Genomic DNA, 60,948 nt, shown 5'->3' on the forward strand with positions numbered 1-60,948 from the left:
GTAGCTGGGACGACAGGCGCCCGCCACCACACCTGGCTAATTTTTTGTATTTTTAGTAGAGATGGGGTTTTACCATGTTGGCCAGGCTGGTCTCGATCTCCTGACCTCGTGATCCGCCCGCCTCGGCCTCCCAAAGTGCTGGGATGACAGGTGTGAGCCTCCACGTCCAGCCCATTTTTTTTTTGTATTTTTAGTAGAGACGGGGTTTCACCATGTTGGCCAGGCTGGTCTCGATCTCCTGACCTCGTGATCCTCCCGCCTCGGCCTCCCAAAGTGCTGGGATGACAGATGTGAGCCTCCACGTCCAGCCCATTTTTTTTTTGTATCTTTAGTAGAGACGGGGTTTCACCATGTTGGCCAGGCTGGTCTCCATCTCCTCACCTCGTGATCCTCCCGCCTCGGCCTCCCAAAGTGCTGGGATGACAGATGTGAGCCTCCACGTCCAGCCCATTTTTTTTTTGTATTTTTAGTAGAGACGGGGTTTCACCATGTTGGCCAGGCTGGTCTCGATCTCCTCACCTCGTGATCCTCCCGCCTCGGCCTCCCAAAGTGCTGGGATGACAGGCATGAGCCACCGCAACCGGCCTGAAAAAAAGTCCTAAGGGTCAGACAGTGTGCAGGACAAACCCTCAGTGAAGGTTCTTACCTCCGAAACACTCCTCTTGCCCCAGTAAAAGGATGCCCATTTCAATCTCCGAAACCAAACAACTATGCAGCATCCATGCCTGTGGCCGATAGGACCCACGTACAAAATTAAACCTCTCTTAATTGGGCCGGGCGCGGTGGTTCACGCCTGTCATCCCAGCACTTTGAGAGGCCGAGGCAGGCGGATCACCTGAGGTCAGCAGTTCGAGACCAGCCTGGCCAACATGGTGAAACCTGGTCTCTACTAAAAATACAAAAGTCAGCCAGCTGTGGTCGTGGGCGCCAGTAATCCCAGCTACTCAGGAGGCTGAGGTAGGAGAATCACTTGAGCCCAGGAGGCGGAGGTTGCAGCGAGCCAGGATGGCGCCACTGCACTCCAGCCTGGCTACAGAGTGAGACTCCGTCTGAAAGATAATAATAATTTTTAAAAAAATTAGCCGGGTGTGGTGGCGGGCACCTGTCATGCCAGCTACTTGGGAGGCTGAGGCAGGAGAATCGCTCGAACGCGGGAGTCGGAGGTTGCAGTGAGCCGAGATCACACCACTGCACTCCAGCCTGGGTGACAGAGCAAGACTCCATCTCAAAAAAAAAAAAAAAAAAAGTCACATCAGAATCGGAATTGCAGTTTTAAGAAGATGGAACTTCATTTGGAATCATTTCCTTATCACTAAGCTCTTCCAACAGTCCCTACACCATTGAGACTGGGGCCATGGAGGTGTGTTCCTGTCAGGGCAGCTAGAGAAGCTCTGCGGTTCTGAGTTTTCACACTTGTATTACCAAAAGGCAACGCTCGGCCTGGTGCGATGGCTCATGCCTGTCATCCCAGCACTTTGGGAGGCCCAGGTGGGTGGATCACCTGAGGTCAGGAGTTCGAGACCAGCCTGGTCAACATGGTGAAACCCGGTCTCTACTAAAAATACAAACATTAGCCAGGCGTGGTGGATCACGCCTGTCATCCCAGCACTTTGGGAGGCTGAGGCAGGCGGATCACCTGAGGTCAGGAGTTTGACACCATCCTGACCAACATGGTGAAACCCTGTCTCTACTAAAAATACAAAAATTAGTCAGGCGTGGTGGCGTGCGCCTGTAATCCCAACTACTCGGGAGACTGAGGCAGGAGAATCACTCGAACCCGGGAGGCGGAGGTTGCAGTCAGCTGAGATCGCACCACTGCACTCCAGCCTGGGTGACAAGAGCAAAACTCCATCTCAAAAAGAGAGAAAAATCAAAAGCAACACTGGAAGTTGTAGGTATTGGCTGCCACCAAGTGGCGATTTGAGGAGCAACGCCTTCACCGTCTACCCGGTTTGTGAAACAAAACAAGTTACCAGTAAAACTGAAGGCTTTTCTGAGAGGTCGCAGACCAGTTTTACAGACAAGCATAGACTCCCTGGTGGCCAGGTGCGGTGGCTCACGCCTGTCATCCCAGCACTTTGGGGGGCCGAGGTGGGTGGATCATGAGGTCACGAGTTCGAGACCAGCCTGACCAACATGGTGAAACCCCATCTCTACTAAAAATACAAAAATTAGCCGGGCGCGGTGGCTCACGCCTGTAATCGCAGCACTTTGGGAGGCCGAGGTGGGTAGATCATGACGTCAAGAGATCGAGACCAGCCTGGCCAACATGATGAAACCCCGTCTCTACTAAAAATACAAAAAAAAATTAGCCTGGCGTGGTGGCAGCTGCCTGCAATCCCAGCTACTCAGGAGGCTGAGGCAGGAGAATTGCTTGAATCCAGGAGGTAGACGTTGCTGTGAGCACAGATCGCACCGCTGCACTCCAGCCTGGGCAACAAGAGTGCCACTCTGTCTCAAAAACAAAACAAAACAAAACAAAACAAAACAAAAAAACAGGGCCAGGTGAGGTGGCTCATGCCTGAGCACTTTGGGAGGCCGAGGCAGGCAGATCACCTGAGGTCAGGAGTTTGAGACCAGCCTGGCCAATACGGTGAAACCCTGACTCTACTAAAAATACAAAAATTAGCTGGGTGTGGTGGCAGCTGCCTGTAATCGCAGCTACTCGGAAGGCTGAGGCAGGAGAATTGCTTGAACCCGAGAGGTAGAGGTTACAGTGAGTGGAGATCGCACCACTGCACTCCAGCCTGGGCAACAAGAGTGAAACTCTGTCTAAGAAAAAAAATAAATAAAATAAAGGCCGGGCACGGCGGCTCACGCCTGTCATCCCAGCACTTTGGGAGGTTGAGGCGGGTGGATCATCTGAGGTCGGGAGTTCGAGACCAGCCTGGCCAACGTGGTGAAACCCCATCCCTACTAAAAATACAAACATTAGCCGGGTGTGGTGGTGGGTGCCTGTAATCCCAGCTACTCCGGAGGCTGAGGCAGGAGAATCGGTTGAACCCGGGAGGTAGAGGTTGCGGTGAGCCCAGGTTGCACCAGATCCCGTAACAACCCTAACAAGACAAGTGGAAACAGGCTTTGCGGTCTTCAGGGTCAAAGGCTGTGCAGACGAGGACGCTGTCTCTGCAGTTAACAATGTAACATTGACCCCACCTTTCTCAGAGTAGCAGACCAGTCTCTGTCCATTCGGATGTCAGGGAGGCTGCTGGCTAATCAGGGAGGTAACAGAGTTGAGTGTGGTGGGTAGTGAATGAGTAAAGGAGGGCGGTCTAGTATTAGTCCCTTTTCAGGCTGCTGATAAAATCATACCAACACCAGGTAATTTATAAAGAAAAGAGGATTTTTTTATTGTTTTTATTTTTATTATTTTTTTTAAGGCAGAGTCTCACTCTGTCGCCAAGCCTGGAGTGCAGTGGCGCAATCTCGGCTCACCGCAACCTCCGCCTCCCGGGTTAAAGCGATCCTCCTGCCTCAGCCTCCTGAGTAGCTGGGACTACAGGTACCCACCACCACGCCCGGCTAATTTTTGTATTTTTAGTAGAGACGGGGTTTTACCACGTTGATCAGGCTGGTCTCGAACTCCTGACCTCAGGTGATCCACCTGCCTCGGCCTCCCAAAGTGCTGGGATGACAGGCGTGAGCCACCGCGCCCAGCCAGGAAGGGGTTTAATGGACTGACAGTTCCACATAGGGGACGACAAAAGTCACATCTTCTATGGCAGCAGACAAGAAAAGAGAGAGAGAGAGACAGAGACAGAAACAGAGAGAAAGAGAGAGACAGAGACAGAGAGACAGAGACAGAGAGAGACAGAAAGAGAGAGAGAGACAGACAGAGGGAGAGAGACACAGAGAGAAAGAGAGACAGAGAGACAGAGAGAGAGAGACAGAGACACAGAGAGACACAGAGACAGAGAGAGACACACAGAAAGAGAGACAGAAAGAGAGAGAGAAAGAGAGACAGGGACAGAGAGACAGAGAGAGAAAGAGACAGAGACAGAGAGAAAGAGGCAGAGAGAGACAGAAACAGAGAGAGAGAGACAGGGACAGAGAGACAGAGAGAGAGAGAGACAGAGAGAAAGAGACAGAGAGAGACAGAAAGAGAGAGACAGACAGAGGGAGAGAGACAGAGAGAGAGAGAAAGAGAGACAGAGACACAGAGAGAGACAGAGACAGAGAGACACAGAGAGACAGACAGAGAGACAAAGAGAGACAGAGAGACACAGAGAGACAGAGAGACAGAGACAGAGACAGAAAGACAGAGAGAGAGACAGAGAGAAAGAGAGAGAGACACAGAGAGAAAGAGAGAGACAGAGAGAAAGAGATAGAGACAGAAAGAGAGTGACAGAGACAGAAAGAGAGAAAGAGAGAGACAGAGAGACAGGGAGAGAGAGACAGAGAGAGACAGACAGAGAGAAAGAGACAGAGAGAAAGAGACAGAGAGACAGACAAAGAGAGACAGACAGAGAGACACAGGGAGAGACAGAGACAGAGAGAGAGAGACAGAGAGACAGGGAGAGACAGAGACAGAGAGACAGAGACAGAGAGAGACAGAGACAGAGAGAAACAGAGAGACAGACAGAGAGACAAAGAGAGACAGAGAGACAGAGACAGAGAGACACAGAGAGACAGACAGAGAGACAAAGAGAGACAGAGAGACAGAGACAGAGAGACACAGAGAGACAGACAGAGAGACAGAGAGAGACAGAGACAGAAAGAGAGAGAGACAGAGAGAGAGACACAGAAAGAGAGAGACAGAGACAGAGAGAAAGAGATAGAGACAGAAAGAGAGTGACAGAGACAGAAAGAGAGAAAGAGAGAGACAGAGAGACAGGGAGAGAGAGACAGAGAGAGACAGACAGAGAGAAAGAGACAGAGAGAAAGAGACAGAGAGACAGACAGAGAGACAGACAGACAGAGAGACACAGGGAGAGACAGAGACAGAGAGAAAGAGAGAGACAGAGAGACAGGGAGAGAGAGACAGAGACAGGGAGAGACAGAGACAGAGAGAGAGAGACAGAGAGACAGAGACAGAGAGAAACAGAGAGAGAGAGACAGAGAGAGACAGAGACAGAGAGAGAGAAACACACAGACAGAGAGACAGACAGAGAGAGAACAAGAGACAGAAAGAGAGAGAACCGAGGGAAAAGGGAAACCGCTGATAAAGCATCAGACCTTGTGAGACGTATTCACGACCCTGAGAACAGTACGGGGGAAACTGCCTCCACGATTCAATTCTCTCCCACTAGGTCCCTCCCACGATACAGAGGGATTATGGGAGCTAGGGTCCAAGATGAGATTTGGGTGAGGACACAGCCAAACCACATCAGTAGGTGTCAAAACTGGACCCAATTCTCTTATGATAATGTAGTCAATAAAATAAAATAAAATAAAATAGGGCCAGGTGCAATGGCTCACACCTGTAATCCCAGCGCTTTGGGAGGTTGAGGCAGGTGGATCACGAGGTCAGGAGTTCAAGACCAGCCTGGCCAATGTGGTGAAACCCCATCTCAACTAAAAATACAAAAATCAGCTGGGCGTGGTGGCAGGTGCCTGTAATCCCAGCTACTTGGGAGGCTGAGGCAGGAGAATTGCTTGAACCTGGGAGGTAGAGGTTGCAGTGAGCGGAGATTGCACCATTGCATTCTAGCCTGGGTAACGAAAGTGAAATTCTATCTAAAAAACAAATATATATATACATATATATATATACACGTGTGTGTGTGTGTGTATATACATATACCATATATACACATATATACATATATACATATACATATATACACATATATACACATATACATATACATATACATATATACACATACATACACATATATACATATATACATATACACATATATACACATGTACACATATATACATATATACACATATATACACACATATATACATATATACACATATACACATAGATACACATATACAGATATATACACATATATACATATATACACATATACATATACATATATACACATACATACACATATATACATATATACATATACACATATATACACATATACACATATATACATATATACACACATATATACATATATACACATATACACATATACACATAGATACACATATATACATATATACACATATATATAATTTAAAAAATAATATAGACAGGCCTCATTGATATTTGGGCACCCATACTGCCTTTTGCACATATGTCAAAAAAAAACCCATCCTTAATAAATTGCATTATGCCCACAGCTGGTGCACGTGCGTGTGGAATGTAGCATGCTAAGTCATCTGCATGGAGGATGCATTGTGCGGTCATGGGGGTGTAGAGTGAATGTGGGGAGTGGGAAGATTTCAGGCAGCTGCTGTGAATACCAACTGATCTCTTACCGGCCCCTCTTTCTAAAAAGGGGGTCAGGACAAGACTCTACCTCGAAAGGTAGAGCAGGGCCTGTCTGTGCCCATCACCAACAGGTGTTCCGAGATTTCAGGTCAATGCCAGGCACGGTGGCTCCCTCCTGTAATCTCAGCGCTTTGGGAGGCTGTGATGGGGGTATTGCTCGAGGCCAGAAGTTTGAGACCAGCCTGGGAAACATAGCAAGGCCTCACCTCCGAAAAAGAAATGTAAAATTAGGTGGCTGGGGTGGTGCCCATCTGCAGTCCCAGCTACTCTGGAGGCTGAGGCGGGGGGTATTACTTCAGCCCAGGAGGTTGAGGCTGCAGTGAGCTGAGATCACACCACTGCACTCCAGCCTGGGCCACATAGCAAGACAAGAAAAAGAAAGGAAGAAAGAAAAGAAAGAAGGAAAGAGGAAAGGAGGAGAGGAAGAGAGAAAGAGAGAGAGAAAGGAAGGAGAGAGAGAGAGAGAAAGAAAGAAACAAAGAATTAAAGAAAGAAAGAGAATGAAAGAGAGAAAGAAAAAAGAGAGAAAGAGAGAAAGGAAGAAAAAGAAAGAGAGAAAAAGAAAGAGAAAGAAAGAAAAGAGAAAGAAAGAAAAAAGAAAGAAAGAAAGAAAAGAAAGAAAGAAAGAAGGAAGGAAAAGAAAAGGAAGGAAGGAAGGAAGGGCTGGGCGTGGTGGCTTACACCTGTAATGCCAGCATTTCGGGAGGCCGAGGTGGGTGGATCACAAGGTCAGGAGTTCGAGACCAGCCTGACCAACATGGTGAAACTCCATCTCTACTAAAAATACAAACATTAGCCGGACGTGGTGGCAGGTGCCTGTAATTCCAGCTGCTCGGGAGGCTGAGGCAGGAGAATCACTTGAACCCAGGAGGCGGAGGTTGCAGTGAGCTGAGATTGTGCCATTGCACTCCAGCCTGGGAGACACAGGGAGACTCCGTCTCGAAATAAATAAATAAATAAAAATAAAATAAAAGATCAAATAAAATAAATAAAAACTGACCCCATTGACACACAGGTACCATCACTGCAGACCCAGCCACGATGCAAAGGATATTTCCCAGTGTTTCCTTTTTGGGACATAAGTATGTAACTGTAGAAATTCATAGTAGGGCCGGGCGCCATGACTCACGCCTCTAATCCCACCACCTTGGGAGGCCAGAGGAGGGAGGATCCCTTGAGCCCAGGAGCTTGAGACCAGCCTCGTCAACACAGCAAGATCCTGTGTCTACAAAAAATGAAAACATTATTCAGATGTGGTGGCGTGCACCTGTAGTCCCAGCTACTTTGAAGGCTGACGCAAAAGAACGTTTCGAACCCACGAGGCGGAGTTTGCAGTGAGCCCAGATGGTGCCCCTGCACTCCAGCCTGGGCAACAGAGTAAGACAAGAAAAAGAAAGGAAGAAAGAAGGAAAGAAAGAAGAAGGAAGGAAAGAAGGAAGGAAGGAGGGAAGGGAGGGAGGGAGGGAGGGAGGGACGGAGGGACGGAGGGAGGGAAAGAAGAAAGGAAAGAGAGAGAGAAAGGAAGGAAGGAGATAGAGAGAAGGAAGGAAGAGAGGGAGGAAGGGAGGGAGAGAGGGAAAGAAGAAAGGAAAGAAAGAGAGAGAGAGAGAAAGGAAGGAAGGAGATAAAGAAAGAGAGAAGGGAGGGAGGGAGGGAAGCGAGAGAGGAGAAGAGGAGTGGAGAGGATGAGAGGAGAGGAGAGGAGAACAGAACAGAACAGAACAGAACAGAACAGAACAGAACAGAACAGAACAGAGAAAAGAGGCCAGGTGCAGTGGCTCACGCCTGTAATCCCAGCACTTTGAGAGGCTGAGGCGGTTGGATCACCTGAGGTTGGGAGTTCGAGACCAGCCTGGCCAACATGGGGAAACCCCATCTCTCCTAAAAATACAAAACTTAGCCGGGTTTGGTGGCAGTCGCCCGGAATGTCAGGTACTCGGGAGGCTGAGGTTGCAGCGAGCTGAGATCGCGCCACTGCACTCCAGCCTGGGCGACAGAGCGAGACTCCATCTCAAAAATAAAATAAAATAACTATCATTCAAATTCAGGGTCCTTGAGCCGTATTCCTAGTTCTATTGACTCACCTCACTTTAAAACTATCGTTCAACAATGAGAACACATGGACACAGGGTGGGGAACATCACACACCGGGGCCTGTTGTGGGGTGGGGAGAGAGGGGAGGGATAGCATTGGGAGATATACCTAATGTTAAATGATGGTTCATGGGTGCAGCACACCAGCATGGCACATGGATACATATGTAACTAACCTGCACGTTGTGCACATGTACCCTAGAACTTAAAGTATAATAATAATAATACAATTTTTAAAATACAATGAAAAAAATACAAATAAAAAATAAAATAAAAAATAGTAAAAATAAAAAATACAAATAAAAATAATGCAATTTAAAAAAAAAACTATCGTTCAAGTATCTGCCCCCGGTTTTCTTCATCTCTGAATGGCTGTTTTTGCAGAACTGGCAGAAACTCAGAACGAACGCCATTCATTCTTAGGACGCAGAGTTAAATTCTGCAACAGCCACAGCATCCTAACGCCTGGTTGCCTGCACCCGCCAGCCTGTTGCAAATGCTCACAGAAAGTCTGAAAACAGGAAATTCTAAAAGAAGGGGTTGCTTTTGTTTGACAACCAGACGGGCCAGTGATTTACAGCCGGACCCGGCCCCTTGCTCCTGGTCAGCCCTCTCGGAGCAGGCAGGTGACGGCACAAATGTCTCGCACAAATGTTGCCCAGGCTCTGAGAATCTGAGAACGCCTTTTGCTTTTTGCAGTTCAAGGGACTTCCACCCCGGGCGGGAGATGCCAGTTCCAGACAAATGCATTTAGGTGGTTTATTATCCCAATTAATTTAATTAGGATTTAATTTAATTTAAATTTAATTGAGATGATTAAATTTATAATAAGGATAATTAAATTAATTAATTTAATTAATGAAGTAATTAAATTAAATTAATTAATTTAATTAATGAAGTAATTAAATTTATTGATTAATTTAATTAATGAAGTAATTAAATTAATTAATTAATTTATTTATTTATTTATATTAAATTAATTATAAATAAATATAAATATTTAAATAATTAAATAATTAAATATTAATTTAATAAACAAATAAATATAAATATTAATTATACAAATATAAATATTATATATTTTATATATAATTAATTTTATATTAAATTTATATATAATTTTATATAAAATTAATTATATAAACATTTATAGCTATTAATAATTATAAATATTAATTAAATAAATATTAATTAATTAATTAATTGTATATTAATAAGTTAGTTGATAAATTTAATTATTGACAAGTATTAATAAATAAATAATTGATAAATTTAATTATTTATAAATTTAATTATTTATTAATTACTTATAATTAATTATATAATAAAAGAATTTATTAATCAAATTACTTTCTTAACTGATTTAATTGTTTTATTAATTAAATTAATTTTATTAATTGATTTAATTAATAAAGTGCATGAAGTGTTTAATAAATTACTTAAATTTATTAATTAATTTAGGATGATTCCTACATCTCATACACGTGTCTTTAAGAAACGCCACACACTCCGAATTTAGTAATTCCTAAATGTCTGGCAGGCCTTCTCAGAGGAAGTGCTGTTTTTCTTTAACAATGGGAACCCTATTTTATCTGTCAGTGAGCAGTCCACACGTTGTAATTTTTTTCTTTCATACGCTGTGAAATATGAGGCATTTTTGCTTCCCCCAACCCCCTTTCTTCGGAAGACAGGGCTTCCTGCTGTCTGGTTTTGCTCTTGTAGCTGAACGTCGCTTGGGGCCAGCGAGATTTAAGCGGTGGTTTTGTGCAAAGCGTTGGAGCCTGGCTCATGAAGGCTGCTTGCAGAATTATGGATAATCCCGTTACCTGGGACTTCCCACTCTTGCAGCTTGCCAGAGTCAGAGAGGTGTTTGTTCTCTGACAACAAAGCCTTCTTTAAAATAAAATAGGATCCACAATTGCGCTGCTGGGCAAAACTTCGTGAGAAATAAAAACTGATAAAACTATGTATATAAATGTTCTGAGAATGAAGCTCTGGTTTTTTTTTTTGTTTTTTTTTTTTTGAGACGGGCGTTTGCTCTTGTCACCCAGGCTGGAGTGCAATGGCGCGATCTGGGCTCACTGCAACCTCCGCCTCCCGGGTTCAAGCGATTCTCCTGCCTCAGCCTCCCAAGTAGCTGGGATGACAGGCGCCCGCCACGACGCGTGACTAATTTTTGTATTATTAGTAGAGACGGGGTTTCACCGTATTGGTCAGGCTGGTCTCGAACTCCTGACCTCAGGTGATCCACCCTCCTCGGCCTCCCAAAGTGCTGAGATTACAGGCATCAGCCACCGTGCCCGGAGTATTTTTTTGTTTGTTTGTTTGTTTTTCTTTTTTTGAAACAGAGTTTTATTCTTGTTGCCCAAGCTGGAGTGCAATGGTGCCACCTGAACTCACTGCAAGCTCCGCCTCCCGGGTTCAAGCGTTTCTCCTGCCTCAGCCTCCCGAGCAGCTGGAATTACAAGTGTGCGCCATCACACCAAGCTAATTTTTGTATTTTTAGTAGAGATGGGGTTTCTCCATGTTGGCCAGGATGGTCTCGAACTCCTGACCTCAGATGATCCGCCTGCCTCAGCCTCCCAAAGTGCTGGGATTACAGGCCTGGCTCTTGATATATATAAATAAATAAATATATACATTATATATAATGTATATATTATATACATTATCTATTATCTATTATCTATTATATATAACATTATATATTATATATTATATATTAAATAAAAATATATATAATATATTATATTATATAGTATTATTAATATATTATAATTAATATATATTAAGATATTTATATATTATATAATTAATATATATTAATTATAATACATATTATATATAATATATACTTATAATATATTTATATATATTTTATATTATATATATTTATATTATATATTATATATATTATATATATAATATATATATTATATATAAAGTACATATTATATATTTTATATATATTAAATATATATAGTTAATGTATACACATTTTTAAATCTTGCCCACATTCCTATCTAAGGGGTCTGGGGAGTTGTGCCCTACAAACCATCCATTCTCATCCGATGGGTTTTATTTAACCTTATATACCATGACTTACTTTCCAACCTGACTCCAGCATCACATTATGAGACAAGAAAAAAAATCAAAATACTTATCCCCAAAATATATTTCATTGCCATATCTCGAAATGGCCCTGGAAGGCCGTTCTTTGTGGGGGGAAATTCACATCTGCAGAGAATCTGTATTCACATAGCTAGATCTTTTTCTTCCAGGCCCTCCCAATCCTAAAGAGATTATCTAGGAGTCTAGTAAGCTTGTCAAGGTCTGAACAGGAAACATTTGTCTTCTGCTGTCTCTAAGGGCAGCCACTATGAGACCTCAAAAGAACCTTGGTCTCCACAATCTCTTATCTTAACCCAAACATTTCCTTTCTATGGATCCCAGGTCTTAAACAAACTCAACCAGTTGTCAACCAATGTTTCAATTCACGGATAGCCTGGAAGGCCCCAGTTTGAATTGTCTCACCTTTGTGGACCGAACCAATACCTTTCTTTTCTTTCTTTTTCTTTCTTTCTTTCTTTTCTTTCTTTCTTTTTCTTTTTTTCTCTCTTCTTCCTTCCTTTCTTTTCATTTTCTCTCTTTCCCTCCCTCCCTCCTTCTCTCTTTCTTTCTTCTTTCTTTCTTCCTTTTTCTTTTCTTTGTTTCTTTCTTCCTTTCTTTCTTTTCTTTCTTTTCTCTTTCCCTTCCTTCCTTCCTTTCTTTCCTTTCTTTCTTTTCTCTTTCCCTCCCTCCCTCCATCTCTCTCTTTTTTCTTTCTTTTCTCTCTTTCCCTTTCTTCCTTCCTTTCTTTCTTTCCTTTCTTTCCTTTCTTTCTTTTCTCTCTTTCCTTTCCTTCCTTCCTTTCTTTCTTTCCTTTCTTTCTTTCCTCTTTCCCTCCCTCAGTCTCTCTCTTTCCTTCCTTCCTTCTTTTTCTCTCTTTTCCTTCCTTCCTTCCTTTCTTCCTTCCTCTCTTTCCTTTCTTTCTTTTCTTTCTTTCCCTCCCTCCATCTCTCTCTCTCTTTCTTTCTTTCTTTCCTTTTGAGACAGAGTCTCGCTCTGTCACCCAGGCTGGAGTGCAGCGGCATGATTCAGTCCACTGCAATCTCCACCTCCTTCCTGGGTTCAAGCGATTCTGCTGCCTCAGCCTCCCGAGTAGCGCTGGGATTACAGGCACCCACCACCACGCCCGGCTACTTTTTGTATTTTTAGTAGAGATGGGGTTTCGCCATGTTGGCCAGGCTGGTCTCGAACTCCTGACCTCAGGTGATCCACCCACCTCGGCCTCCCAAAGTGCTGGGATTACAGGCGTGAGCCACCACGCCCGGCCTCAATAGAAACTTAAAAACAAACTTTACAATAAATCGTATAAAGGGAGAGAAAGTGCAATACACGTGCATAACGATTAAGAGACTCAATATTTTAAGGCGGCTGATGGAGTCTTCAGATTCACTTGTAGGTCTCATGTAATTCAAATCAACATTTCAATAGTTTTTTCTGTGGAACTGGAGGAACTGTTTGTAAAATGTAAATGGGAATGGTACTAGAAAGAGAAGGGAATGGGGAGGGGAGGAGGGAGAGGAAGAGTAGGGGGAGGGAAAAACAAAGAGGAGAAAGAGGAAGAGGAGGAGGGGAGAAGGAGGAAGGAGAGATGGAGGAGGAGGGGAAGGGAAGAGGAGGAGAAAAAGAGAAGGAGGAGGTGGAGGGAGGAGGAGGGGGATCAGGAGAAGAGGATAGGAGGAGAGGAAGGTGGGAGGAGGGAGAGAAGGGAAGAGGAAGTGAGGACGAGGGAGGAGGAGGAGGGGAAGGGAAGAGGAGGAGAAGAGCAGGAGGACAGGGAGGGGGAGGGAGGAGGAGGTGGAGGGGGAGAAGAGGATGGGAGACGAGGAAGGTAGGAGGAGGAGGGGCAGGAGAAGAGAAGTGGAGAAGAAAAGGAGGAGGGAGGAGGAGGAGGGAGGAGGAGGGGGAGGAGAAAGGGAGGAGGAGAAGTGGGGGAGGGGGAAGGGAGGAGGAAGGGGGAAGGGAAATCGTGTTTCCAATGCATTTCTTGCTTCCGCGGAAATTGTCTATCAAATTCATGTCCTGCTTCCGTGATAATTGTCTTTCAGATGCATTTCTTGCTTCTGTGATAATTGTCTGTCAAATGCATTTCTTGCTTCCGTGGAAATTGGCTTTCAAATTTATTTCTTGCTTCCGTGATAATTGTCTTTCAAATGCATTTCTTGCTTTCTTGGAAATTATCTTTCAAATTCATTTCTTGCTTCCGTGATAATTGTCTTTCAAATGCATTTCTTGCTTTCTTGGAAATTATCTTTCAAATTCATTTCTTGCTTCCGTGATAATTGTCTTTCAAATGCATTTCTTGCTTTCGTGGAAATTGTCTTTCAAATGCATTTCTTGCTTTCCTGGTGAACGGCAGCATAAAAGAATTCGCTAGGTGCTTCTGCTCTAATTTTGGTTGTTTAACTTTTTTTTTTTTCAGTGTATGTGCAGCTTTTATTTTTTTTAATTTTATTATTATACTTTAAGTTTTAGGGTACATGTGCACAACGTGCAGGTTTGTTACATATGTATACATGTGCCATGCTGGTGTGCTGCACCTATTAACTCGTCCTTTAGCATTAGGTATATCTCCTAATGCTATCCTTCCCCCCTCCCCCTGGTTGTTTAACATTTTTATTTGATCCTTTTATTATTTAATATTTGCTGAACTGTCTTCCTTCCTTTGGGAAATCTTTTTTTTCTTTTTTTTTTTTTTGACGGAGTTTCGCTCTTGTTGCCCAGGCTGGAGTGCAATGGCGCAATCTGGGCTCACTGCAACCTCCGCCTCCCGGATTCAAGCAATTCTCCTGCCTCAGCCTCCCGAGTAGCTGGGATTACAGGCGCTCACCACCACGTCTGGCTAATTTTGTATTTTTAGTAGAGACAGGGTTTCTCTATGTTGGTCAGGCTGGTCTCAAACTCCCAGCCTCAGGTGATCCACCTGCCCCTTCCTCTCAAAGTGCTGGGATGACAGGTGTGAGCCACCGCGCCCGGCCTTGGCATTATTTTACAGTACAGGGTCCCACGTGCCTCAAGACAGATGTGCTTGTTCAGAAGCCAACCCAGGTCTAGAGTTTTCCTCTCCCCTGCTGTGTGCCCAGCATGCTAAGAATGTAGCAGGATGAGCCTGTACAGACAAAACTCCTCAGACACCAGATTAAAGAAGGAACAGGTTTTCATTCGGCCGGGAGCGTCGGCAGACTCACGTCTTAAGAGCCGAGCTCCCCGAGAAAGAAATTCTTGGCCTTTTCAAAGGCTTACAGCTTTAAGGGGTCCACGTGAAAGAGTCGTGATATATGGAGCAAGCGTGGGGAATGTGACTGGGGGCTGCACGCGTCAGCCAACAGCACAAAAAGTTCTACAATGTTTTTTTCATACAGTGTCTGGAATTTACAGATAACACAAGTAGTTTAGGTCAGGGGTTGATGTTATTATTTTTACTTTTTTTAACTCCTAGGGCTGGGCGGTGGTGCCAAGGGTGTCTGGCTACTTATCTTACTGAGGTGTAGGGAAAAGAAAGACAAATCAGACTGTGACCGTGTCTATGGAGAAAGGAGAGACATAAGAGAGTCCATTTAGAAAAAGACCTGTACTTTCAACTATTGCTTTGCTGAGATGTTGTTAATGTGTAGGTTTGCCCCAGCCACTTTGACCCAACCTGGAGCTCACAAAAACATGTGTTGTAGGAAATCAAGGTTTATGAAATCGAGGTTATGAAATCAAGGGCTGTGCAGGACGTGCCTTGTTAACAAAATGTTCACGAGCGGTATACTTGGTAAAACTCATCGCCATTCTCTAGTCTCAATAAACCAGAGGCACGATGCACTGCGGAAAGCCGCAGGGACCTCTGCCCTTGAAAGCCGGGTATTGTCCAATTGTCCAAGCGGGGTATTGTTTCTCCCCATGTGATAGTCTGAAATATGGCCTCGTGGGATGAGAAAGACCCGACCGTCCCCCAGCCCGACACCCGTAAAGGGTCTGTGCTGAGGTGGATTGGTAAAAGAGGAAAGCCTCTTGCAGTTGAGATAGAGGAAAGCCACTGTCTCCTGCCTGCCCCTGGGAACTGAACGTCTCGGTATAAAACCCGATTGTACATTTGTTCAATTCTGAGATCGGAGAAAAACCACCCTATGGTGGGAGGTGAGACATGTTTGCAGTAATGCTGCTTTGTTATTCTTTACTCCACTGAGATATTTGGGTGGAGAGAAACATAAATCTGGCCTATGTGCACGTCCAGTCATAGTACCTTCCCTTGAACCTAATTACGACATAGATTCTTTTGCTCACATGTTTGTTGCTGACCTTCTCCTTATTATCACCCAGCTCTCCTACTACATTCCTTTTTGCTGAAATAATGAAAATAATAATCAATAAAAAGTGAGGGAACTCAGAGGCCGGTGCCGGTGCAGGTCCTTGGTATGCTGAGCGCTGGTCCCCTGGGCCCACTGTTGTTTCTCTATACTTTGTCTCTGTGTTTTATTTCTCTTTCTCAGTCTCTCGTCCCACCCGACTGGAAATACCCACAGGTGTGGAGGGGCAGGCCACCCCTTCACTGAGGGAAGAGAGAGACCCTCTCATATTGTTTTATGTTGTTTTATACTCATTACCTGTTTTAAGAAAACAGCAAGGAAGTGAGATCAAAGACAGGCAGCCCGGCGCCAGGCCCGAAACCAGGCCTGGGGCTGCCGGCCCTAAACCCAGTAGTTAAAACTCAACTCATAACTTAGAAACCGATGTTATTCATAGATTCCAGACGTCGTATAGAAGAACACTGCGAAACTCCCTGCCCCGTTCTGTTTCTCTCTGACCACAGGTGCACGCAGCCCCTGTCACGTACCCCTTGCCCGCTCAAATCAATCACGACCCTTTCATGTAAAATCTTTAGTGTTGTGAGCCCTTAAAAGGGACAGAAATTGTGCATTTGGAGAGCTGGGATTTTAAGGCAGTAGCTTCCCGATGCTCCCAGCTGAATAAAGCCCTTCCTTCTACAGCTTGGTGTCTGAGAGGTTTTGTCTGAGGCTCGTCCTGCTACATTACTTTTGTGGGTTTTTTTTTTGTTTTTTTTTCCAACTTCTTGCTTTTTCTCTCCTCCTGTCTTGTGAACTAGGCAAGGTGAGGGGACGATGGCAGCAGGAGGAGTACTGGTCTCCTTCCTTAAGAATATCCCTGGAAACTCTCTTTCCCATCTTGCACGATGGCAGGTGAAAAAGTTGAGAAGGCAGATACTAAAGAGAAGAAACCTGAAGCCAAGAAGGCTGATGCTGGTGGCGAGGTGAAAAACCGTCACCTCAAGGCTAAAAGGCCCAAGAAGAGGAAGCCCCATTGCAGCCACAACCGTGTCCTTGTCAGAGGAATTGGCAGGCAATCCCTATATCTCCCGTGTATTCCGGGAAGGCCGTGTACAAGAGGAAGTACTCAGCCACTAAATCCAACGTTGAAAAGAAAAAGAAGGAGAAGGTTCTTGCGACCGTTACACAACCAGTTGGCGGTGACAAGGACGGAGGTACCCGCGTGGTTAAACTTCGCAAAATGCCTAGGTATTATCCTGAAATGCCTACCCTTGTTTTTACTTTAACTTGTTACTTTGAATATTGTTCTGCTTGTCTCTTTAATCACCTAGACCTGCTTCTCATGTAAATGAGACTCTCTCTAGGTGGGAAAGCCGGACAAACTCCAATTGACCACTTAATTTTCAAGACTCTAAGGGCTCCTCACCCAACCCCCTTTCCTAAGGAGTTGGCCTGGGTAAACAGATCCTCAGCATTTCAAACGAGCCCAATTAACTAATAAGGTACTGGCACCCACAATGTATGAAGTTCCCCAGGAATTTTCCTCCAAGAGATAACAACATAAAACCTTCAGTTTGTGTCCTGCATAGACCGTATATCTAATTATAATGAAAGATTTAGAACCTTGCACCTGCTACCGTTGCTCTTCTTGTCACCATTTGTCTTTTAAGTTGTTTATCACTCTGTAACCCTTTTGATTTTTTTCATTCTTGCATGTTTTTACTTCTCTAGAATTATTACATTTGAGTCCCCCTCCCCTTCCTAAACCTAGGTATAAAAGTTAATCGAGCCCCTTCCGCGTGGCCGAGAGAATTTTGAGCGTTAGCCGTCTCTTTGGCCGCCGGCTTAATAAAGGACTCTTAATTCGTCTCAAAGTGTGGCGTTCTCACTAACTCGCCTGGGTACGACAATCCTACTGAAGATGTACCAGTTAGCACGTGAGAAAACGGCGAGCCAGCATTATGCCCGGGACCATTCGGATCCTCCTCACTGGAGGCCACATGGGCAAGAGTGATGGTTTTCCTGAAGCAGCTGGCTAGTGGCTTGTTACTTGTGACTGGACCTCTGGTCCTCAATCGAGTCCCTCCACGAAGAACGCACCAGAAATTTGTCATTGCCACCTCAACCAAAATCGGTATCAGCAACGTAAAAATCTCAAAACATCTTAGTGATGCTGACTTGAAGAAGAAGAAGCTGTGGAAGCCCAGACACCAGGAGAGTGATGGTTTTCCTGAAGCAGCTGGCTAGTGGCTTGTTACTTGTGACTGGACCTCTGGTCCTCAATCGAGTCCCTCCACGAAGAACGCACCAGAAATTTGTCATTGCCACCTCAACCAAAATCGGTATCAGCAATGTAAAAATCTCAAAACATCTTAGTGATGCTTACTTGAAGAAGAAGAAGCTGTGGAAGCCCAGACACCAGGAGAGTGATGGTTTTCCTGAAGCAGCTGGCTAGTGGCTTGTTACTCGTAACTGGACCTCTGGTCCTCAATCGAGTCCCTCCACGAAGAACGCACCAGAAATTTGTCATTGCCACCTCAACCAAAATCGGTATCAGCAATGTAAAAATCTCAAAACATCTTAGTGATGCTGACTTGAAGAAGAAGAAGCTGTGGAAGCCCAGACACCAGGAGAGTGATGGTTTTCCTGAAGCAGCTGGCTAGTGGCTTGTTACTCGTAACTGGACCTCTGGTCCTCAATCGAGTCCCTCCACGAAGAACGCACCAGAAATTTGTCATTGCCACCTCAACCAAAATCGGTATCAGCAATGTAAAAATCTCAAAACATCTTAGTGATGCTGACTTGAAGAAGAAGAAGCTGTGGAAGCCCAGACACCAGGAGAGTGATGGTTTTCCTGAAGCAGCTGGCTAGTGGCTTGTTACTCGTAACTGGACCTCTGGTCCTCAATCGAGTCCCTCCACGAAGAACGCACCAGAAATTTGTCATTGCCACCTCAACCAAAATCGGTATCAGCAATGTAAAAATCTCAAAACATCTTAGTGATGCTGACTTGAAGAAGAAGAAGCTGTGGAAGCCCAGACACCAGGAGAGTGATGGTTTTCCTGAAGCAGCTGGCTAGTGGCTTGTTACTCGTGACTGGACCTCTGGTCCTCAATCGAGTCCCTCCACGAAGAACGCACCAGAAATTTGTCATTGCCACCTCAACCAAAATCGGTATCAGCAATGTAAAAATCCCAAAACATCTTACTGATGCTTACTTCAAGAAGCAGCAGCTGCAGAAGCCCAGACACCAGGAAGGTGCCATCGTCGACACAGAAAAAGAGAAATATGAGATTATGTAGCAGCGTGAGATTGATTAGAAAGCTGTGGACGCACAGATTTCACCAAAAATCAAAGCTATTCCTCAGCTCCAGGGCTACCTAGGATCTGTGTTTGTCCTGACGAATGGAATCTATCCTCACAAATTGGTGTTCTAAATGTCTTAAGAACCTCATTAAATAGCTGACTACAAAAAAAAAAGGAATATACCTGGAACAAGCAGCAGGTTCCGTAGCGGGAACTTCCTTGGAATCAAAGCACCTTAATCGGGAAGAGGTTTCCTCATCTCTCCTTCTTCTCACCTGCTTTCCTTTGCCCTGCAAAGGCTGCAGAACACACCGCCTCAAAACATGGGGCTTTGTCACAAAGATTTCTGAAACGAAAGCCAGTGAGAAGAAGGACAGATGAGAAAACCTCTTCCCAATTAAGCCACTTCCTCATCACACCTTGTCTTACCAGGGACCAGGGACTCATGTGCCTGGTTTTATGAAATGAGACCACCACTTCTCCTGTTGTCCTTCCCAGCTTCTCCCCCACTTCCCCTTCTCCCTAGTTTGTAAGACAGGACAAAACGGAGAAAGCAAAAAGTTGGAAACAAACAGAAGTAAGATAAATAGCCAGATGACTTTTTTTATTTATAATATTTTATTACAATATTTTATTGTTATATGATAATATCTATATTACCTATAATATGTAAATATAAATATTATAGATATTATAATATATTATATTATAATAAATATAATATAATAATATATAAAATAATATAATATATAAAATAATGTAATATATTATATTATTATAATATATTATAATATAATGATATATTATATTATTATAATATTATATTATAATATAATGATATATTATATTATTATAATATTATATTATAATATAATGATATATTATATTATTATAATATTATATTATAATATACTGATATATTATATTATAATATAATATTATAATATTATAATATTATAATATAATATTATAATATTATAATATTATTAATAATATAATATCATAATATTATTAATAATATATTATAATGTAATATCATTATAATATATATTATAATCATATTATTATAATATATATTATAATATATTATTATATATTATTATAATAGATATCGTAATATATATTATAATATATCATAATCTATATTATAATATATTATAATAATATTATAATAATATATTGTAATAATATATACTATAATATATTATAATAATATTATAATAATATATTATAATATTATTATAATATAATATCTATATTTTATTATTAAAATAATAAAATATAATAAAATAATAATAAAATATTATAAGAAAATAATAAAATATTATAAGAAAATAACAATAAAATATTATAAAATAATAATAATATATTATTATTATAAAATAATAATAATATATTATTATTATAAAATAATATAATATTAACCCCTGACCAAAACTACTGGTGCTATCTGTAAATTGCAGACATCGTATGAGAAAGCACTGTGAAACTTTCTGTTCTGTTAGCTGATGTATGTAGCCCCCAGTCACGTTCCTCACGCTTACTTGATCTATCATGACCGTTTCACATGGACCCCTTAGAGTTGTAAGCCCTTAAAAGTGCTAGGAATTTCTATTTCGGGGAGCTCGGCTCTTACCACACGAGTCTGCCGACGCTCCCGGCCGAATAAAAAACCTGTTCCTTCTTTAATCCGGTGTCTGAGGAGTTTTGTCTGCGACTGGTCTTCCTACAGTTTCAGGGACTCCTGTGCCTGGTTTTGTGACAGAAAAGGAGGGGTCCCGGTCCAGACCCCAAGAGAGGTTCCTGGATCTCGTGCAAGAAAGAATTCAAGGCCAGTCAAGACAGTGCAAAGCAAAAGCACGTTTATTAACAGAGGACAGGCCGGGGCGCGGTGGCTCACGCCTGTCATCCCAGCACTCTGGGAGGCCGAGGCAGGTGGATCACCCGAGGTCAGGAGTTTGAGACCAGCCTGACCAACACGATGAAACCCCGTCTCTACTAAAAATACAAAATTAGCCAGGCGTGGTGGTGCACGCCGGTAATCCCAGCTACTGGGGAGGTTGAGGCAGGAGAATGGCTTGAACCCGGGAGGCAGAGGTTGCAGGGAGCCAAGATCGCGCCATTGCACTCCAGCCTGGCTGACAGAGTAAGTCACCATCTCAAAATAAATAATAATAATAATCGGCTGGGTGCAGTGGCTCACACCTGTCATCCCAGCACTCTGGGAGGCCGAGGTGGGCAGATCACCTGAGGTCAGGAGTTCGACACCAGCCTGGAAAACATGGTAAAACCCCGTCTCTACTAAAAATACAAAAATTAGCCGGGTGGCGTGGCAGGCTGTAATCCCAGCTACTCAGGAGGCCGAGGCAGGAGAATCACTGGAACCCGGGAGGCAGAGGTTGCAGTGAGCCAAGATTGTGCCACTGCACTCCAGCCTGGGTGACAGAGCGAGACTCTGTCTCAAAAAAAAATTATTATTATTATATTATTATATATATTATTATATATTATTATAATTATATTATATTATTATATATTCTATATAATATAATATATAATAATATTATATATTATTCTATATAATCTATATAATAATATATTATTCTATATAATCTATATGATAATATATTATTCTATAATATATTATAATTATATTATTATATTTTATTATAGGTTATATATATTATAATTATATTATATTATTATAATATGTATTATTATATATTATGTATCATAATTATATTATATTATTATAATATGTATTATTATATATTATATATTATAATTATATTACATTATTATTATATATAATATGTTACATATTATAATTATATTATATTTATATTATATATTATATATTATAATTATATTATATTATTATAATCATATATTACATATTATAATTATATTATATTATTGTACAGAATTATATAGTATAATTATATTATATTATTGCATATAATTATATAGTATAATTATATTATATTATTGCATATAATTATATAGTATAATTATATCATATTATTGCATATAATTATATAGTATAATTATATTATATTATTGTATATAATTATATAGTATAATTATATCATATTATTGTATATAATTATATATTGTATATTATAATTATATTATATTATTGTATATAATATAATTATATTATATTATTGTATAAAATATAATTATATTATATTATTGTATAAAATATAATTATATTATATTATTGTATATGATATAATTATATTATATTATTGTATATAATTATAATTATATTATATTATTGTATATAATTATAATTATATTATATTATATATACTATATATTATATAATTATATTATATTATTAATATATAATTATATATTATAATTATATTATATTATTAATATATAATTATATATTATAATTATATTATATTATTAATATATAATTATATATTATAATTATATTATATTATTAATATATAATTATATATTATAATTATATTATATTATTATATATAATTATATATTATAATTATATTATATTATTTTATATAATTATATTATATTATTATATATAATTATATATTATTATACTATTTTAAAATATTATTTATTATTATTATTATATCACAGAAAAATAGCTGAAGGCCACCGAGGCAGCTCATCCGTCAACACCCTCCACGTTTTATGTTTGAGGAAATCCAGAGACGTGTGTAATTGCCGCAGAATTCCTAAGACGTGTGTGAGCATGAAATGACATATGCACTAATACCTTTGCTGTAGGAAAAACACAATCTTCCTAGCCACGTTTACGACCCTTTCCCTCCAAGGGCTTTCGGATGCAAACGCATACACGCTAACGATGCAGAAATTAAAAGGTTCTCAACGTCCCCTGTGCAACTAAGGGGTTTTTTTGTTTTTTTCTTTTTGAAGCTGGTGTTTCCAGCATTACAGGTCGCGACCACCCAGTTGCAAAAGCCAGGCACGGAGCCAGGGCAAGGAGGAGGCGTAACTTTCTTTCTGCAAAGCGTGCGTGACTTCAGCAGCCCAGGCAAGATCCACAGAGGGTCCAGAAATAAGGCTCGGCCAAGAAGAAAATAGAAAATTGCTTGCTCGCTTGTAAAATTTAACTGTTCTTTGCAATGGCAGGAGCCACGATTTTTTTTTTAATAACATGAATGCGTGAGTATGTGTGTCTAAGTGGACTTTGCCTCTAAGAACTTGGTAAAAAGCGATTTTAACTTCAGCCTTGGAGGGAATCTCTCAACCCACAGAGCTCAGCACGTCTTAAATTCATGGAGTTTTTGGCAAGCGCATGGGGGCACCGTCTCTAGCCTCCAAATACTCATTTTATGCGATTTTTTTTTTCATCTTAAATTCATGGAGTTTTTGGCAAGCGCATGGGGGCACCGTCTCTAGCCTCCAAATACTCATTTTATGCGATTTTTTTTTTCATCTTAAATTCATGGAGTTTTTGGCAAGCGCATGGGGGCACCGTCTCTAGCCCCTAAATACTCATTTTATGAGATTTTTTTTTTCAGTTGAAGAAAATGTCAAAAGGTTGTCACAGCTGTGTGGAGGAAAAGTTAAACATTAAATTTGAACTCAATTGAAGATGGACACAAGCAATGGTCACCAAGTCCCAAAACAGGGTTGAGGCCTTCATCCAGCGGTGTTTCGTAGAAATCTCTATTTCAGTCTATTCTTTTCTTTTTTCTTTTTTTGAGATGGAGTCTCACTCTGTTGCCCAGGCTGGAGTGCAGTGGTGCACTCTCAGCTCACTGCACCCTCCACCTCCCAGGTTCAAGCCATTCTCCTGCCTCAGCCTCCCGAGTAGCTGGGACTACAAGCGCCCACCACCACGCCCGGCTAATTTTTGTATTTTTAGTAGAGACGGGGTTTCACCATGTTGGCCAGGAGGGTCTCGATCTCCTGACCTCGTGATCCGCCCGCCTCGGCCTCCCAAAGTGCTGGGATGACAGGCGTGAGCCACCGTGCCCGGCCACACCTGGATAATTTTGTATTTTTAGTAGACACGAGGTTTCCACATGTTGGTCAGGCTGGTCTCGAACTCCTGACCTCAGGTGATCCGCCCACCTCGGCCTCCCAACGTGCTGGGATGACAGGGGTGAGCCACCGTGCCCGGCCTCCATACTGTTTTTTCTAGAGCTTGTACTAATTTACGTTCCCCCCAGGAATATATAAAGCATTCTCTTTTCACCACACTCATGCCAATATTTTTTTTTAACTTTTTAATAATGGTCATTCTGCCTGGGGCAAGATGATGTCTCAGTGTGATTTTAATCTGCATTTCCCTGATGCAAATTTCATCTCCATTTAAACAACAAAGAAAACAGTGGCCAGGCCGAGGTAGGTGGATCACCTGAGGTCACGAGTTGGAGACCAGCCCGGGCAACATGGTGAAACCCCGTCTCTACTAAAAATACAAAAATTAGCCAGGTGTGGTGGTGCATGCCTGTAATCCCAGCTACTCAGGAGAGTGAGGCAGGAGCATCGCTTGAACCTGGGAGGCAGAGGTTGCAGTGAGCCGAGATTGAGCCACTGCACTCCAGCCTGGCGACAGAGTGAGACTCTGTCTCAAGAAAAAAAATAAAATATGCCAGGCCCAGCGGCTCACACCTGTAATCCCAGCACTTTGGGAGGTCAAGCCAGGTGGATCACCAGAGGTCAGGAGTTTGAGATCAGCCTGTCCAACATGGTGAAACCCCGTCTCTTCTAAAAATACAAAAACTAGCTGGGCGTGGTGGCGGTTGCCTGTAATCTCAGCTACTCAGGAGGCTGAGGTAGGAAAATCGCTTGAACCCAGGAGGCAGAGGTTGCAGTGAGCTGAAATCAAGCCACTGTACTCCAGCCTGGGCAGCAAAGCCAGACTCTGTCTCAAGAAAACAAAAAAAAAAAAAAACAAAAAAAGGCCGGGCGCGGTGGCTCACACCTGTAATCCCAGCACTTTGGGAGGCCAAGGTGGGTGGATCGCGAGGTCAGGAGTTCGAGACCATCCTGGCCAACATGGCGAAACCCCATCTCTACTAACAATACAAAATTATCCAGGTGTGGCCCGGCAGGGTGGCTCACGCCTGTCATCCCAGCACTTTGGGAGGCCGAGGCGGGCGGATCACGAGGTCAGGAGATCGAGACCATCCTGGCTCACACGGTGAAACCCCGTCTCTACTAAAATTACAAAAATAAGTCAGACGTGGTGGCGGTTGCCTGTAATCTCAGCTCCTCAGGAGGCTGAGGCAGGACAATTGCTTGAACCCGGGAGGCAGAGGTTGCAGTGAGCTGAAATCGTCATGTGCTGCTTCCTATCTTCTTTTTTGAGAATCAGCACATGTCCAACTGCTCAGAAGCCTCAGGAAACAGTGTGGCTTCCCTCTTTGCTGGCTGCAGCACACGGTCTCGAAACAGGGGGCCGGGGAGGGCTCAGAGAACAAGGGTCAAAGCTTTCTTAGGAAATGTCAGGCTGCTGGTTTCATTTAACTTGGTTTTTTGTTTGTTTATTCTTGTTGTTGTTTTGAGACGGAGTCTTGCTCTGTGGCCCAGGCTGGAGTGTGCAGCGGTGCGATCTCGGCTCACTGCAACCTCCACCTCCCTGGTTCAAGCGATTCTCCTGCCTCAGCCTCCCGAGTAGCTGGGATGACAGGTGCCACCATCACACCCGGCTAATTTTTGTACTTTTGGTAGAGACGGGGGTTTCACCGTGTTGGTCAGGCTGGTCTCGAACTCCTGACCTCAGATGATCCACCCACCTCGGCCTCCCAAAGTGCTGGAATTACAGGCGTGAGCCACCGCACCCGGCCCATTTAACTTGTTACTTCATGCTTCCAGGATTCTGCCTTTGTAACCTTCCGCAGGGCACCTGTTTCATGTCAAATTCCTGAGTTAGAGATATTTAAGTATAACAATAGTCACAGGCTGGGCATGATGGCTCACGCCTATAATCCCAGCACTTTGGGAGGCCGAGGCAGGCAGATCATCTGAGGTCAGGAATTTGAGACCAGCCTGGCCAACATGGCGAAACCCCGTTTCTACTAAAAATACATAAATCAGCCTGGCGTAGTGGCCGGTGCCTGTAATCCTAGCTACTGTGGAGGCTGAGGCAGGAGAATGGCTTGAACCTGAGAGACGGAGGTTACAGTGAGCTGAGATTGCGCCACTGCACTCCAGCCTGGGCAACAGAGCACGACTGTCAATAAAATAAAATAAGATAAAAATAAAATAAAATAAAATAAAATAAAATAAAATAAAATAAAATAAAATAAAATAAAATAAATAATAAAATAAAATAAAATAAAAATAAAATAAAATAAAATAAGATAGAATAAAATAAAATAAAATAAATAAAATAAAATAAAATAAAATAAAATATAATGAAATGAAATAAAATAAAATAAAATAAATAAAATAGTCACAGAAGCATCCCACCCTGGGACGCCATCCCCAACCGAGGCCACGGCTCCTACAAGACTCAGCTTCAAGCCTCCACCTCTCCCTGTTGTCATTGACAAATGCCCCACTTCCAGCAGGGTCATAGAAGGGCAAGTGGAGTCCCCTGCCCCTAAAGAGCCCAGCTGACCTTCCCCCACGTAAAAAATGACCTTCCCCCATTTTTTATGGCAGCAGTGCTAGGGCTGCCATAAACAATGACCACAATGGCCAGGCACAGTGGCTCACGCCTGTAATCCCAGTACTTTGGGAGTCCGAGGTAGGTGGATCACCTGAGGTCAGGAATTCGACACCAGCCAGACCAACATGGAGAAACCTCCTCTCTACTAAAAATACAACATTTAGCCGGTCGTGATGGCCGACGCCAGTAATCCCAGCTACTTGGGAGGCTGAGGCAGGAGAATCACTTGAACTTGGGAGGCAGAAGTTGCGGTGAGCTGAGATCCTGCCACTGCACTCCAGCCTGGGTAACAGAGCAAGACTCTGTCTCAAAAAAAAAAAAAAATGACCACAAACCAGGGGCTAAAACAACACACATTTATTGTCTCCCAGTCCTGGAGAGCAGGAGTCTGAGACCAATGCGTGGACAGGGCTGTGTTCCCTCTGAAGATTCTAGGGGAGGGTCCTTCCTGCCTCTCCCAGCTCCTGAGGGCTCCAGGCGTCCCTGGACTTGTGGCTGCATCACTCCAGTCTCTGCCTCCCTCTCCACGTGGCCTTCTCCTCTGTGTCTGTGTCTCCTGTCTCTTAGAAAGACACCTGTCATTGCATTTAGAAGACACCCTACTCCAGGATGGTCTCATGTCAAGATCCTTAACTTTCTTACATATGTGGAGACCCTATTTCCAAATATAAAGTCCCATTCATAGGTCTGGGGGGTAGGACATAAACGTATGTTTTGGGGTCACCATTCAATCCATTACAGTTGTACCCAGTTCCCTCTGGAGGCTCTAGGGGAGGGTGCTTCCTGCCTCTCCCAGCTCCTGGGGGCTCCAGGCATCCCTGGGCTTGTGGCCGCATCACTCCAGTCTCTGCCTCCGTCTCCACGTGGCCTTCTCCTCTGTGTCTGTGTCTCCTCTTCTGTCTCTTACAAGGACGCTTGTCATTAGATTTAGGGTCCACCCAGATAATTCAGAATGATTATCTCAATATCCTACATTTAACTGTATCTCCAAAGACCACTTTTCCAAATAAGGTCCCATTCACAGGTTCTGGGGATTAGGACATGAACACCTCTTTAGGGAGGACCACAGTTCAACTCACTACAGGTGTATCCACTTCCCTCTGGAGGCTCTAGGGGAGGATCCTTCCTGCCTCTCCCAGCTCCTGGGGGCTCCAGGCATCCCTGGGCTTGTGGCCGCATCACTCCAGTCTCTGCCTCCGTCTCCACGTGGCCTTCTCCTCTGTGTCTGTCTCCTCTTCTGTCTCTTACAAGGACGCTTGTCATTAGATTTAGGGTCCACCCAGATAATTCAGAATGATTATCTCGATATCCTACATTTAACTGTATCTCCAAAGACCACTTTTCCAAATAAGGTCCCATTCACAGGTTCTGGGGATTAGGACATGAACACCTCTTTAGGGAGGACCACAGTTCAACTCACTACAGGTGTATCCACTTCCCTCTGGAGGCTCTAGGGGAGGATCCTTCCTGCCTCTCCCAGCTCCTGGGGGCTCCAGGCATCCCTGGGCTTGTGGCCGCCTCACTCCAGTCTCTGCTGCCATCTCCACGTGGCCTTCTCCTCTGTGTCTGTCTCCTCTTCTGTCTCTTAGAAGGACACCTGTCATTGCACTTAGGACCCACCCAACTCCAGGATGATCTCATCTCAAGATCTTTACCTTAAGATAACACCTGCAAAGACCCTATTTCCAAATAAACTCTCATTCTTAAGGACAGCATGAACATGAATTTGGGGAAGGAGACATTGTATAACCCACTGCTTTGACACAGTGAGTTAAAAAATCTATAAATACTCCATGATGTGGATGGTGATTCACAGAACTTTCCACAACTTTTAGGTGTATGCCAGTGATTATATCTCTGCCATAGGGGTGGTTTTTTTTTTTTTTCTGAGACAGTCTGGCTCTGTCACCCAGGCTGGAGTGCAGTGGCACGATCTCGGCTCACTGCAACCTCCACATCCCAGGTTCAAGCGATTCTCCTGCCTCAGCCTCCTGAGTAGCTGGGATTACAGGCACCCGCCACCACACCCGGCTAATTTTTGTATTTTTAGTAGAGACGGGCTTTCACCGTGTTGGCCAGGCTGGTCTTGAGCTCCTGACCTCAAGTGATCCGCCCGCCTCGACCTCCCAAAGTGCTGGGATTACAGGCGTGAGCCACCACACCTGACCACTAAGATATCTTTTTTTTTTTTTTTTGAGATGGAGTCTCACTCTCGCCCAGGCCAGAGTGCAGTGGTGTGATCTCGGCTCACTGCGACCTCTGCCCCAAGTTCAAGCAATTCTCCTGCCTCAGCCTCCCGAGTAGCTGGGACTACAGATGCCCGCCACCATGCACGGCTATTTTTTTGTATTTTTAGTAGAGACGGGGTTTCACCGTGTTGGCCAGACTGGTCTGGAGCTCCTGACCTCCAGTGATCTGCCCGCCTCGACCTCCCAAACTGCTGGGATGACAGGCGTGAGCCACCACACCTGACCACTAAGATATCTTTTTTTTTTTTTTTTTTTTTGAGATGGAGTCTTGCTCTGTCACCCAGGTTGGAGTGCAGCGGCACGATCTTGGCTCATTGCAACCTCTGCATCCCTGGTTCAAGCGATTCTCCTGCCTCAGCCTCCCGAATAGCTGGGATTACAGGCGGGTACCGCCACACCTGGCTAATTTTTGTATTTTTAGTAGAGATGGGGTTTCACCCCGTTAGCCAGGATGGTCTTGAACTCCTGACCTCGTGATCCACCGGCCTCGGCCTCCCAAAGTGCTGGGATGACAGGCGCGAGCCACTGCGCCCAGCCAGTAGTTTCTTTTATGAGATGGAATCTGCTCATTTGAAAATACATTTTTTTTTTGCAAAAATCTTCAGACAATACTGAGTGTATCACAAAAATTAGCCACCACACCCAGCTAATTTTCTTTTATTATTATTTTTTGTAGAGATGGGGTCTTGCCGTGTTGTCCAGGCTGGTCTTGAACTCCTGCGCTCAAGGGATCCTCCCAGCCCAGCCTTCCCAAAGTACTGGGATGACAGGAGTAAGCCACTGCACCTGGCTTCTCGGTTCTTTGTTATCTGCCTTTTTAAGTCACACTCGGGGCCGGGAACACCCAGGTTTTCACCTAGGGCTTTCGGCTGTGAACCTGCCATGTCTGCTACTGATCAGAAGTAATGATTATTTCAGAGGAGAGGGACAGGGGCCTCCCTCTGATTCACAATGTTCCCCAAAGGAGAGATAGCATCTGTGACTCATGACTAATTCTCTAGAACATGCTCTGCGGGGCTGTTTCTGCCGGGGGTTTTTTGGGGGGCAGGATGGAGGGGGGCACGGAGTTTCGCCCTTGTCGCCCAGGCTGGAGTGCAATGGTGTGACCTTGGCTCACTGCAACCTCCGCCTCCCGGGTTCAAGCAATTCTCCTGCCTCAGCCTCCCGAGTAGCTGGGAGACCTCGGCTCACTGCAACCTCCGCCTCCCGGGTTCAAGCAATTCTCCTGCCTCAGCCTCCCGAGTAGCTGGGATAACAGGCACCTGCCACCACCCCCGGTTAATTTTTGTATTTTTAGTAGAGACAGGGTTTCGCCATGTTGGTCAGGCTGGTCTCGAACTCCTGACCTCAAGTGATCCACCCGCCTCGGCCTCCCAAAGTGCTGGGATTACAGACGTCAGCCACTGCGGACAGCCTTAAAACTCAATTTCCAGTACCCCACTGAGGAAAAAAGACAACGTGGTCATCGGCTTGCTGTGGGGTGAACACTGTCATCGTGACCCTAAACCTGAGTCCCTGGGTTCCCATTTAATCACTTTTCTGACTTTTATCTTTAAACATTAGGCGGGTATGGTGGCGGGTGCCTGTCATCCCAGCTACTTGGGAGGCTGAGGCAGGAGAATGGCTCGAACCCGGGAGGCGGAGCTTGCAGTGACCCGAGATCGTGCCACTGCACTCCAGCCTGGGCGACAAGAGCAAAAATGCACCTAAAAAAAAAGACGGATGCCCTGGAGAAACACCTACGTAAGCTCCCGCCATGGGTAGAATAGAGATTTATTTTTATTTTATTTTTGTCGGGGGGAGCAGGGACAGGGTCTTGCTCTGTCGCCAGATTGGAATTCAGTGGCAACATCTCTGCTCACTGCGACCTCTGCCTCCCGAGCTCAAGCGATTCTCCTGCCTCAGCCTCCTGAGTAACTGGGATTACAGGTGCTCGCCACCACCGCCTGGCTGATTTTTATATTTTTGATAGAGACGGGGTTTCACCATGTTGGCCAGGCTGGTCTCGAACTCATGAGCTCAGGAGATCCACCCACAGCGGCCTCCCAACGTGCTGGGATGACAGGCGTGAGCCACTGCGCCTGTATACACTTATTTTTATACATAGTGTATATTATATACACTTACTTTTAAATATACACTTACATGCAAAATATACAAAAAAAAAGTTAGCTGAGTGGGGCGGTGTGTGCCTGTAATCCCAGCTACTCGGGAGGCTGAGGCAGGAGAATTGCTTGAACCCGGGAGGCGGAGTTTGCAGGGAGCCGAGATCGCACCACTGCACTCCGGCCTGGGTGACAGAGCAAGACTCCGTCCCAGAAAAAAAAAAAAAAAAAGTTTTAAACTAATAGCCAATTGGGTAAAGTATGAAATGTGAGGTCCTATTCCAGTCAATGGAAAGTGGATGCAGCAGTAGGTTAGATGTGTCAGGTTGTAAATAACTCTGTCTCCTTTGTTCAGTGCACTCTGGTGGCTGGACAACTGTTGAGTAGCGATCATTTGTTTCTGCGTTAATTCTTTTTTTGTGTGTAATTTTTTTTTTTTTTTTTTTTAGGGGAGTCTCACTCTGTCGCCCAGGCTGGAATGCAGTGGCACAATCTCGGCTTCATTTGCAACAATGTATAAACCTAGAAAACCTGAGACAGGTCGGGGCACAGCTTGGTTTTTTTTGTTTTGAGTTTTTTTTTGTAGGGGTAGAGGTGGTTTGGAGTCTCACTCTGTAGCCCAGGCTGGAGTGCAGTGGCACCATCTCGGCTCTCTGCCACCTCCGCCTCCCAGGTCCTGGTTCAAGCAATTCTCCTGCTCCCGAGTAGCTGGGATTACAGGCACGCGCCACCACGCCCAGCTGATTTTTGTATTTTTAGTAGAGACGGGGTTTCATCACGTTGCCCAGGCTGGTCTTGAACTCCTGAACTCAAGTGATCCGCCCGCCTCGGCCTCCCAAAGTGCTGGGATGACGGGCGTGAGCCACTGTGACCGGCCACAGCTTGGTTTTATACATTTTAGGGAGGCGGAGCTTGCAGTGAGCCAAGATCACGCTACTGCACTCCAGCCTGGGCGACACAGTGAGACTCCGTCTCAAAAAAAAAAAAGAGAGATACAGGAAGGGCTGAGCGGCTCACACCTGTCATCCCAGCACTTTGGGAGTCCGAGGCAGGTGGATCACGAGGTCAGGAGTTCGAGACTACCCTGGCCGACGTGGTGAAACCCCGTTTCTACTAAAAATACAAAAATTAGCCAGGCGTGGTGGCTTACGCCTGTCATCCCAGCACTTTGGGAGTCTGAGGCAGGTGGATCACCTGAGGTCAGGAGTTTGAGACCAGCCTGGCCAACATGGCAAAACCCCGTGTCTACTAAAAATACAAAAATTAGCCAGGTGTGGTGGCGGGCACCTGTTATCCCACCTATTTGGGAGTCTGAGGCAGGAGAATCGCTTGAACCCGGGAGGCGGAGGTTGCGGTGAGCCAAGATCGTGCCCCTGCATTCCAGCCTGGGTGACAGAGTGAGACTCTGTCTCAGAAAAAAAGATAAAAGAAAACAGAAAAAAAAGAACCTTTGTTTCCGCCCAGAAAGGCAGGGACAGCACAAAGCCAGGAGCAGGTTTCCAGGTAACAGGTAGGTGGGAGACAGATGGTTGCACTGTTTTGAGTTTCTGATAACCTTTTTTGAAGGAGGAGATCAGATGTGGGTCTATCTCACTGAGCAGAGGGGTGACTTTGAGTACAATGGGAGGCAGGTTTGCCTGTAGCAGTTCCCAGCTTGAATTTTCCTTTTAGCTTCCTGATTTGGAAGGGGCCCAAGATGTTTTCCTTCCACGCTATACGCTGTGGAATATACTACACAGCCATAAAAATGAAGGAAATAAGGTTCTGTGCAGCAACCTGGATGCCGCTGGAGGGCATTATCCTAAGAGAATTAACAAAGGAACAGAAAACCAAACACTGCAGGTTCTCACTTTGTAAGTAGAAACTGTATATGTATATGTGTATATATATGTATTTGTATATGTATATGTATATGCATTTGTATATGTATTTGCATATGTATATGTATTTGTATATGTATTTGTATATGTATATGTATTTGTATATGTATTTGCATATGTATATGTATATGTATTTGTATATGTATACATATATATGCACTCTGTAACATTGATAACACACACTATAAGATTGCTATCCACTATTAGCATCTATATATACATCTATATATATAGTGTGTATATATATTTACACTATATATATATCTATACATCCATATATAGTGTGTATATATAGTGTGTGTATATATATAGTGTGTGTATATATATAGTGTGTGTATATATATATAGTGTGTATATATATATAGTGTGTATATATATATATATATAGTGTGTGTGTATATATATACTATAAGGTTGCTGGCCAGGCACGGTGGCTCACGCCTGTAATCCCAGCACTTTGGGAGGCCAAGGCAGGCAGATCACGAGGTCAGGAGATCGAGACCATCCTGGCTAACACGGTGAAACCCCATCTCTACTAAAAATACAAAAACTTAGCCGGGCATGGTGGTGAGCGCCTGTAGTCCCAGCTACTCGGGAGGCTGAGGCAGGAGAATGGCGTGAACCCGGGAGACGGAGCTTGCGGTGAGCCAAGATCATGCCACTGCACTCCAGCCTCGGCGACAGAGCAAGACTCCGTCTCAAAAAAAAGAAAAAAAAAAGATGAAATGCTTTACTCTTTGTTTAAAAAAAAAAATCCTCTGAAAATCAGATGAGATGTCTCAAGCCTGTCATCCTAGCACTTTGGGAGGCTGAGGCGGGTGGATCACCAGAGGTCAGGAATTTGAGACCAGCCTCGTCAACGTGGTGAAACCCCGTCTCCACTAAAAATGCAAAAATTAGCCGGGCGTGGTGGCGGGCGCCTGTAGTCTCAGCTACTCAGGAGGGTGAGGCAGGAGAATCACTTCAACCCGGGAGGCAGAGGTTGCAATGAGCCAACACTCTGCCACTGCACTCCAGCCTGGGCAACAGAGCGAGACTCTGTCTCAAAAAACAAACAAAAAAAATTCCTCTGAGAGCTGGTGGTTGTGGCTCACACCTGTAATCGCAGCACTTTGGGAGGCCAAGGCAGGAGGATCACCTGAGGTCAGGAGTTCGAGACCAGCCTGGCCAACATGGCGAAACCCCGTCTCTACTAAAAAAAAAAAATTAGCCGGGTGTGGTGGCGGCCGCCTGTAATCCCAGCTACTCGGGAGGCTGAAGCAGGAGAATCATTTGATGGGAAGTGGAGGTTGCAGTGAGCCGAGATCGTGACACTGCACTCCAGCCTGGGCAACAGAGTGAGACTCCGTCTCAAAAAAAAAAAAAAAATGCTGGGGACAGTGGCTCACGCCTGTAAACCCAGCACTTTGGGAGGTCAAGGCGGGTGGATCACCTGAGGTTAGGAGTTCAAGACCACCCTGGACAACGTGGTGAAACCCCATCTCTACTAAAAATACAAAAATTAGCCGAGCGTGGTGGCGGGCAGCTATAATCCCAGGTACTCAGGAGGCTGAGGCAGGAGAATCGCTTGAACTCGGAAGGCAGAGCTTGCAGCGAGCCAAGATCGCGCCACTGCACTCCAGCCTGGGCAACTGAGTGAGACTCTGTCTCAAAACAGACAAAAAATCCTCCGAGAATCCAATGCTATGGGAATGGTACATGGACGGAACTGGGGACTCACAGAGTGGGAAGATGGTTTTACAGCATTTTGGACGTGCTGCCTTGGGGTTTATGTGACAACGTTCAGGCACGAAAAGGAACTGGGAGTAAATCTCCTGGAGCAATTGGCTCCCATCTGCCATCAAGCCTTTGAACACAGAGACTCATGTGGGGGAAAGTTAGCAGGGCAGTGGCCGCATTAGGCGGTGAGGCTGGGTCTTCAGAGTCTCCTAGTCCTACCATCATTGGCGTGGAGACTTCCCATCCATGGTGGTGTGGAGTCCCCGGGACAGTCCCCTCTGTCTTTAAATGTCAACGTGGATCCTGACGTTGACTTTGACAGTGGTGTGTCCATCACAACGCCACGTAGGAGCGGTCATTCATCACAAAGGTGAAGCCCCCGATTGTGACCACATCACCGCCTTGGAGGGGCTGGTGGGGAAGCTGGAGGGATCCCCCAGAGGCCTCTTTCTCCTCGGTCTGTGGGTCCAGCATCCTGGGAGACTCGGCTTCAGTCTTGGCCAACTGGACTACCAGGGGCTCCTCGGGGCCACTTTCTTGCTCTGCACCTGCCATCTTGTGGAGGTGGGCCACGTTCTGGGTGTCTGTGATCCACTCCTACCAGGAAGAACATTCTAGCTCAAACACAGTGGACACACCACACACAGCGTCCTGAGCATCCGTACAGACGGTACCCACCACAGACATCCCTGGACATCTTTCTCTTTCTTTCTCTCTCTTTCTTTTCTTTTCTCTTTCTTTCTTTCTTTCTTTCTTTCTTTCTTTCTTTCTTTCTTTCTTTCCTTCTTTCTTTCTTTCCTTTCTTTCTCTTTCTTTCTTTCTCTCTTTCTCTCTTTCTTTCTTCCCAAGAAACAACACCATTCCCAATGGAACAGGAAAGCCCTCTCATCTGGGAGGTCTAAGCCCCTACAAAGCTCTTGTTTGGGGCATCCAGGAGCTCTGACACCAATACCCTTGTAAACCAAAAATAAATTTTTTTTTTTTTGAGACGGCATTTCGCTCTTGTTTCCCAGGCTGGAGTGCAACGGCGTGATCTCGGCTGACTGCAGCCTCCGCCTACCCGGTTCAAGCGATTCTCCTGCCTCAGCCTCCTGAGTAGCTGGGATTACAGACGTGCACCACCACACACGGCTAATTTTGTATTTTTAGTAGAGACGGGGTTTCACCATGTTGGTCAGGCTGGACTCGAACTCCCGACCTCAGGTGATCCACCCGACTCGACCTCCCAAAGTGCTGGGACCAAAGGTGCGAGCCACCGTGCCTGGCCCCCAAAAATAAAATTCTAAGCCCTCCAACAGACTGACGGACTCTCCAGTCAGCCAAGGTGATTCCAAAGTTAAGTTAAAACCTAGTTTGAGCCAGCCGGCCGCAGTGGCTTACACCTGTAATCCCAGCACTTTGGGAGGCCAAGGTGGGTGGATCATGAGGTGAGGAGATCGAGACCATCCCGACTAACATGGTGAAACCCCATCTCTACGAAAAATACAAAAAATCAGCCGGGTGTGGTGGCGGGCGCCTGTAGTCCCAGCTACTTGGGAGGCTGAGGCAGGAGAATGGCGTGAACCCGGGAGGTGGAGCTTGCAGTGAGCCGAGATCCCGCCACTGCACTCCAGCCTGGGCGACAGAGCGAGACTCCGTCTCAAAAAAAAAAAAAAAACAAAAAAAACCTAGTTTGAGCCATAATGGGAAGTCAGAGTTGGACATGCTTCTTTATACCCTCTTCCCTTTGAAATTCTGACACAGCTGACCAGCATTAAAATCAACACATAGGACACAAAAACCAGGCGCGGTGGCTCACGCCTGTCATCCCAGCACTTCGGGAGGCCAAGGTGGGTGGACTTGAGTTTGAGACCAGCCTGGACAACATGGTGAAAAAACCCATCTGTACTAAAAATACAAAAAATTAGCCAGGTGTGGTGGCGGGCGCCTGTCATCCCAGCTACTCAGGAGGCTGAGGCAGGAGAATCATTTGACCCTGGGAGGTGGAGGTTGCAGTGAGCCGAGATCAAACCATTTTTCTTTCTTCCTTCCTTTCTTCCTTTCTTTCTTTCCTTCTTTCTCTCTCTTTCTTTCTTCCTTTTCTTTTTTTCTTTCTTTCCTTTTTTCTTTCTCTTTCTTTTTCTCTTTCTTTTTCTTTTCTTTTCTTTTCTTTCTTTCTTTCTTTCTTTCTTTCTTTCTTTCTTTCTTTCTTTCTTTCTTTCTTTCCTTCCTTCCTCTCTCCCCCTTTCCTCCCTCCTTCCTTCCCTTCCTTCCTTCTTTTTTTTTTTCTTGACAGAGTCTCACTCTGTCACCCAGGCTGGAGTGCAGTGGTACAATCTCAGCTCACTGCAACCTCTGCCTCCACAGTTCAAGCGATTCTCCTGCCTCAGCCTCCAGAGTCGCTGGGATTACAGGAGTGAGCCAGCACGCCCGGCTAATCCTTGTATTTTTAGTAGAGATGGGGTTTCACATGTTGGCCAGGCTGGTCTCGAACTCCTGACCTGAAGTGAGCCTCCCACCTCGGCCTCCCAAAGTGCTGGGATGACAGGCGTGAGCCACTGCGCCCGGCTGTTAATGTCATTCTCTAAAAAGGTCGCGCTCAGAGAGATAGGAATGCAGGCAGAGGGGCACCTGCTTGGTGGAGAGGAGAAGAGACACAAGGAGAGGGCGGATACCTGGAAGTTCCCTTGGTGTATCTCAAAGAGCCCGGGGAAGATGGATTTCGGGTCTGGCACGCTGGGAATGAGAAACTTCTTCACTCTGAAATAGAGACGGAGAGCGTGGTCAGGTCGGCCACAGCCCCGCAGGAAGGGTTGGCAAGAAGCACCTACAGGGCATGGACCCCAGGGACAGACCAAGAATGGCAGAGCGGGGCCTTCCACATGGACACATGTGTCTCCTCCCGCTCCCCAGGGACCCTGCCTCTGGGGTCCTCATAAAGTTCCCATCAGGAGGCCGGGAGTGGTGGCTCACGCCTGTAATCCCAGCACTTTGGGAGGCTGAGGCGGATGGATCACCTGAGGTCAGGAGTTTGAGACCAGCCTGGCCAACATGGTGAAATCCCCTCTCTAATAAAAATACAAAAAAAAATTAGCCGGGCGTGGTGGTGGGCACCTGTAGTCCCAGCTACTCGGGAGGCTGAGGCTGGAGAATGGCGTGAACCCGGGAGGTGGAGGTTTCAGTGATCCGAGATTGCGCCACTGCACTCCAGCCTGGGCGACAGAGCGAGACTCCATCTCAAAAAAAAAAAAAAAAAAAAAATACAAAAATTAGCCAGGTGTGGTGGCGGATGCCTGTAATCCCAGCTATTCGGGAGGCTGAGGCAGGAGAATCACTTGAACCTGGGAGGCAGAGGTTGCAGTGAGCTGAGATCACACCACTGCACTCCAGCTGGGGCAACAGAGCGAGACTCCGTCTCAAAAAAATACAAAAATTAGCTGGGCATGGTGGCGTCTGCCTGTAATCCCAGCTACTTGGGATGCTGAGGCAGGAGAATCGCTTGAACCTGGGGGGCAGAGGTTGCAGTGATCTGAGATTGTGCCACTGCTCTCCAGCCAGGGCAACAGACCGAGACTCCATCTCAAAAAAAATACAAAAATTAGCTGGGTGTGGTGGCGTCTGCGTGTAGTCCCAGCTACTTGGGATGTTGAGGCAGGAGAATCACTTGAACCTGGGAGGCGGAGACTGCAGTGATCCAAGATCACACCAGTGCTCTCCAGCCTGGGCAACAGAGCTAGACTCCGTCTCAAAAAAAACAAAATATACAAAAATTAGCCGGGTGTGGTGGCAGATGCCTGTAGTCCCAGCTGCTTGGGAGGCTAAGGCAGGAGAATCGCTTGAGCCTGGGAGGTGGAGTTTGCAGTGAGCCCAGATCACACCATTGCACTCCAGCCTGGGTGACAGAGTGAGACTCAGTCTTAAAAAAATAAAAGTTCCCACCAGGATAAGGTGTGACGGACAGTGAGCCACGTCCTGTGCACACAGCAGATTTGCATTAAATATGTGATTATTTCCACCTTGTCGATAGGATGGGCTGAAATGGGACCCTCATTCCTGAAAGTTTCTATGTTGAAGTTCTAATCACCGACCTCACAACGAGACTATATTTGGAGATGGGGAGTCTCTAAAAAGGTGATGATAGTAAAATGAGGTCACTAGGGAGGGTTCTGTTTCAACAGGGCTGAGGTCTTTATAAGAAGAGAAGGTTGGCCAGGAGTGGTGGCTCACGCCTGTCATCCCAGCACTTTGGGAGGCCGAGGAGGACGGATCTCCTGAGGTCAGGAGTTCGAGACCAGCCTGGCCAACACGGTGAAACCCCGTCTCTACTAAAAATACAAAAATTAGCCAGGTGTGGTGGCGCGCACCTGTAGTCCCAGCTACTCGGGAGGCTGAGGCAGGAGAATTGCTTGAATCTGGGAGGCGGAGGTGGCAGTGAGCCGAGATCATGCCACTGTACTCCAGCCTGGGTGACAGAGTGAGACTCAGTCTCAAAATAAATACATAAATAAATATATAAGAAAATGACTCAACCTCCCACCTACTGGGGAGGCTGAGGCAGGAGAATTGCTTGAACTCGGGAGGCAGAGGTTGCAGTGAGCCGAGATCACGCCACTGCACTCCAGCCTGGGTGACAGAGTGAGATTCCGTCTCAAAATAAATACAGAAATAAATAAATCAATAAATAAGAAAATGACTCAACCTCACATTTTTGAAAAGTTCTCTGTGGTCTGAAAGAATATTGTTTCGTCTAGAACTCTCACTGGATTCAAAGCCAAAAATTCAGTGAGAGATGGAGCAAAGACAATATTAGATCTTGGACCATTCTTCTTGCTGCCCTCACCAAGTTGCACAGCTTACCTGGACTTCTTTAGCTTTCTTTTTGAGAGACAGGATCGTGCTCTGTCACCCAGGGTGGAGTGCAGTGGTGCAATCACAGCTCACTGCAGCCTTAAACTCCCAGGCTCAAGCCGTCCTTCCACCTCAGCCTCCCAAATAGCTGGGACTACAAGTGCACGCTACTACGCCCAGCTAATTTTATTTTTTCCTTTTTTTCAGACAGAGTTTCACCCTTGTCGCCCAGGCTGGAGTATAATGGTGCAATCTCAGCTCATGGCAACCTCTGCCTCCTGGGTTCAAGCGGTTCTCCTGCCTCAGCCTCCGGAGCAGCTGGGACTACAGGTGCTAATTTTTATATTTTTATAAATATATATATATTTTTATATTATATATATATTTATATAATTTTATATATATTTATATATTATATATTAAATTATATATATTATATATTAAATTATATATTTATATATTTTTATATAGATTAAATTAAATATATATTTTATATAGATTAAATTAAATATGTATTTATATATTTTTATATAGATTACATTAAATATATTTATATATATTTTATATATAAATTAAATATATATTATATATATTTTTATATATTTATATATATAATTATATATAAATATAAATATATATAATTATACACCCGGCTAATTTTTATATTTTTAGTAGAGGTGGGGTTTCTTCATGTTGGCCAGGCTGGTCTCGAACTCCTGACCTCAGGTGATCCACCTGCCTCGGCCTCCTAAAGTGCTGGGATTACAGACATGAGCCACCACACCCGGCAGGGCTAATTTTTTTTTTTTTTTTTTGAGACAGAGTCTCGCTCTGTCGCCCAGGCTGGAGTGCAGTGGCGCAATCTCCGCTCACAGCAAGCTCCGACTCCCAGGTTCAAGCAATTCTCCTGCCTCAGCCTCCCGAGTAGCTGGGATTACAGGTGCACGCCACCACACCCGGCTACTTTTTGTATTTTTATTAGAGACGGGGTTTCACCATGTTGGCCAGGATGGTCTCGATCTCTTGACCTTATGATTCACCTGCCTTGGCATCACAAAATACTGGGATTACAGGCGTGAACCACCGTGCCTGACCCTAATTTTTGTATTCTTAGTAGAGATGGGATTTCACCATATTGGCCAGGCTGGTCTCGAACTCGTGACCTCGTGATCTGCCTGCCTTGGTCTCCCCAAGTGCTGGGATGACAGGTGTGAGCCACCATGCCCAGCCCCTCCGAAATTTCTTATAATCCACCATCAGAAGAGTGGGCATTGTATGGAAACTGAGGCCCAGGGAAATGACTCTATCAGGCGATTAATCTTTTTTCGTACTTCACAGACATTGTGCAAGCAGGTCCCTCCACCCACGGGCGGCAGGAGTCATCCTTACCTCCATAATTTCCATAAAGACAGAAGGAGGAGAGACACCATCAGAAGGATGGCCAGGCTGGAAATTAAAATAAATTTGGACAGCTTTGGTTTGGGAGGCGTTGGTGTCTCTGCACAGGCATCTGAAACAAAATGAAAAGGCGGCTGTCAGTTTTCAACATGACGTGCGGCTGTACGTTTTCAACGTGATGTTACATCTCATCCCTAACCAGTCTCCCTCATTTTTTGGTGTTCGTTTTTTTTTCTTGGTTCTCGTTGTTTGTTTTTTGTTTTGTTTTTGTTTTTTGTAAATATTCGTGTCAGCAAATCTTTTACTTTTTTTTTTTTTTTTTGAGACAGAACCTCACTCTGTTGCCCAGGCTGGAGTGCAGTGGCTCCATCTCAGCTCACTGCAACCTCCGTCTCCCGGACTCAAGCGATTCTCCTGTCTCAGCCTCCCGAGCAGCTGGGATGACAGGCATCCGCCACCACACCGGGCTAATTTTTGTATTTTTAGTAGAGATGGACCTATTTTTTTTTTTTAATGAATGTTAGTGTCAGCAAATTTTCATTCCTATGGAAAATATCCTGGAAAGAGACACCGTGTCTCTGGACAACAACACATCCCACAGCCACCCCGAGGAAGTAAGGGCAGGTCCAACATGTAGCCTTTGGAGGCTTCTGGTTGCTGGAGGTGTTTACAGCATATGAGAGCTTGCTTTCGTGTGTTGGTGGCTGTGCTCCTTAAATCATGCCCCCTGAAAACATACGTCAAAGGCCGGGCGCGGTGGCTCACGCCTTTAATCCCAGCACTTTGGGAGGCCGAGGCGGGCGGATCACAAGGTCAGGAGTTCGAGACCAGCCTGGCCAATATGGGGAAACGCCATCCCTACTAAAAATACAAACATTAGGCGGGCTTGGTGGTGCGTGCCTGTAGTCCCAGCTACTTGGGAGGCTGAGGCAGGAGAATCACTTGAACTCGGGAGGCGGAGGTTGCAGTGAGCCAAGACCGTGCCACTGAACTCCAGCCTGGACCACAGACTGAGACTCCCTCTAAAAAAAAATAAAAATAAAAAAATAAAAAATAAAAAGATTTAATCAGGTGTGGTGGCGTGTACACTGTAATCCCAGGCACTCGGGAGGCTGAGGCGGGAGAATCGATTGAACGTGGGAGACAGATGTTGCAGGGAGCCGAGATCGCGCCACTGCACTCCAGCCTGGGCACCATGAGAATGTTTCTCAAAAAAACAAAAGAAAGAAAACTCTCCCAAGTGAAAGCAGCCCGAGAATGAAACAAGGAGAGGAATTACTTTCAGATGGGGCCCTGGAGGATGACAGAAGGCTGAGCTTGCTCAGACACACCCTCCTGGGAAGGCAGGACACCCTCCCTCCCACCTCGAAGGCAGGACACCCTCCCTCCCACCTCCCAGGAAGGCAGGACACCCTCCCTCCCACCTCGAAGGCAGGACACCCTCCCTCCCACCTCCCAGGAAGGCAGGACACCCTCCCTCCCACCTCCCAGGAAGGCAGGACACCCTCCCTCCCACCTCCCAGGAAGGCAGGACACCCTCCCTCCCACCTCGAAGGCAGGACAGCCTCCCTCCCACCTCCCGGGAAGATAGGACACCCTCCCTCCCACCTCGAAGGCAGGACACCCTCCCTCCCACCTCCCAGGAAGGCAGGACACCCTCCCTCCCACCTCGAAGGCAGGACACCCTCCCTCCCACCTCCCGGGAAGGCAGTGGCTATGCCTACTCCAGCCTGGTGACAAGGCTATGGGACACTGCCGCGTAACAAGCATTACCCCGAATCTCGCCTCTCTGCCAGCATGTCACCTCTGACCAGTCGCTTGGGTATGTGTCTGGCCCATATACATCCTCCATAGCCTTCACCCTGACCCAGAAAGAGTAACACTTCTCGGCATCCAAGCCTTCTATGGTGACGTTGCAGGTATTTTCCTGTTTGGACTGGAGAAACATACACACACACACACACACACACACACACACACACACACACACACACAATGATTAGTGATGTAACCTGTCTGTCCAGAGTTTTCCTTCCGGAGGGTTCACAGTCTCGCTGACTTCAAGAATGGAGCCGCGAGGCCGGACACAGTGGCTCACTCCTGTAAACCCAACGCTTTGGGAGGCTGAGGCGGGTGGATCACCTGAGGTCGCAAGTTCGAGACCAGCCTGGCCAACATGGAGAAACCCCGTCTCTACTGATAATACAAAAATTAGCCAGGCGTGGTGGCGGGTGCCTGTAATCCCAGCTACTTGGGAGGCTGAGGCAGGAGAATCGCTTGAACCTGGGAGGCGAAGGTTGTAGCAAGCAGAGATCGCACCACTGCACTCCAGCCTGGGTGACAGAGCGGGACTGTGTCTAAAAAAAGAAAAAGAGATGGGGTCTCACTCTGTTGCCCAAGCTGGTCAACAACTCCTGGGCTCAAGCGATCCTCCTGCCTTGGCCTCCAACAGTACTGGGATTACAGGCATGAGCCACTGTGCCTGGCCTGTATTTACTTTATTATTATTTTAATATATTATTTATTTATTTACTGAGACAGAGTCTTGCTCTGTTGCCCAGGCTGGAGTGCAGTGGTGCGGTCTCGGCTCACTGCAACCTCTGCCTGTCGGGTTCAAGCAATTCTTGTGCCTCAGCCTCCCGAGTAGCTCGGATTACAGGCACCACCATGCTTGGCTAATTTTTGTATTTCTAGTAGAGATGAGGTTTCACCACGTTGGCCAGGCTGGTCTTGAACTCCTGACCTCAGGTGATCCACCCTCCTCGGCCTCCCAAAGTGCTGGGATTAAAGGTGTGAGCCACTGCATCCAGCCTGTATCTACATATCTTTACAGATATAAATGGATATAAAGATACAGATGAATGTTCTATTCTATGTATCAGTTTATACATATATAGTTTATATATGTTTGTAGATATATGTACCAATAAGATATCTCTATATGTATATTTATATATGTGTGTATATATAAGCTGTATATATAAGGTGTGTATATATAATTGTGTATATATAAGTTGTGTGTATAAGGTGTGTGTATATCTGTGTGTATAGAAGCTATGTATATAAGATGTGTATATATGTGTATATATAAGCTATGTATCTATATGTGTGTGTATATATGTGTATATATAAGCTGTGTATGTAAGGTGTGTATATATGTGTATATATAAGCTGTGTATATTAGGTGTGTATATACGTGTGTATATATATGTGTATATAAGCTGTGTATATAAGCTCTGTATATATGTGTGTGTATATATGTGTGTATATAAGGTGTGTATATATGTGTATATGTATTGTATATAAGCTGTGTGTGTATATATATAAAGTTTGTGTATCTATACATGTGTGTATATACATGTGTGTATATATACCTGTATATAAGCTGTGTATATAAGCTGTGTATATGTGTGTATGTGTGTGTATATACGGTGTGTGTATACGTGTGTATAAATATGTGTATATAAGCTGTGTATATAAGGTGCATATATATGTGTATATATACGTGTATATAAGCTGTGCACATATGTGTGTATATATATGTGTGTATATAAGATGTGTATGTACATGTGTATAAATATGTGTATATAAGGTATGTATATATGTGTGTGTATATGTGTATATAAGCTGTGTATATGTGTGTATATGTGTTTATATAAGGTGTGTGTATACGTGTGTATAAATATGTGTATATAAGCTGTGTATATAAGGTGCATATATACATATATATACGTGTATATAAGCTGTGTATATATGTGTGGGTATATATATGTGTATATAAGCTGTGTGTGTGTATATATGTGTGTATATAAGATGTGTATATACGTGTGTATAAATATGCATATATAAGGTATGTATATATGTGTGGGTATATATATGTGTATATAAGCTGTGTGTGTGTGTATATGTGTGTGTATATAAGATGTGTATATACGTGTGTATAAATATGCATAGATAAGGTATGTATATATGTGTGTATATAAGCTGTGTATCTATATGTGTGTATATGCATGTGTATATATGTATATATAAGCTGTGTACACAAGGTACGTACATATATGTGTGTGTATATGTGTGTGTGTACACACACATATAGGTAGATATACAGTCATGCATTGCTTAACGATGGGGACATGTTCTGGGAAATGCATTGTGAGGTGATTTCTTCATTATGAGAATATTCTAGAGTTTACTTACACACACCTAGCTGGTCTAGCCTGCTGCACATCTAGGCTGTATAGTAAATTGCTCTTCAGCTACACACCCATACAGCATGTTACTGTACTGAATACTGCAGACAAACCTAATGCAAGGGTAAGTATTTGTGTATCTAAACATAGAGAAGGTACAGGAAAAATATGGTATAGAAGAAAATAATTGGGACAGCTGCATAGGACAGCTGTGTGATAATCATAGGAGACTACCGTGGTACATGCAGTCTGCTGATGACCAACAGGTCGTTAGGCAGCACATGACTGTGTGTGTGTGCCTGTGTGTGTCTGTGTGTGTCTGTGCATGTCTGTGTGTGCCTGTGTGCCTGTGTTTGTGTGTCTGTGTGTGTGTGTGTGTAGAGAGACAGGTGTGTAGAGATACAGGTAGAGATAGGACTAGAGGTAGACAGATAAAGAAATGATAGATACATAGATAAAACAGAGAGATGACAGAGTTGATAGATGATACATAGACAGATGATAGAGAGATAGATAGATGATACATAGATGATAGAGCGATGAGAGAGAGATAGATGATACATAGATGATAGAGTGATGAGAGAGAGATAGATGATACATAGATGATAGAGCAATGATAGAGAGATAGATGATACATAGACAGATGATAGAGAGATAAATAGATGATACATTAGATAGAGAGACAGACAGACAGATGATACAGAGTAGATAGATAGATGATACTTAGATAGATAGAGACGGATAGATGATAGATGTATAGATACATACATAGATAGATAAATACATAGATAAGATAGTAGATGGTAGAATAGAGATAATGGGTAGGTAGTTAGATAGAGATGATAGATAGTTGAACTACATAGAGATAGGGATGATATATATAGAAGATTGACCATACATAGATAGATAAAAGAGAGTTGGTAGATAAAATAGATATGGATAGAGCCATAGAGAGATAGATAGAACAAAGAGAGTTAATAGATAAAATAGATGATAGATTGAAAGACAGAGATAGAGATAAAATAGAATGAGATAGATTGAAAGACAGGGATAGAGATAAAATAGAATGAGATAGATAGATGATAGATTGAAAGAGAGGGAAATAGAATGATATAGATACATAGATAGAGGTAGAGATAAAATAGAATGATATAGATAGATTGATAGATAGATAGATAAATAGATTGATAGACAGACAGACAGACATATTATTGGTTCTCTTTCTCTGGAGACCCCTCAGAGACACAGAGAGAAACATGAAAAAGCCAAGCTGGACTAGAGCTCTCTCAGGAAGATACAGCAGAGTGGAATTCAGGAAGGTGTAGACAGAGGGGAGCGAGGTCTGATGAAACAGCGAATCCCACAGCCCGCACCTGGGGGACGCTCAGCCACCATCGCCCTGAGTCGCGGCCGCCCGGCTCACCTGCCACTCGGTGTCGAAGGGGCTCCGGTACTGAACCTCATAGAGGAGATCCCCGTAGGACAGGTCAGAACACGTCACCGTCACTGCATCCTGATGCCACGAAAATCTCACGTGCTTCGGGGAACTGGGTTTCACTGAGAAGAAGAAATAACGGAAGCGACGTCCCTCCTCTCTGAGCTGATTGTGACAGGCTGACCTCATCCCCTTTCTCTAGCCTGTACCCCTCCTCCCCTTAATACCTTATGGTGTCTCGGGGTTCACCCGTCCTCATTACTTTTATAGGAGAAGCTTCCACCAGAGCTCCGAGAACCTGTAGGTTTGTGAAGGAAGGAACTCTCTAAAATTCTGCGGAAAATGTCCTGTGTGTCTGTTACGGGCTAAATTAAGTCCCCCACAAAAATATATGTTAAAATCCCAACTCCCCAGAAACTCAGAATGGAACTGTATTTAAAAATAAGATCCTTTAGAAGGCCGAGGCGGGTGGATCACCTGAAGTCAGGAGTTCGAGACCAGCCTGGCCAATATGCTAAAACCCCGTCTCTACTAAAAATACAGGCATGGTGGCCAGCGCTTGTAATCCCAGCTATTAGTGAGGCTGAGGCAGGAGAATCGCTTGAACCGGGGAGGCGGAGGTTGCGGTGAGCCGAGATTGAACCACTGCCCTCCAGCCTGGGTGACAGAGCGAGACTATCTCAAAAAAAAAAAAAAAAAAAAAAAAAAGGATCATTATAGATTCAGTTAGTTAGGATCATTATAGATTCAGTTAGTTAGGATGAGGTCATACTGGAGAAGGAAGGGTTCTAAATCCAATGACAGGTGTCCTTCTCGGAGACAGAGGAGGAGATGCAGACACAGAGGAGGAGGCCACGTGGAGACGGAGGCAGAGACTGGAGTGATGGGGCCACAAGCCCAGGGATGCCTGGAGCCCCCAGGAGCTGGGAGAGGTAGGAAGGAGCCTCCCCTAGAACCCTGGAAGGAACTGAATATAATTATACTGAATGGAACAGTGGCCCCCAGAAACATCTGTCCACATCCTAAAGCCCAGGACCTGGAATGAGACCGGATTTGGAAATAGGCTCTCTGCAGATGTAATTAGGTGAAGGACCTTGAGGTGAGATCATCCTGGAGTAGGGTGTCCCCTAAATCTAATGACAGGTGCCCTTGTAAGAGACAGAAGAGGAGACACAGAGGAGAAGGCCACATGGAGACGGAGGCAGAGACTGGAGTGATGCGGCCACAAGCCCAGGGACACCTGGAGCCCCCAGGAGCTGGGAGAGGCAGGAAGGATCCTCCCTTAGAACCTCCAGAGGGAATGCGGCTCTCAGAAATCTCCATCTCAGACTCATGGGCTTCAAAACTGGGAGAGAATAAATTTCTGCTGTTTTAAGCCTCCAGTTTGTGGTGACCTATTATAGCCCAGGAAACGCACCCAGTATCTGTAAGTAATTTCGCGAATAAAGAGTTCATAGTTCTCACCGGATTCTCAAACAGATCCGTTTCCCCTACCTCTAAAAAATAAAAAAGTAAAAAAGAAACCCAGCCTTACAGAATTCTAGGATAAAGAATAAACATTTTGGAAACAGGGTTTCCCTACATTTGTCCCTCATTTCCTCGCCCGAGACTTAACAGCCAGTTCTCAACGCACATAAGAAAACCAGCCTGGGCAACAGAGCAAGACCCTCTCTCTCAAAAAAAAGAGAGAACATCCAGTGAGTGGGATGAGGATGAGAGAGTATTTCCAGCTCACTCTGTGTGTGTGTGTGTGTGTGTGTGTGTGTGTAGGCAGGGCACCAGAGAGCATCTCTAATTAATTCCCTTATTTAATTTAATGAATTTATTTATTTGAGATGGAGTTTCACTCTTGTTGTCCAGGCTGGAGTGCAATGGCGCGATCTCGGCTCACCACAAACTCCGCCTCCCAGATTCAAGAGATTCTCCTGCCTCAGCGTCCCGAGTAGCTGGGATTACAGGCATGCACCACCAAGCCCGGCTAATTATGTATTTTTAATAGAGATGGAGTTTCTCCATGTTGGTCAGGCTGGTCTCGAACTCCCCACGTCACGTGATCCCCCTGCCTTGGCCTCCCAAAGTACTGGGATTACAGGGGAGAGCCACCGCCCTGGGCCTTATTTATTTTTAAATAATAAATTTATAAATCGCCCAGGCTGCAGTGCAGTGGCACCGTCTTGGCTCACTGCAGCCTCCGCCTCCCGGGTTCAAGCAATTTCCCTGCCTCAGCCTCCCGAGTAGCTGGGATTACAAGCGTGTGCCACCACGCCTGGCTAATTTTTTTTAAATTATTTTTAATAGAGACGGGGTTTCACCACGTTGGCAAGGCTGGTCTCGAACTCCAGACCTCAAGTGATCCGCCCGCCTTGGTCTCCCAAAGTACCGGGATTACAGGGGTAAGCCACCACCCTGGGCCTTATTTATTTTTAAATAATGAATTTATAAATCGCCCAGGCTGGAGTGCAGTGGCACCAACGTGGCTCACTGCAGCCTCTGCCTCCCAGGTTCAAGCAATTTCCCTGCCTCAGCCTCCCGAACAGCTAGGATTACAGGCATGCGCCACCAGCCCGGCTAATTTTTTGTTTGTTTGTTTGTTTGTAGAGATGGGGTTTCACCATGTTGGTGAGGCTGGTCTCGAACTCCAGACCTCAAGTGATCCGCCCGCCTTGGCCTCCCATAGTGCTGGGATTACAGGCGTGAGCCACCGCGCCCCGCCTTTAATTCATTCCCTTAAATCACAGTCTCCCGGGGTCATCTGGTCTCCCCACTGGGGGCAGATTCAATCCCCAACCAGTGTGCGTGTAAGAGGGAACTTCCTGGAAGGCCGGTTTCTTCCCACTTGGAGTGAGGAGCTGGGCACCGGGCTCTAGTGGCCAATGGTCCATGAGCTTGATTTTCAGAACTTAACTGAAAGTAACTGAAGGTAAGGAGATGAAGGGGTACTGAAAAGTGTGCTGGGATTGCTTTTCAATCGTTACGGTAATCATTGATCCCGCGACTTGCGAGAGCTTGCTTTTCGGTACTTATGATAATCAGCTGAAGGAAGTACTGAAAAGCATGCTGAGCTTGCTTTTCAATTGTTATGGTAATCATTGATCCCGCGACTTGCGAGAGCTTGCTTTTCAGTACTTATGGTAATAAGCTGAAGGAAATACTGAAAAGCATGTTGAGCTTGCTTTTCAATAGTTACGGTAATCATGGATCCGGTTATTTGCATGAGCTTTTTTATTTATGGCAATAAGCTGAAGGAAGTAGTGAAAAGGATGCTGGGCTGCTTTTCAATAGTTACGGGAATCTGATCCTGCGACTTGCTAGAGCTTGCTTTTCAGTACTTATGGTAATAAGCTGAAGGAAGTACTGAAAAGCATGGTGAGCTTGCTTTTCAATAGCTACGGTAATCACTGATCCAGTGACTTGCATGAGCTTGCTTTATCAGTACTTATGGTAATAAGCTGAAGGAAGTACGAAAAGCATGGTGAGCTTGCTTTTCAATAGTTATGGTAATCATGGATCCGGTAATTTGCATGAGCTTTTCAGTACTTATGGTAATAACCTGAAGGAAGTAGCGAAAAGTAGGCTGGGTTGCTTTTCAGTGGTTACGGTAATCATTGATCCAGCGACTATCATGAGATTGCTTTTCGGTACTTACGGTAATCAGCTGAAGGAAGTAGTGAAAAGCGTGCTGAGCTTGCTTTTCAATTATTACGGTAATCATGGATCCGACGATTTACGTGAGCTTTTCAGTACTTACGGTAATAAGCTGAAGGAAGTACTGAAAACTATGCTGAGCTTCCTTTTCAATAGTTACGGGAATCATTGATCCCGCGACTGGCTGGAGCTTGGTTTTTCGTTACTTACAGTAATAAGCTGCAGGAAGTACTGAAAGGCATGGTGAGCTTGCTTCTCAATAGTTAACGGTAATCATGGATCCGGCGATTTGCATGAGCTTGGTTTTCAGTCCTTGTGGTAATAAGCTGAAGGAAGTACTGAAAAGCATGGTGAGCTGGCTTTACAATACTTACGGTAATAAACCATCCAGCGACTTGCGGTGAAAACGGGGTGCGTCCCATTCCTGATGGAGAAATAGAGAATGTCGTCTCGCTGCTCTGCGTCTAGGAGGCACCCCGAAGTGTGACCTTCCTGGAGAAGGTAGTTGGTGCACTGGTCATAGGCCTCATCACCGTTGAATCTGTGGTTTAAAACGATGACCATTCAGCAACAAAACAAAAAAGCATGTCTTATTTATTTAGAGATGGGGTCTTGCTCTTGTCGCCCAGGTTGGAGTGCAATGGCGCGATCTCAGCTCACTGCAACCTCTGCCTCCCGGGTTCAAGCAATTCTCCTGTCTCAGCCTCCTGAGTAGCTGGGATTACAGGCACCTGCCACCATATACAGCTAATTTTTGTAGTTTTACTGGAGACAGGGTTTCACCATGTTGGGGCCAGGCTGGTCTGGAACTCCTGACCTCAGGTGATCCATACACCTTGGCCTCCCAAACTGCTGGAATGAGAGGTGTGAGCTACCACACCGGCTTTTTTTTTTTTTTTTTTTTTAAGATGGTGTCTCGCTCTGTCCCTGAGGCTGGAGTGCAGTGGCACGATCTCGGCTCATTGCAATCTCTGCCTCCCGGGTTCAAGCGATTCTCCTGCCTCTGCCTCCTGAGTAGCTGGGATTACGGGCACGCACCACCACCCCCAGCTAATTTTTGTGTTTTTAATAGAGATGGGATTTCGCCATGTTGACCAGGCTGGTCTCGATCTCCTGACCTCAGGTGATCCACCCGCCTCGGCCTCCCAGAGTGCTGGGATTACAGGCGTGAGCCACCGCGCCCGGCCGTTTTTTTATTTGTTCGTTTGTTTTTTGAAACAGAGTTTTGTTCTTGTTGCCCAGGCTGGAGTGCAATGGCGTGATCTCGGCCCACTGCAACCTCTGCCTCCCGGATTCAAGCGATTCTCCTGCCTCAGCCTCCCAAGTTGCTGGGATTACAGGCGCACGCCCCCGCGCCCGGCTAATTTTTTTGTATTTTTAGTAGAGACGAGGTTTCACCATGTTGGCCAGGCTGGTCTTGAACTCCTGACCTCAGGTGATCCACCCCCCCCCCCCTCAGCCTCCCAAAGTGCTGGGATAACAGGCATGAGCCAACACCCCCCCCAAGAACTGCCCCTTTTACAGAGGAAGAAACTGAGCTGAATTCTGCAACTACGTGCAAAATCCAGCACTTTTTTTTTTCTTTTTGTGAGGTTTTTGTTTTGTTTTGTTTTGTTTTTGAGACAGTCTCGCTCTGTCGGCCAGGCTGGAGTGCAATCTCGGCTCACCGTGAACTCCGTCTCCCAGGTTGAAGCGATTCTCTTGCCTCAGCCTCCTGAGTAGCTGGGATTACAGGCACCTGCCGCCACGCCCGGCTAGTTTTTGTATTTTTAGTAGAGTTGGGGTTTCACCATGTTGGCCAGGATGGTCTGGAACTCCTGATCTCAGATGATCCACCCACCTCGGTCTCCCAACGGTGAGTCTTATTTTCCAAATAACTTCGTTTTAAAATTTCCCTGTTCTGTACGCTTTGCCGTTTATCTCTTTTGTTATCAAACTGAAGAATCATCCACCCATGATTAAATTTATTGGAAAAACCCTTCCTGCAATGTTCGTACGCATACTTCTGGGTGTCTAACTAAGCCAAAGTAAAAATAAAAATAAAGTCACATCAGGGAGACACAGGGTTGGGGGTAGCCCCGGGTAAGGCTGTGAAATGTTTCAGAGACTGAGTCTTTCCCTCCCCGGCTGCCTAGCAGATAAGACTTAAAGTTCACCCAGAGCTCTGGGTGAACAAAACTCTCTGTTAATCTCCCGTGAAGAATCTAGGTGATTTTCAGTCCGGATGCCGTGGCTCACGCCTGTCATCCCAGCACTTTGGGAGGCTGAGGCAGGTGGATCACATGAGGTCAGGAGTTTGAAACCGGCCTGACCAATATGGTGAATCACCATCTCTACTAAAAATACAAAAATTAGCTAGGCATGGTGGCAGGTGCCTGTAATCCCAGCTACTCGGGAGGCTGAGGCAGGGGAATGGCTTGAACCCGGGAGGCAGAGGTTGCAGTGAGCCGAGATTGCGCCACTGCACTCCAGCGTGGCAACGGAGTGAGACTCCGACTCAAAATAAAAACAAACAAAAAAAAGAATGTAGTTGATTTTGACAGTGAGTCAGCCATCCCTTGGCAAGAAGGTTTGGGGCAATGAGATTGTGGTTGTGGTGAGGGCTGAGGGTTTCACAGAACAAACATTCCGGCTTGCACAGTCTGATGCTTTACACTTTTGTTCTCAAGCATTCCCAATCGCTGACGGCTCAGAAGAGCGATTTTGAGCCCCCTGGGCGTGGGGTTCGCTTTCTGGGGGCCACTTACCTGTAGTGGAAAGTCAGGTTGGTCCTGGAGTATTTGCTGGCATTCCATGTCACCTGCACGGTTTCTAAATTGAAGTAGATGATCTGAATCTGTACTCCTTCTGCTAGACACAGAGAGACGCATGAAGTTCACGGTGAGGCAACTCTATTTTTTTATTTTTTTAAATTTATTTTTCTTTTTGAGACAGAGTCTCACTCTGTTGCCCAGGCTGGAGTACAATGGCACGATCTCGGCTCACTGCAACCTCCGCCTCCCGGGTTCAAGCGATTCCCCTGCCTCAGCCTCCCGAGTAGCCGGGATTACAGGCACCTGTCACCACACCTGGCTAATTTTTTGTATTTTTAGTAGAGACGGGGTTTCACCGTGTTAGCCAGGATGGTCTCGATCTCCTGACCTCATGATCCACCCGCCTCGGCCTCCCAAAGTACTGGGATTACAGGCGTGAGCCACCGCGCCTGACGTATTGTATTGCATTGTATTGCATTGTATTGTAGTGTAGTGTAGTGTAGTGTAGTGTAGTGTAGTGTAGTGTAGTGTATTGTGTGAGACAGACTCTCACTCTGTCACCCAGGCTGGACTGCAGTGGCGCAATCTCGGCTCACTGCAAGCTCCGCCTCCCGGGTTCACGCCATTCTCCTGCCTCAGCCTCCCGAGTAGCTGGGGCTACAGGTGCCCGCCACCATGCCTGGATAATTTTTTGTACTTTTAGTAGAGATGGGGTTTCACTGTGTTAGCCAGGATGGTCTCGATCTCCTGACCTCGTGATCCGCCCGCCTCATCCACCTAAAGTGCTGAGATTGCAGGCGTGAGCCACCGCGCCCGGCTGCTTTTGTTTTTGTTTTTGCAAAAGGTAAGTTCACCCACTAGTGCCATGCACAGATGTATCTGTATAGATCAATCATGTATCCAACAACACATCCCCTGTGGATACCTAAGGTGGCATCGGAAACTGTCCCCATCGATCCACCTTACTGTCTTTCTCAAAACACCACACACACCAACTTCAGAAATGGACTGGCCAGGTGCAGCGGCTCACGTCTGTAATCTTAACACTGGGAGGCCGAGGCGGGTGGATCACCCGAGGTCAGGAGTTCGAGACCAGCCTGGCCAACATGGTGAAACCCCGTCTCTACTAAAAACACAAAAAAATGAGCTGGACATGGTGGTGGGTACCTGTAATCCCAGCTACCTGGGAGGCTGAGGCAGGAGAATGGCTTGAACTCAGGAGGCAGAGGTTGTAGTGAACCGAGATCGTGTCACTGCACTCCAGCCTGGGTGACACAGCAAGACTCCCTATCAAAAAAAAAAAAGAAAAGAAAAGAAAAGAAAAGAAAAGAAAAGAAATGGGCCAACCGTAAAGAAGACTTTCTACGTTTGCTAGGAAGGTTGCATAGACTTCAGTAGGTTTGATGTTTCAAGAGGTCTGGGTTTGTAATTCCGAACAGGGACAATGGAAATATTTTAGAATTGAGCAAACATGTAATGATATTTTGCATAATGAAAGCCAAGTCTCTTTTTTTTATTTTGAGACAGAGTCTCGCTCTGTCGCCCACGCTGGAGTGCAGTGGTGCGATCCCGGCTCACTGCAAGCTTTGCCTCCCGGGTTCATGCCATTCTCCTGCCTCAGCCTCCCAAGTAGCTGGGACTACAGGCACCTGCCACCATGCCCGGCTGATTTTTTGTATTAGTACAGACGGGGTTTCACCGTGTTAGCCAGGATGGTCTCCATCTCCTGACCTTGTGATCCGCCCACCTCGGCCTCCCAAAGTGCTGGGATTACAGGCATGAGCCACAGCGCCCGGCCAAGTCTCTCACTGTCAAAGAAGTCAGTTACAGGTTTGGAAAGATGGGGTACAGTGAACCTTGTCATGTTGGGTTCTAAGTGGAGGTATCTGGAGGATAGATAGATACAGATAGATAGATAAATGGTAATGTTAGATAGATAGAATTATATAGATGATGATAGAAATAGTTAGACAGACAGACACAGATAGATAGGGATGGGTAGGTAGATGGATGAATCAATGGACAGGTGGGTGTATAGGTGGAAGACAAGTGGATGGGTGGGTGGATGGGTGAGTGGATGGATGAATAAATGGATGAACAGATACACAGGTGAATGGGTGGATGGGTGGATGGATGCATGGATAGATGGATACATAGATGTGTACATGGATGGGTGGATGGATGGATGGATGAGTGGATGAAAGTGTGGGTGAATGCATAGGTGGATGGATGGTTTGATGGGTGGGTGGATGGATGTGTTGGTGGATGGATGGATAGATGGATAAGTGGATGAAAGGATGGGTGGGTGGATGAGTGAGTCAGTGGATAAATAAATGGATGAACAGATACATAGGTGAATGGATGGATGGATGGATGGATGGATGGATGCATGGATAGATGGATACGTAGATGTGTACATGGATGGGTGGGTGGGTGGATGGATGGGTGGATGGATGGATGGATGGATGGATGGATGGATAAGTGGATAAAAGTGTGGGTGAATGCATGGATAGATGGATGTATTGGTGGGTGGATGGGTGGATGGGTGGATGGATGGATGGATGGATGGATGGATGGATGGATGGATGGATAAGTGGATAAAAGTGTGGGTGAATGCATGGATAGATGGATGTATTGGTGGATGGATGGGTGGATGGGTGGATGGATGGATGGATGGATGGATAAGTGGATAAAAGTGTGGGTGAATGCATGGATAGATGGATGTATTGGTGGATGGATGGGTGGATGGATGGATGGATGGATAAGTGGATAAAAGTGTGGGTGAATGCATGGATAGATGGATGTATTGGTGGATGGATGGGTGGATGGATGGATGGATGGATAAGTGGATAAAAGTGTGGGTGAATGCATGGATGGATGGATGTATTGGTGGATGGATGGGTGGATGGGTGGATGGATGGATGGATGGATGGATAAGTGGATAAAAGTGTGGGTGAATGCATGGATAGATGGATGTATTGGTGGATGGATGGGTGGATGGATGGATGGATGGATAAGTGGATAAAAGTGTGGGTGAATGCATGGATGGATGGATGTATTGGTAGATGGATGGGTGGATGGGTGGATGGATGGATGGATGTATTGGTGGATGGATGGGTGGATGGGTGGATGGATGGATGGATGGATGATAGATGGGTGGATGGGAGGATGGATAGATAACAGCTGGGTGGATGGTGGATGGATGGATGAGTGAATGAAAGGTTGGGTGGACGGATGGCTGGGTGGGTTGATGGGTGGGTGAATGTATGAGTGGATGAATCGTTTGATAGATGGGTGGATGGATATATTAGTGGATGGATCAATGAATAATAGATGGATGGATAGTGGATGGATGGGTGATTAATGGGAAAAGATAGATGAGATACATTGATGGATAGATTAAAAATGAATATATCTACCAATCAATCAATCAATAGATAGACACACACACGCACACATACAGTTCCTAGTTCTGGCCACCGAAAGCTCATATAAGCAGTGGATATTCCGGGAGCAATAAGTATACTTAATATTCATGTATTTACTTATAAATATGTTTTGTCCCAGCTACTTGAGAAGCTGAGGCAGGAGAATTGCTTGAACCCGGAAAAAAAAAAAAAAAAAAAAGAAAAGAAGAAAGAAACCTCCATGCTCATTGTTTAAGTTTTACAAAATAAAGAGTGCCTGGTTGCAAAGCAAACCACAAACCAAAATACAACAAGAAGAGGGTGTTTAAATAATTACCTGCTCCTCCTTGCCCCAAAGCCATCCAGCCTCCCAGCAGAAAGACGGCAGCTCCCCACAGCAGAACCAGCCGCCCCATGCCTGAAACAGGAGTGGAGAGTGAGGTCCTCAGGGACCTACAACGAACAGATCACTCATGACTCATAAGCAGAGGTCACCATCGATTTTAAAAAGTCAGAAAGGAAACTAGGGAAATGATTACAGGCAGGAAGCACAGTGACAGTTGATTTTCAAAGATACACTTGTCAAGAACACACACACACACACACACACACACACACACAATCAATCCAGGATCAGGACTGCCACGCACACTGCTGAGCTGAGCCCTCCCCTTCCCTCCCCCTCCCCCATCTCCTCCCCCTCCCCTCCATTCCCTTCCCTCCCTCCCCCTCCCCTCCCCTCCCCTCCATTCCCTCCCCACTCCCCTCCCCTCCCCCTTCCCCTCCCCTCTCTTTCCTTCCTTTCCCTTCCCCTCCCCTCCCCTCTCCCCTCCCCTTCCCCCTCTCCCCTCCCCTTCCCCCTCCCCTCCCCTCCCTTCCCTTCCTTTCACTTCCCCTCCCCCTCCCCTCTCCCCTCCCCTCCATCCCCTCCCCTCCCCTCCCTTCCCTTCTGCCTCTCCCCCACCCCCTCCTCCCTCCCCTCCCCCTCCCCCTTCCCTTTCCTCCCCTCCCCTCCTCCTCCCCACCTCCCCTCCCCCTCCCCTCCCCCTTCCCTCCCCTCCCCCTTCCCTCCCCTCCCTTCCCTTCCTTTCCCTTCCCCTCCCTTCCCCTTCCCCCCCACCCCACCCCCTCCCTTCCCATCCCCCTCCCATCCCCTCATCTTTTGTCCCCCTCCCTTCCCCCACCCCCTCCACCTATCCCCTCCCCTCCCCTCCATGGATGGTATATGGATGGATGGATAAGTGGATGAAAGGATGTGTGGATAGGTGGGTGGATGGATGGATAAATGGATGAACAGATACATAGGTGGATGGGTGGATGGATGCATGCATAGATGGATACGTAGATGTGTACATCCCCTCCCCTCCCTTCCCCTCCCCCCTCCCCCCACCCCCTCCTCCCTCCCCTCTCCCTCCCCCTTCCGTCTCCTCCCCTCCCCCTCCCCTCTCCTCCCCTCCCCCTCCCCACCTCCCCTTCCTTTCTCTTGCTTTTCCTTTCTTTTTTTTTGAGCTGGAGTCTCACTCTCTGTCACCCAGGCTGGAGTGCAGTGGCACGATCTTGGCTCACTGCAACCTCCTCCTCCCGGGTTCAAGCGATTCTCCTGCCTCAGCCTCCTGAGTAGCTGGGATTACAGGCGCCCACCACCACGCCTGGCTAATTTTTATATTTTTAGTAGAGATGGGGTTTCACCATGTTGGCCAGGCTGGTCTCAAACTCCTGACTTCAAGTGATCGGCCCGCTTCAGCCTCTCAAAGTGCTGGGATTATAGGCGTGAGCCACCGTGCCCAGCTTTTCTTTCCTATTCTTTGAGACAAGGTGTTCGTCTGGTACCCACGCAGGAGTGTTGTGGTGCAATCAGGACTCACCACAGCCTCAAACAGCTTGGCTCAAGCAATCCTCTTGCCTCAACCTCCCTAGTAGCCGGGATTACAGATGCATGCCACCCACCCTGCTGATTTTTGTATTTTTCATAGAGACGGGGTTTCACCATGTTGACCAGGCTGGTCTCAAACTCCTGGACTCAGGTGATCCACCCGCCTCGACCTCCCAAAGTGCTGGGATTATAGGCGTTAGCCACCGCACCTGGCCTGAGCTTTGCTTGAAAGCATATCACAGAGCAGCCTGGCCAACATGGCGAAACCCTGTCTCTACTAAAAAAAAAAATACAAAAATTAGCCAGGCGTGGTGGCACGCACCTGTAATCCCAGCTACTCAGGAGGCTGAGACGGGGAGAATCGCTTGAACCCAGGAGGCAGAGGTTGCAGCGAGCCAAGGTCACACCATTGCACTCCAGCCTTGTTGACAGAGCGAGACTCTGTCTCAAAAAAAAAAAAAAAATATGACATGCTAACTTTCTAAGCCCGGAATTCTTGCTCTCTGCTAAATGATGAGACTCGTGGATGAGTGTGCAGTTGTGTGGTCAGTGTTCTGTGATATACTCTGCACCCAAGCTGGGCTGGACATCCAGAGACTTCATAGTTCATCTGTCTTCAGACAAACGCAGAGTTCACCTTTGCCGCTGACCAGCTTCCCAGACCAAGGGACTCAAGCTTGTAGGCATTCTCCTCGTAACACCACAAACACTGTGATGGTAGCATATGCTGGGTAGATGGGGCCCCAGTTTAAGACTGTAGAGGACCGGGCACGGTGGCTCACGCCTGTCATCCCAGCACTCTGGGAGGCCGAGGCCGGAGGATCCCCTGAGGTCAGGAGTTCGAGACCAGCCTGGCCAACACGGTGAAACCCCGTCTCTGCTAAAAATACAAAAATTAGCCGGGCGTGGTGGTGGGTGCCTGTTATCCCAACTACTCAGGAAGCTGAGGCAGGAGAATGGCGTGAACCCGGGAGGCGGAGTTGGCAGTGAGCTGAGATCGTGCCACGGCACTCCAGCCTGGGCGACAAGAGCAAGACTCCGTCTCAAAATATATAAATAAATAAATAAGTGAATAAATAAAAGTCTGGAGAGAGCTGGTTGGAACAGACATGTCATCTTAAAAGATCTCGGCTCATGCCTGGAGATTCCTTGCGGTCAAAACACAAGTGTGCCAGGCAGAGCAGGTGATTCCTGTTGGTTGCCACCACTCCTTCGTACAAGCAAAGCAGAAGTGATTGTGGGAACTGTTTAGAGATGCGGTTTGGGGACTTTCAGAGCACAAATGCAGGATCTTTCTCCAGTACGTGACGGAAGAATTTTAGGTGTTCTTTTGCTTGACAGCAGGAAGATTGGATTAACCGTGAGTGACCAGTTTGAGACCACTAACATTTGTTTTATGTTTTTTTGAGGTGGAGAGTCTCCCTCTGTCACCCAGGCTGGAGTGCAATGGTGCAATCTCAGCTCACTGCAACTTCTGCCTCTTGGGTTCAAGCAACAGGCACCTGCCACCACACCTGGCTGATTTTTTGTTTTTCTGTTTTTGAGGGGTTATTTTTTGAGACGGAGTTTCTCTTGCTGCCCAGGCTGGAGTGCAATGGTGCAATCTCAGCTCACTGCAACTTCTGCCTCTCTGGTTCAAGCAGTTCTCCTGCCTCAGCCTGCCGAGTAGCTGGGATTACAGGCACCTGCCACCACACCTGGCTCCTTTTTTGTTTTTCTGTTTTTTTGTTTTTTGTTTTTTTGAGACGGAGTCTTGCTCTGTCGCCCAGGCTGGAGTGCAGTGGTGTGATCTCTGCTCACTGCAAGCTCCACCTTCAGGGTTCACGCCATTCTCCTGCCTCAGCCTCCCGAGTAGCTGGGACTACGGGTGCCCACCACCACGCCCGGCTTATTTTTGTATTTTCAGTAGAGACAGGGTTTCACCATATTAGCCAGGATGGTCTCGATCTCCTGACCTCGTGATCCGCCAGCCTCAGCCTCCCAAAATGCTGGGATGATGGGCATGAGCCACCGCGCCCCGCCCAATGCTTTCATTATTGAGAGCTCTGAGCTCCATGGTTCGTCATGGAAGAGATAAAATAATCCAAATAATGACACAGTGTGAAAGGTTAGATGACAACGTTGACCAGAATACCATGTCTCACGGAACCCTGTAGAGAGTAGGGGACAAGAAGGAAGTGTGAGCCTCAAGAACCATCTCCTGCCGGGCTCATTGGTTCATGCCTGTCATCCCAGCACTTTGTGAGGCCGAGGCGGGAGGATCACCTGAGGTCAGGAGTTCAAGACCAGCCTGGCCAACATGGAGAAACTCCGTCTCTACTAAAAATACAAAAATTAGCCAGGCGTGGTGGCAGGTGCCTGTAATCCCAGCACTTTGGGAGGCTGAGGCGGGAGGATCATCTGACTTCTGGAGTTAGAGACCAACATGGTGAAACCCTGTCTCCACTAAAAATAGAAAAATTAGCCAGGCGTGGTGGCATGCACCTGTTATCCCAGCTGCTCGGGAGGGTGAGGCAGGAGAATCGCTGGAACCCGGGAGGCGGAGGTTGCAGTGAGCCGAGATGGCACCACTGCATTCCAGCCTGGTGACAGGGCAAGACTCTGTCTCAAAAAAAAAAAAAAAAAAAAAAAAGCATCTCTGCCCAGGACCCTCCACAACTTC

The 60,948-nt window shown here is 45.7% G+C and overlaps 1 protein-coding gene and 1 pseudogene across 4 annotated transcripts, besides 4 other annotated features; one reads left to right on the forward strand and one right to left on the reverse strand.

The window, feature by feature from the left end:
* Positions 1 to 16,777: 16,777 nt before the first annotated feature.
* Positions 16,778 to 19,309, forward strand: LOC652608 (60S ribosomal protein L6-like; annotated as a pseudogene).
* CRLF2 (cytokine receptor like factor 2) lies at positions 34,685 to 56,844 on the reverse strand. 4 transcript variants are annotated; one of them, NR_110830.2, is made up of 8 exons: positions 56,751 to 56,844; positions 53,001 to 53,100; positions 50,628 to 50,794; positions 46,597 to 46,730; positions 42,996 to 43,340; positions 40,975 to 41,095; positions 37,413 to 37,497; positions 34,685 to 35,355 (listed from the first exon to the last, which is right to left on the reverse strand). NR_110830.2 is itself a non-coding variant. In XM_011545634.3 (8 exons), exons 1-8 carry the CDS (start codon positions 56,827 to 56,829, stop codon positions 35,092 to 35,094), a joined length of 1,113 nt encoding a protein of 370 aa, XP_011543936.1. In that variant the 5' UTR covers positions 56,830 to 56,844; the 3' UTR covers positions 34,685 to 35,091. The 4 variants fall into 4 exon arrangements, 3 of the variants coding, with proteins under 3 accessions (XP_011543936.1, NP_071431.2, NP_001012288.2); XM_011545634.3 differs by lacking the exon at positions 42,996 to 43,340 and adding an exon at positions 42,757 to 42,919; NM_022148.4 differs by lacking the exon at positions 42,996 to 43,340 and adding an exon at positions 42,757 to 42,919 and having other exon boundaries at positions 53,001 to 53,103.
* Positions 48,707 to 49,556: an enhancer, noted in NCBI's record as "NANOG-H3K4me1 hESC enhancer chrY:1273405-1274254 (GRCh37/hg19 assembly coordinates)". NCBI's record gives its function as "activates a minimal SCP1, AML or CMV promoter by ChIP-STARR-seq in primed H9 embryonic stem cells {active_cell/tissue: H9 hESC(primed)}" and the evidence as "EXISTENCE:reporter gene assay evidence [ECO:0000049][PMID:30033119]".
* Positions 48,707 to 50,404: a biological region, named in NCBI's record as "hESC enhancers GRCh37_chrX:1324089-1324592, GRCh37_chrY:1274255-1275102 and GRCh37_chrY:1273405-1274254".
* Positions 49,391 to 49,894: an enhancer, noted in NCBI's record as "NANOG hESC enhancer chrX:1324089-1324592 (GRCh37/hg19 assembly coordinates)". NCBI's record gives its function as "activates a minimal SCP1, AML or CMV promoter by ChIP-STARR-seq in primed H9 embryonic stem cells {active_cell/tissue: H9 hESC(primed)}" and the evidence as "EXISTENCE:reporter gene assay evidence [ECO:0000049][PMID:30033119]".
* Positions 49,557 to 50,404: an enhancer, noted in NCBI's record as "OCT4-NANOG-H3K4me1 hESC enhancer chrY:1274255-1275102 (GRCh37/hg19 assembly coordinates)". NCBI's record gives its function as "activates a minimal SCP1, AML or CMV promoter by ChIP-STARR-seq in primed H9 embryonic stem cells {active_cell/tissue: H9 hESC(primed)}" and the evidence as "EXISTENCE:reporter gene assay evidence [ECO:0000049][PMID:30033119]".

Source organism: Homo sapiens, chromosome Y (assembly GCF_000001405.40).
Source record: "Homo sapiens chromosome Y, GRCh38.p14 Primary Assembly".
NCBI lineage: Eukaryota > Metazoa > Chordata > Mammalia > Primates > Hominidae > Homo > Homo sapiens.

What these genes read in the sequence shown, in the direction of transcription:
- CRLF2 (NM_022148.4), bottom strand. Translation starts at nt 56,829, where the DNA reads ATGGGGCGGCTGGTTCTGCTGTGGGGAGCTGCCGTCTTTCTGCTGGGA. An exon ending in AACCTGACTTTCCACTACAG is followed by an intron (nt 50,795 to 53,000) that starts GTAAGTGGCCCC and finishes TTTAAACCACAG; the next exon opens with ATTCAACGGTGATGAGGCCT. An exon ending in TCGCTGGATGGTTTATTACC is followed by an intron (nt 46,731 to 50,627) that starts GTAAGTATTGTA and finishes TCTTCTTCTCAG; the next exon opens with TGAAACCCAGTTCCCCGAAG.